Genomic DNA, 72,089 nt, shown 5'->3' with positions numbered 1-72,089 from the left:
TGTCCTACCTTAACTCTGTCCTGAGGGAGACTAGTGTCCATAGTAGTCCATTCTAGTTGCTCCAGTCATTATCAGTTGTAGTTGCTCCAGTCATTATCAGTTGTAGTTGCTCCAGTCATTATCAGTTCTAGTTGCTCCAGTCATTATCAGTTGTAGTTGCTCCAGTCATTATCAGTTGTAGTTGCTCCAGTCATTATCAGTTGTAGTTGCTCCAGTCATTATCAGTTGTAGTTGCTCCAGTCATTATCAGTTGTAGTTGCTCCAGTCATTATCAGTTCTAGTTGCTCCAGTCATTATCAGTTGTAGTTGCTCCAGTCATTATCAGTTGTAGTTGCTCCAGTCATTATCAGTTGTAGTTGCTCCAGTCATTATCAGTTCTAGTTGCTCCAGTCATTATCAGTTGTAGTTGCTCCAGTCATTATCAGTTCAATTTTTTATCCAGTCAATATTTAATGAATAAACAAACACAATCAATTTAATTGGAATGTTATTATGGTAATATTATGAATCTGATCGGAAATAAAATTCTGTCATAAAAAACAAAATAATGTTTGGCAAAATGAATACTATTATAAACAGCGAACATTTTCTATGAGGAGGAGGGATACCTGGTCACCTGCTGAAGACAATATGCTAGACAGTAGTTTCTATGGGGAGGAGGGATACCTGGTCACCTGGTCACCTGCTGAAGACAATATGCTAGACAGTAGTTTCTATGAGGAGGAGGGATACCTGGTCACCTGCTGAAGACAATATGCTAGACAGTAGTTTCTATGTAGGAGGAGGGATACCTGGTCACCTGCTGAAGACAATATGCTAGACAGTAGTTTCTATGAGGAGGAGGGATACCTGGTCACCTGCTGAAGACAATATGCTAGACAGTAGTTTCTATGAGGAGGAGGGATACCTGGTCACCTGCTGAAGACAATATGCTAGACAGTAGTTTCTATGAGGAGGAGGGATACCTGGTCACCTGGTGAAGACAATATGCTAGACAGTAGTTTCTATGAGGAGGAGGGATACCTGGTCACCTGCTGAAGACAATATGCTAGACAGTAGTTTCTATGTAGGAGGAGGGATACCTGGTCACCTGCTGAAGACAATATGCTAGACAGTAGTTTCTATGTAGGAGGAGGGATACCTGGTCACCTGCTGAAGACAATATGCTAGACAGTAGTTTCTATGGGGAGGAGGGATACCTGGTCACCTGCTGAAGACAATATGCTAGACAGTAGTTTCTATGTAGGAGGAGGGATACCTGGTCACCTGCTGAAGACAATATGCTAGACAGTAGTTTCTATGTAGGAGGAGGGATACCTGGTCACCTGGTGAAGACAATATGCTAGACAGTAGTTTCTATGAGGAGGAGGGGTACCTGGTCACCTGGTGAAGACAATATGCTAGACAGTAGTTTCTATGAGGAGGAGGGATACCTGGTCACCTGCTGAAGACAATATGCTAGACAGTAGTTTCTATGAGGAGGAGGGATACCTGGTCACCTGCTGAAGACAATATGCTAGACAGTAGTTTCTATGTAGGAGGAGGGATACCTGGTCACCTGCTGAAGACAATATGCTAGACAGTAGTTTCTATGTAGGAGGAGGGATACCTGGTCACCTGGTCACCTGGTGAAGACAATATGCTAAACAGTAGTTTCTATGGGGAGGAGGGATACCTGGTCACCTGCTGAAGACAATATGCTAGACAGTAGTTTCTATGTAGGAGGAGGGGTACCTGGTCACCTGCTGAAGACAATATGCTAGACAGTAGTTTCTATGTAGGAGGAGGGATACCTGGTCACCTGCTGAAGACAATATGCTAGACAGTAGTTTCTATGTAGGAGGAGGGATACCTGGTCACCTGCTGAAGACAATATGCTAGACAGTAGTTTCTATGTAGGAGGAGGGATACCTGGTCACCTGCTGAAGACAATATGCTAGACAGTAGTTTCTATGGGGAGGAGGGATACCTGGTCACCTGCTGAAGACAATATGCTAGACAGTAGTTTCTATGAGGAGGAGGGATACCTGGTCACCTGGTCACCTGCTGAAGACAATATGCTAGACAGTAGTTTCTATGTAGGAGGAGGGATACCTGGTCACCTGCTGAAGACAATATGCTAGACAGTAGTTTCTATGTAGGAGGAGGGGTACCTGGTCACCTGCTGAAGACAATATGCTAGACAGTAGTTTCTATGAGGAGGAGGGATACCTGGTCACCTGCTGAAGACAATATGCTAGACAGTAGTTTCTATGAGGAGGAGGGATACCTGGTCACCTGCTGAAGACAATATGCTAGACAGTAGTTTCTATGAGGAGGAGGGATACCTGGTCACCTGCTGAAGACAATATGCTAGACAGTAGTTTCTATGGGGAGGAGGGATACCTGGTCACCTGCTGAAGACAATATGCTAGACAGTAGTTTCTATGTAGGAGGAGGGATACCTGGTCACCTGGTGAAGACAATATGCTAGACAGTAGTTTCTATGAGGAGGAGGGATACCTGGTCACCTGCTGAAGACAATATGCTAGACAGTAGTTTCTATGAGGAGGAGGGATACCTGGTCACCTGCTGAAGACAATATGCTAGACAGTAGTTTCTATGAGGAGGAGGGATACCTGGTCACCTGCTGAAGACAATATGCTAGACAGTAGTTTCTATGGGGAGGAGGGATACCTGGTCACCTGGTCACCTGCTGAAGACAATATGCTAGACAGTAGTTTCTATGTAGGAGGAGGGATACCTGGTCACCTGGTCACCTGCTGAAGACAATATGCTAGACAGTAGTTTCTATGAGGAGGAGGGATACCTGGTCACCTGCTGAAGACAATATGCTAGACAGTAGTTTCTATGTAGGAGGAGGGATACCTGGTCACCTGCTGAAGACAATATGCTAGACAGTAGTTTCTATGAGGAGGAGGGATACCTGGTCACCTGCTGAAGACAATATGCATAGACAGTAGTTTCTATGAGGAGGAGGGATACCTGGTCACCTGCTGAAGACAATATGCTAGACAGTAGTTTCTATGAGGAGGAGGGATACCTGGTCACCTGGTGAAGACAATATGCTAGACAGTAGTTTCTATGGGGAGGAGGGATACCTGGTCACCTGGTCACCTGCTGAAGACAATATGCTAGACAGTAGTTTCTATGTAGGAGGAGGGATACCTGGTCACCTGCTGAAGACAATATGCTAGACAGAAGTTTCTATGTAGGAGGAGGGATACCTGGTCACCTGCTGAAGACAATATGCTAGACAGTAGTTTCTATGTAGGAGGAGGGATACCTGGTCACCTGGTCACCTGCTGAAGACAATATGCTAGACAGTAGTTTCTATGTAGGAGGAGGGATACCTGGTCACCTGCTGAAGACAATATGCTAGACAGTAGTTTCTATGTAGGAGGAGGGATACCTGGTCACCTGGTGAAGACAATATGCTAGACAGTAGTTTCTATGAGGAGGAGGGATACCTGGTCACCTGCTGAAGACAATATGCTAGACAGTAGTTTCTATGAGGAGGAGGGATACCTGGTCACCTGGTCACCTGCTGAAGACAATATGCTAGACAGTAGTTTCTATGAGGAGGAGGGATACCTGGTCACCTGGTCACCTGGTGAAGACAATATGCATAGACAGTAGTTTCTATGAGGAGGAGGGATACCTGGTCACCTGCTGAAGACAATATGCTAGACAGTAGTTTCTATGAGGAGGAGGGATACCTGGTCACCTGGTGAAGACAATATGCTAGACAGTAGTTTCTATGTAGGAGGAGGGATACCTGGTCACCTGCTGAAGACAATATGCTAGACAGTAGTTTCTATGTAGGAGGAGGGGTACCTGGTCACCTGCTGAAGACAATATGCTAGACAGTAGTTTCTATGTAGGAGGAGGGATACCTGGTCACCTGCTGAAGACAATATGCTAGACAGTAGTTTCTATGAGGAGGAGGGATACCTGGTCACCTGCTGAAGACAATATGCTAGACAGTAGTTTCTATGTAGGAGGAGGGATACCTGGTCACCTGCTGAAGACAATATGCTAGACAGTAGTTTCTATGTAGGAGGAGGGATACCTGGTCACCTGGTCACCTGGTGAAGACAATATGCTAGACAGTAGTTTCTATTAGGAGGAGGGATACCTGGTCACCTGCTGAAGACAATATGCTAGACAGTAGTTTCTATGAGGAGGAGGGATACCTGGTCACCTGCTGAAGACAATATGCTAGACAGTAGTTTCTATGAGGAGGAGGGAGACCTGGTCACCTGCTGAAGACAATATGCTAGACAGTAGTTTCTATGTAGGAGGAGGGGTACCTGGTCACCTGCTGAAGACAATATGCTAGACAGTAGTTTCTATGAGGAGGAGGGATACCTGGTCACCTGCTGAAGACAATATGCTAGACAGTAGTTTCTATGTAGGAGGAGGGATACCTGGTCACCTGCTGAAGACAATATGCTAGACAGTAGTTTCTATGGGGAGGAGGGATACCTGGTCACCTGGTGAAGACAATATGCTAGACAGTAGTTTCTATGGGGAGGAGGGATACCTGGTCACCTGGTCACCTGCTGAAGACAATATGCTAGACAGTAGTTTCTATGAGGAGGAGGGATACCTGGTCACCTGCTGAAGACAATATGCTAGACAGTAGTTTCTATGTAGGAGGAGGGGTACCTGGTCACCTGCTGAAGACAATATGCTAGACAGTAGTTTCTATGGGGAGGAGGGATACCTGGTCACCTGGTCACCTGGTGAAGACAATATGCTAGACAGTAGTTTCTATGAGGAGGAGGGATACCTGGTCACCTGCTGAAGACAATATGCTAGACAGTAGTTTCTATGGGGAGGAGGGATACCTGGTCACCTGCTGAAGACAATATGCTAGACAGTAGTTTCTATGTAGGAGGAGGGGTACCTGGTCACCTGCTGAAGACAATATGCTAGACAGTAGTTTCTATGGGGAGGAGGGATACCTGGTCACCTGCTGAAGACAATATGCTAGACAGTAGTTTCTATGTAGGAGGAGGGATACCTGGTCACCTGCTGAAGACAATATGCTAGACAGTAGTTTCTATGTAGGAGGAGGGATACCTGGTCACCTGCTGAAGACAATATGCTAGACAGTAGTTTCTATGTAGGAGGAGGGATACCTGGTCACCTGCTGAAGACAATATGCTAGACAGTAGTTTCTATGTAGGAGGAGGGATACCTGGCCACCTGGTCACCTGCTGAAGACAATATGCTAGACAGTAGTTTCTATGTAGGAGGAGGGGTACCTGGTCACCTGCTGAAGACAATATGCTAGACAGTAGTTTCTATGTAGGAGGAGGGATACCTGGTCACCTGCTGAAGACAATATGCTAGACAGTAGTTTCTATGAGGAGGAGGGATACCTGGTCACCTGCTGAAGACAATATGCTAGACAGTAGTTTCTATGTAGGAGGAGGGATACCTGGTCACCTGGTCACCTGCTGAAGACAATATGCTAGACAGTAGTTTCTATGTAGGAGGAGGGATACCTGGTCACCTGCTGAAGACAATATGCTAGACAGTAGTTTCTATGGGGAGGAGGGATACCTGGTCACCTGCTGAAGACAATATGCTAGACAGTAGTTTCTATGAGGAGGAGGGATACCTGGTCACCTGCTGAAGACAATATGCTAGACAGTAGTTTCTATGAGGAGGAGGGATACCTGGTCACCTGGTCACCTGCTGAAGACAATATGCTAGACAGTAGTTTCTATGGGGAGGAGGGATACCTGGTCACCTGGTCACCTGCTGAAGACAATATGCTAGACAGTAGTTTCTATGTAGGAGGAGGGATACCTGGTCACCTGCTGAAGACAATATGCTAGACAGTAGTTTCTATGTAGGAGGAGGGATACCTGGTCACCTGCTGAAGACAATATGCTAGACAGTAGTTTCTATGTAGGAGGAGGGATACCTGGTCACCTGCTGAAGACAATATGCTAGACAGTAGTTTCTATGAGGAGGAGGGATACCTGGTCACCTGCTGAAGACAATATGCTAGACAGTAGTTTCTATGAGGAGGAGGGATACCTGGTCACCTGCTGAAGACAATATGCTAGACAGTAGTTTCTATGTAGGAGGAGGGATACCTGGTCACCTGGTCACCTGCTGAAGACAATATGCTAGACAGTAGTTTCTATGGGGAGGAGGGATACCTGGTCACCTGGTGAAGACAATATGCTAGACAGTAGTTTCTATGAGGAGGAGGGATACCTGGTCACCTGGTGAAGACAATATGCTAGACAGTAGTTTCTATGGGGAGGAGGGATACCTGGTCACCTGCTGAAGACAATATGCTAGACAGTAGTTTCTATGGGGAGGAGGGATACCTGGTCACCTGCTGAAGACAATATGCTAGACAGTAGTTTCTATGTAGGAGGAGGGGTACCTGGTATCAGCCTATTGAAAGTTGTACTATCCAACTTTGGTTCAAATTCAGTTCTTTATGTACTTTCATTTTTATCTCTTCCCAAACTGTTTCTATTCTCAGATATTTAATGTATTATTTCATATTCAAGCAGATATCTATTGAGTTAAATTACAACGTTTCCTACCTAAATATACTGATCGCTCACAATGCGTTCACCTTTTACTTAGAATTTAGTGCGAACAAACTGTTTGTGGTCATGAGCCTGTTCTCTAACGAAGCCGCTGACCTTGACTTCCTGTTTGACGACGGGTTTAAATATGGCGTCTTCGCCACAAACAGCTTCTCTCCTAAATCTCTAGATCAAAGCGTCGTCGGGTGTTTCAACCCAGTTTCTCCCTGAGATTCTCAGCGGACCGGTTTCTCCAGTCTGTTACAGCTGCAGGCCCCCCCCGGGGGTAAATACCGCGCTGAGATAAAGTCATCTCTCACAGCCCTCTTGGGAAAAATGCCCTTATTATAGACAGGCTGGCTGATTGGGTAATTAGCTCACTAGGAATTATTAAGGCCATTGGAATCAAGTCGATAAGCACGATGCCGTACATAGGAAGAGAGGTTCTGTATACACAATCAATAGCAATTCACTTAGGCTTTGTCAATCACCGTGTGGTTTATGTAAATGTATTTATGCCGACGATGTTAGAGACAGAACAACACAGACCAATGTTTATTTTTTTGTTGGTGTCCATCTCAAAATGGCAATATTTCATAGTGTATCAAAAAGGGGTTTTATTTATCCAACTTCAAAGGAACATAGTGTGTATTCAGTAGTCAGGAATAGGAATCATGTTAGCCTGTGTTTTTAAAGTTCAAAGTAACATAGTGTGTATTCAGTAGTCAGGAATAGGAATCATGTTAGCCTGTGTTTTTAAAGTTCAAAGTAACATAGTGTGTATTCAGTAGTCAGGAATAGGAATCATGTTAGCCTGTGTTTTTAAAGTTCAAAGGAACATAGTGTGTATTCAGTAGTCAGGAATAGGAATCATGTTAGCCTGTGTTTTTAAAGTTCAAAGTAACATAGTGTGTATTCAGTAGTCAGGAATAGGAATCATGTTAGCCTGTGTTTTTATTAAAGGAAACAGGGAGGAAGGAGCAGCAGCCACCGTTGAAGATGTAGTGGCACAGCTTGATGACTGTGTTAGCCTGTGTTAGCCTGTGTTAGCCTGTGTGTGTAGTGGCACAGCTTGATGACTGTGTTAGCCTGTGTTAGCCTGTGTTAGCCTGTGTGTGTAGTGGCACAGCTTGATGACTGTGTTAGCCTGTGTTAGCCTGTGTTAGCCTGTGTGTGTAGTGGCACAGCTTGATGACTGTGTTAGCCTGTGTTAGCCTGTGTGTGTAGTGGCACAGCTTGATGACTGTGTTGTCCTCTCTCTGTGTGTGTGTGTGTGTGTGTGTGTGTGTGTGTGTGTGTGTGTGTGTGTGTGTGTGTGTGTGTGTGTGTGTGTGTGTGTGTGTGTGTGTGTGTGTGTGTGTGTGTGTGTGTGTGTGTGTGTGTGTGTGTGTGTGTGTGTGTGTGTGTGTGTGTGTGTGTGTGTGTGTGTGTGTGTGTGTGTGTGTGTGTGTGTGTGTGTGTGTGTGTGTGTGTGTGTGTGTGTGTGTGTGTGTGTGTGTGTGTGTGTGTGTGTGTGTGTGTGTGTGTGTGTGTGTGTGTGTGTTGTGTTCCTCAGATAATGAAGACTTCATAATGGATGGTTATTATGTATTTATTTATAGGGGACAACGAACATTAATCAACATCAATATTACAGTAATGCAACATCCATGTAAATGTACCTGGGTTAGCCAAATGCTAATTAGCAGCTCAGGACAATTAAACAGTCACAATACACATACTCACTAAAACAATACAAAATACAAACACATCCAATAATATATCGTTCTAACGACAACAACAACACTATCATCCACTGTCGTCTTCCATATGAGGAATCACGGATAATTCACTTGTGCGGGTTTGAGCCATGTTTTCAGTTTAAATGTAAAAATACATTCATCAGTGTGCAGCTTCTCTAGTCCAATGGGCATTGCATTCCAGTAAAGGGACAACACTGCCCCTGGATACTGCCCTGGTTACTGCCCCTGGATACTGCCCTGGTTACTGCCCTGGATACTGCCCTGGTTACTGACCTGGTTACTGCCCTGGTTACTGCCCTGGTTACTGCCCTGGTTTCTGCCCTGGTTACTACCCTGGTTTCTGCCCTGGTTACTGCCCTGGTTACTGCCCTGGTTACTGCCCCTGGTTACTGCCCTGGTTACTGCCCTGGATACTGCCCTGGTTACTGCCCTGGTTACTGCCCTGGTTACTGCCCCTGGTTACTGCCCTGGTTACTGCCCTGGTTACTGCCCTGGTTACTGCCCTGGTTTCTGCCCTGGGTACTACCCTGGTTACTGCCCTGGTTACTACCCTGGATACTGCCCTGGTTACTGCCCTGGTTACTGCCCTGGTTACTGCCCTGGTTACTGCCCTGGTTAGTACCCTGCTTACTATCCTGGTTACTGCCCCTGGATACTGCCCTGGTTACTGCCCTGCTTACTGCCCTGGTTACTGCCCTGGTTACTGCCCTGGATACTGCCCTGGTTACTGCCCTGGTTACTGCCCTGGTTACTACCCCTGGTTACTGCCCTGGTTACTACCCCTGGTTACTGCCCTGGTTACTGCCCTGGATACTGCCCTGGTTACCCTGGTTACCCTGGTTTCTGCCCTGGTTTCTGCCCTGGTTTCTGCCCTGGTTTCTGCCCTGGTTACTGCCCTGGTTACTACCCTGGATACTGCCCCTGGTTACTGCCCTGGTTACTGCCCCTGGAGGTGCTTTATGGGTGGAGGGGCCAAGGCCATGCAGGATCTTAAAGACTTGTATCTGCATAAAACTTATTAAAGCCATCCAGACTAACTAAATTATGTTTGTAAATGATATGACAATGGTGGTAACTGTTTGGTTTATTATAATTAAAAAAATCTTCAGTGTTTTGTTTTGTAGAGTGAATTCAATTGGTTTCAGAATAGATTTCTCCTGCTTGTGACCAGCATGTGAGGTAATATCTCCGATGTGAGAAGATCCCAGCGTGCAGGAGGCAGGGCCTCCAGAGGAAGGAACGGTCTGATCAACCTAAAGTTGGATAATCCAAAACTTTAACTGTGTTTATTAACCACCTTCTTCACATGTTTCTTAAAATGTCAAGTTGGAGTCCAAAATGACACCAAGATAGCTGTAACTCAGTTGGTAGGGCATGGTGTTTGCAACGCCAGGGTTGTGGGTTCGATTCCCACGGGGGGCCAGTACAAAAAATATATATATATATGTATGAAATGAAATGTATGCATTCACTACTGTAAGTCGCTCTGGATGAGAGCGTCTGCTAAATGACTAACATGTAAATGTAATACCTGAAGTTAGACACAGCGTTCAGATTCTCCTCCATTAACCAGAACAGCTGGTTGTGAAGAATCAATGGATTTCTTAGAGAAGTACATAAATACAGGTAATAATTAGTCATCCATTTAAAACGTGTATCAGAGCTGTATCGTCTGCACAACTAGTTGTCCATACCTGCACTACCTCAATAAGAGCTCTATTGTCTGCATGTTAACTTGTTAACAACTAGTTGTCTATTTTGTACATAAAGGACTGTATCGTCTGCATACATCTGCATGTTAACTTGTGGGCGAGCAAGTGGGAGATCACTGTGGTCTTGGTTGAAAATCTTTCAGTCAGTTTCCTGACAGAGTCAACAACAACAACAACAATAATAATAATACAATGTTAAACGGTGGTGGATATGAAATGGGAACCTTGAATTAGAATCCCATTGAACCTTTAATTATCACACGGTGAATTCACCAATGTGTAAGTCGCTCTGGATAAGAGCGTCTGCTAAATGACGTAAACATAAACGTAATTCGGGATGTTTTCAGCTCCTCTCCCTGTCAGTTTGTTGAGCTTTTCCCAAATCACCATTTCCTTTTTGCTTCATTGATCACTCTAAAAAAATAACTCTTGCTTTTTCGCTTTTTTAAAAATATATATTCCTTTCCACCTTATTTCTCAGTGATGTAAATATACATCTGATCAGCAGAAAGAGGGGAAGGGGTCAGTCACACTGCACGGCTGAAATTGTAATGAGAATACAAAATAGTATAAATGAATTATGAAGGAATGTGAAAAGAAGGGAGATTTAAATGAGAGTTGATATACATGCAGAGAGTCTGCTCTATATATTGTAGTAGTTCAGTGGTCGGGCAACAGCAGTGATGGCTGAACTGGGCCATCTGTGGTGGGATAACTGTGCCCTCGTGTGGCCAGACCAGTAACCTACAGATATCCCAGTCTCTCTCTGTGCCCTCGTGTGGTCAGACCAGTAACCTACAGATATCCCAGTCTCTCTCTGTGTCCTCGTGTGGTCAGACCAGTAACCTACAGATATCCCAGTCTCTCTCTGTGCCCTCGTGTGGTCAGACCAGTAACCTACAGATATCCCAGTCTCTCTCTGTGTCCTCGTGTGGTCAGACCAGTAACCTACAGATATCCCAGTCTCTCTCTGTGCCCTCGTGTGGTCAGACCAGTAACCTACAGATATCCCAGTCTCTCTCTGTGTCCTCGTGTGGTCAGACCAGTAACCTACAGATATCCCAGTCTCTCTCTGTGCCCTCGTGTGGTCAGACCAGTAACCTACAGATATCCCAGTCTCTCTCTGTGTCCTCGTGTGGTCAGACCAGTAACCTACAGATATCCCAGTCTCTCTCTGTGCCCTCGTGTGGTCAGACCAGTAACCTACAGATATCCCAGTCTCTCTCTGTGTCCTCGTGTGGTCAGACCAGTAACCTACAGATATCCCAGTCTCTCTCTGTGCCCTCGTGTGGTCAGACCAGTAACCTACAGATATCCCAGTCTCTCTCTGTGCCCTCGTGTGGTCAGACCAGTAACCTACAGATATCCCAGTCTCTCTCTGTGTCCTCGTGTGGTCAGACCAGTAACCTACAGATATCCCAGTCTCTCTCTGTGCCCTCGTGTGGTCAGACCAGTAACCTACAGATATCCCAGTCTCTCTCTGTGTCCTCGTGTGGTCAGACCAGTAACCTACAGATATCCCAGTCTCTCTCTGTGTCCTCGTGTGGTCAGACCAGTAACCTACAGATATCCCAGTCTCTCTCTGTGTCCTCGTGTGGCCAGACCAGTAACCTACAGATATCCCAGTCTCTCTCTGTGTCCTCGTGTGGTCAGACCAGTAACCTACAGATATCCCAGTCTCTCTCTCTCCAGTGGAATAATCCTGCTGTTATCAACTCTAGATAACCCTGTGATGGGGAATGGAACCCTGTGATGGGGAATGGAACCCTGTGGTGGGGAATGGAACCCTGTGGTGGGGAATGGAACCCTGTTGTGGGGAATGGAACCCTGTAACGGGGAATGGAACCCTGCGACGGGGAATGGAACCCTGTGACGGGGAATGGAACCCTGTGATGGGGAATGGAACCCTGTGATGGGGAATGGAACCCTGTTGTGGGGAATGGAACCCTGTGATGGGGAACGGAACACTGTGATGGGGAACGGAACACTGTGATGGGAAATGGAACCCTGTGACGGGGAATGGAACCCTGTGACGGGGAATGGAACCCTGCGACGGGGAATGGAACCCTGTGATGGGGAATAGAACCCTGCGATGGGGAATGGAACCCTGCGATGGGGAATGGAACCCTGCGATGGGGAATGGAATATAACAACTACAGATAGGGAATGGAACCCTGTGATTTGGAATAGAGCCCTGGGATGGGAATGGAACCCTGGGATGGGGAATGGAACCCTGGGATAGGGAATGGAACCCTGTGATAGGAAAAGGAACCCTGCGATGGGAAATGGAACCCTGCGATGGGGAATGGAACCCTGTGATGGGAAATGGAACCCTGCGATGGGGAATAGAACCCTGCATTGGGGAATGGAACCCTGCGATGGGGAATGGAACCCTGTGATGGGAAATGGAACCCTGCGATGGGGAATAGAACCCTGCGATGGGGAATGGAACCCTGCGATGGGGAATGGAACCCTGTGATGGGGAATAGAACCCTGCGATGGGGAATGGAACCCTGTGATGGGGAATAGAACCCTGCGATGGCGAATGGAACCCTGTGATGGGGAATGGAACCCTGCGATGGGGAATAGAACCCTGCGATGGGGAATGGAACCCTGCGATGGGGAATGGAACCCTGTGATTTGGAATAGAGCCCTGTGATTTGGAATGGAACCCTGGGATGGGAATGGAACCCTGTGATGGGGAATAGAACCCTGTGATGGGGAATGGAACCCTGTGATGGGGATCGGAACCCTGCGATGGGGAATAGAACCCTGTGATGAGGAATAGAACCCTGTGATGAGGAATAGAACCCTGCGATGGGGAATAGAACCCTGTGATGGGGAATGGAACCCTGCGATGGGGAACGGAACCCTGCGATGGGGAACGGAACCCTGCGATGGGGAACGGAACCCTGCGATGGGGAACGGAACCCTGCGATGGGGAATAGAACCCTGCGATGGGGAATAGAACCCTGCGATGGGGAATAGAACCCTGCGATGGGGAACGGAACCCTGCGATGGGGAACGGAATATTACAACTAAAACACATCAGTGTTATTTTGAAGGAGTAGAACTCTAAGGACCTGAACCACAGCCTTCATGGTTATTAACCCCCGAGAGTTGATTGACAAATGGAAGTATGAAAGTAGTTCCGTGTCCTACTCAAAAAAAGGGCTTAACTATGTGAAAGTATATACAGCTTTCTATATATACAGTTGGAATCAGAAGTTTACATGCACTTAGGTTGGAGTCATTAATTAAAAACTCGTTTTTCAACCACTCCACAAATTTCTTGTTAACAAACTATAGTTTTGGCAAGTCGGTTAGGACATCTACTTTGTGCACGACACAAGTAATTTTTCCAACAATTGTTTACAGACAGATTATTTCACTTATAATTCACTGTATCACAATTCCAGTGGGTCAGAAGTTTACATACACTAAGTTGACTGTGCCTTTAAACAGCTTGGAAAATGATGTCATGGCTTTAGCTTGGGGGGGTAACAGGCCAAGACATTAACAATACCCTGGCCTGGTGGAGGGGGGAGGGGGAGGGGGAGGAGCAAAGGGCAGACAAACTGGTGATAGATAATGATACCCCAGGGTTAGTTCTGGTGATAGATAATGATACCCCAGGGTTAGTTCTGGTGATAGATAATGTTACCCCAGGGTTAGTTCTGGTGATAGATAATGATACCCCAGGGTTAGTTCTGGTGATAGATAATGTTACCCCAGGGTTAGTTCTGGTGATAGATAATGATACCCCAGGGTTAGTTCTGGTCATAGATAATGATACCCCAGGGTTAGTTCTGGTGATAGATAATGTTACCCCAGGGTTAGTTCTGGTGATAGATAATGATAGATAATGATATCCCAGGGTTAGTTCTGGTGATAGATAATGTTACCCCAGGGTTAGTTCTGGTGATAGATAATGATACCCCAGGGTTAGTTCTGGTGATAGATAATGATACCCCAGGGTTAGTTCTGGTGATAGATAATGATAGATAATGATATCCCAGGGTTAGTTCTGGTGATAGATAATGTTACCCCAGGGTTAGTTCTGGTGATAGATAATGTTACCCCAGGGTTAGTTCTGGTGATAGATAATGATACCCCAGGGTTCGTTCTGGTGATAGATAATGATAGATAATGATACCCCAGGGTTCGTTCTGGTGATAGATAATGATACCCCAGGGTTAGTTCTGGTGATAGATAATGATACCCCAGGGTTCGTTCTGGTGATAGATAATGATAGATAATGATACCCCAGGGTTCGTTCTGGTGATAGATAATGATACCCCAGGGTTCGTTCTGGTGATAGATGTGTGCCCATCTCCTCTGTTCAGTCCTGGGAGGTTTCCATGCTAAATGTATGTGCATATTTATTTCACAGCAAGTCGTATTAGGATTTCAGACCCATCCAGGCAGTGAACATGAAAGGGGAGAGCATCATGCTGCAGCGGGTTTAACCCCTCAGAGGCCTGGGGGTCCCAGGGCCACAGTAATGAGGACAGTTAAGGGCTTTGTGTAGTACTACTAGCTAGTACTACTAGTTCAATACTACTAGCTAGTACTACCAGTCCAGTACTACTAGTCCAGTACTACTAGCTAGTACTACTAGTCCAATACTACTAGTCCAGTACTACTAGTCCAGTACAACTAGTCCAGTACAACTAGTCCAATACTACTAGCTAGTACTACTTGTCCAGTACTACTAGTCCAGTACTACCAGTCCAGTACTACTAGCTAGTACTACTAGTCCAATACTACTAGCTAGTACTACTAGTCCAGTACTACTAGTCCAATACTACCAGCTAGTACTACTAGTCCAGTACTACCAGTCCAGTACTACTAGTCCAGTACTACTAGTCCAATACTACTAGCTAGTACTACTAGTCCAGTACTACTAGTCCAGTACTACTAGTCCAGTACTACTAGCTAGTACTACTAGTCCAGTACTACTAGTCCAGTACTACTAGTCCAGTACTACTAGCTAGTACTACTAGTCCAATACTACCAGTCCAGTACTACTAGTCCAGTACTACTAGTCCAATACTACTAGCTAGTACTACCAGTCCAGTACTACTAGTCCAGTACTACTAGCTAGTACTACCAGTCCAGTACTACTAGTCCAGTACTACTAGTCCAATACTACTAGCTAGTACTACTAGTCCAGTACTACTAGTCCAATACTACTAGCTAGTACTACTAGTCCAGTACTACTAGCTAGTACTACTAGTCCAGTACTACTAGTCCAATACTACTAGCTAGTACTACTAGTCCAGTACTACTAGTCCAATACTACTAGCTAGTACTACTAGTCCAGTACTACTAGTCCAGTACTACTAGTCCAATACTACTAGCTAGTACTACTAGTCCAGTACTACTAGTCCAGTACTACTAGTCCAATACTACTAGTCCAGTACTACTAGCCCAGTACTACTAGTCCAATACTACTAGTCCAGTACTACTAGTCCAGTACTACTAGTCCAGTACTAACGGTCCAGTACTACTAGTCCAATACTACTAGTCCAGTACTACTAGTCCAGTACTACTAGTCCAATACTACTAGTCCAGTACTACTAGTCCAATACTACTAGCTAGTACTACTAGTCCAGTACTACTAGTCCAGTACTACTAGTCCAATACTACTAGTCCAGTACTACCAGTCCAGTACTACTAGTCCAATACTACCAGTCCAGTACTACTAGTCCAATACTACTAGTCCAGTACTACTAGTCCAGTACTACTAGTCCAATACTACTAGTCCAGTACTACCAGTCCAGTACTACTAGTCCAGTACTACTAGTCCAATACTACTAGTCCAGTACTACTAGTCCAGTACTACTAGTCCAATACTACTAGCTAGTACTACTAGTCCAGTACTACTAGTCCTCTCTACCACAGAGATCTCTCTCATCACTTCACCTCTGTCAAACACTATCACAGACTGACTGTCCTCTGCAATAACACTGATAATGGGATAATCCGAGCACTAGAGGGTGTAATGATGCTGATGAACAGACACTACCATAATCCTACCACTAGAGGGTGTAATGATGCTGATGAACAGACACTACCATAATCCTACCACTAGAGGGTGTAATGATGATCAGTCACTACCATAATCCTACCACTAGAGGGTGTAATGATGCTGATGAACAGACACTACCATAATCCTACCACTAGAGGGTGTAATGATACTGATGATGAAGACACTACCATAATCCTACCACTAGAGGGTGTAATGATGCTGATGATGAAGACACTACCATAATCCTACCACTAGAGGGTGTAATGATGCTGATGAACAGACACTACCATAATCCTACCACTAGAGGGTGTAATGATGAACAGACACTACCATAATCCTACCACTAGAGGGTGTAATGATGCTGATGAACAGACACTACCATAATCCTACCACTAGAGGGTGTAATGATACTGATGATGAAGACACTACCATAATCCTACCACTAGAGGGTGTAATGCTGCTGATGATGAAGACACTACCATAATCCTACCACTAGAGGGTGTAATGATGCTGATGATGAAGACACTACCATAATCCTACCACTAGAGGGTGTAATGATACTGATGATGAAGACACTACCATAATCCTACCACTAGAGGGTGTAATGATGCTGATGATGAAGACACTACCATAATCCTACCACTAGAGGGTGTAATGATGAACAGACACTACCATAATCCTACCACTAGAGGGTGTAATGATGCTGATGAACAGACACTACCATAATCCTACCACTAGAGGGTGTAATGATACTGAACAGACACTACCATAATCCTACCACTAGAGGGTGTAATGATGAACACACTACCATAATCCTACCACTAGAGGGTGTAATGATGCTGATGAACAGACACTACCATAATCCTACCACTAGAGGGTGTAATGATGCTGATGAACAGACACTACCATAATCCTACCACTAGAGGGTGTAATGATGAACACACTACCATAATCCTACCACTAGAGGGTGTAATGATACTGATGAACAGACACTACCATAATCCTACCACTAGAGGGTGTAATGATGAACAGACACTACCATAATCCTACCACTAGAGGGTGTAATGATACTGATCAGACACTACCATAATCCTACCACTAGAGGGTGTAATGATACTGATGAACAGACACTACCATAATCCCACCACTAGAGGGTGTAATGATACTGATGAACAGACACTACCATAATCCTACCACTAGAGGGTGTAATGATGCTGATGAACAGACACTACCATAATCCTACCACTAGAGGGTGTAATGATGATGAACAGACACTACCATAATCCTACCACTAGAGGGTGTAATGATGCTGATGAACAGACACTACCATAATCCTACCACTAGAGGGTGTAATGATACTGAACAGACACTACCATAATCCTACCACTAGAGGGTGTAATGATGCTGATGAACAGACACTACCATAATCCTACCACTAGAGGGTGTAATGATGCTGATGAACAGACACTACCATAATCCTACCACTAGAGGGTGTAATGATACTGAACAGACACTACCATAATCCCACCACTAGAGGGTGTAATGATACTGAACAGACACTACCATAATCCTACCACTAGAGGGTGTAATGATACTGATGATGAAGAAACTACCATAATCCTACCACTAGAGGGTGTAATGATACTGATGATCAGACACTACCATAATCCTACCACTAGAGGGTGTAATGATACTGATGATGAAGACACTACCATAATCCTACCACTAGAGGGTGTAATGATGATGAACAGACACTACCATAATCCTACCACTAGAGGGTGTAATGATGCTGATGAACAGACACTACCATAATCCTACCACTAGAGGGTGTAATGATGCTGATGAACAGACACTACCATAATCCTACCACTAGAGGGTGTAATGATGCTGATGATGAAGACACTACCATAATCCTACCACTAGAGGGTGTAATGATGATCAGTCACTACCATAATCCTACCACTAGAGGGTGTAATGATACTGATGATGAAGACACTACCATAATCCTACCACTAGAGGGTGTAATGATACTGATGAACAGACACTACCATAATCCTACCACTAGAGGGTGTAATGATGATGAAGACACTACCATAATCCTACCACTAGAGGGTGTAATGATGCTGATGAACAGACACTACCATAATCCTACCACTAGAGGGTGTAATGATGATCAGTCACTACCATAATCCTACCACTAGAGTGTGTAATGATACTGATGAACAGACACTACCATAATCCTACCACTAGAGGGTGTAATGATGATCAGTCACTACCATAATCCTACCACTAGAGTGTGTAATGATACTGATGAACAGACACTACCATAATCCTACCACTAGAGGGTGTAATGATGATCAGTCACTACCATAATCCTACCACTAGAGGGTGTAATGATGCTGATGAACAGACACTACCATAATCCTACCACTAGAGGGTGTAATGATACTGAACAGACACTACCATAATCCTACCACTAGAGGGTGTAATGATGCTGATGAACAGACACTACCGTAATCCTACCACTAGAGGGTGTAATGATACTGATGAACAGACACTACCATAATCCTACCACTAGAGGGTGTAATGATGATCAGTCACTACCATAATCCTACCACTAGAGGGTGTAATGATGAACAGACACTACCATAATCCCACCACTAGAGGGAGGAATGATGATGTCCAGCAGCATCAGAGATTAGTGTTGTATTATTCTGATCAGTCCAGCAGGGCTGTCCTCTCTAGTGGAATAAGATCTTTCCTCTCTAGTGGAATAAGATCTGTCCTCTCTAGTGGAATAAGGTCCGTCCTCTAGTGGATTAATGTCTGTCCTCTCTAGTGGAATAAGGTCTGTCCTCTCTAGTGGATTAAGGTCTGTCCTCTCTAGTGGAATAAGGTCTGTCCTCTAGTGGGATAAGGTCTGTCCTCTAGTGGAATAAGGTCTGTCCTCTCTAGTGTAATAAGGTCTGTCCTCTCAGATTGTTGGCCTGGGGTAGGATCAGATAGGGTTAAAGTAGTGGAATAAGGTCTGTCCTCTCTAGTGGAATAAGGTATATCCTCTCTAGTGGAATAAGGTCCGTCCACTAGTGGAATAAGGTCTGTCCTCTCTAGTGGAATAAGGTCTGTCTTCTCAGGTCGTTGGCCTGGGGTAGGATCAGATAGGGTTAAAGTAGTGGAATAAGGTCTGTCCTCTTTAGTGGAATAAGGTCTGTCCTCTTTAGTGGAATAAGGTCTGTCCTCTCTAGTGGATTAAGGTCTGTCCTCTAGTGGAATAAGGGCTGTCCTCTCTTGTGGAATAAGGTCTGTCCTCTAGTGGAATAAGGTCCGTCCTCTAGTGGAATAAGGTCCGTCCTCTCTAGTGGAATAAGGTCCGTCCTCTAGTGGAATAAGGTCTGTCCGCTCTAGTGGAATAAGGTCTGTCCTCTCTAGTGGAATAAGGTCTGTCCTCTCTAGTGGAATAAGGTCTGTCCTCTCTAGTGGAATAAGGTCTGTCCTCTCAGGTCGTTGGCCTGGGGTAGGATCAGATAGGGTTAAAGTAGTGGAATAAGGTCTGTCCTCTAGTGGAATAAGGTCTGTCCTCTAGTGGAATAAGGTCTGTCCACTAGTGGAATAAGGTCCGTCCACTAGTGGAATAAGGTCTGTCCTCTCTAGTGGAATAAGGTCTGTCCTCTCAGGTCGTTGGCCTGGGGTAGGATCAGATAGGGTTAAAGTAGTGGAATAAGGTCTGTCCTCTATTGAAATACGGTATGTCCTCTCAGGTCGTTGGCCTGGGGTAGGATCAGATAGGGTTAAAGTAGTGGAATAAGGTCTGTCCTCTATTGAAATACGGTATGTCCTCTCAGGTCGATGGCCTGGGGTAGGATCAGATAGGGTTAAAGTAGTGGAATAAGGTCTGTCCTCTATTGAAATACGGTATGTCCTCTCAGGTCGATGGCCTGGGGTAGGATCAGATAGGGTTAAAGTAGTGGAATAAGGTGGTGGGTTTTAATGAGGGTTAGTTGGTACCATCACGGCCACCTAATCATCCCCAGCTTCCAATTGGCTCATTCATTCCCCTCCTCCTCTCCCCTGTAACTATTCCCCAGGTCGTTGCTGTAAACGAGAACGTGTTCTCAGTCAACTTACCTGGTAAAATAAGGGTTAATTAAACCATTTAAATATATATTCTATTTTTTCCCGTTTCCCCCTTTGTCCTTCACAACGTTGAATGGATTTATACTATAGTTCAGTTGGTGGCGGTAATGCAGCATATTGGATGCCAACCGCCGTTAAAGTCCACCGAAGAAGAAGAACTTCCTGCTTGTTCTGCTCTGAGAGGAAGAGACGAAGCTGGACTCAAAACCTGTCTTCTCCAGTAGGGGGCGTTTTGTATGGAGATCAATGAGAGAGTGTCGAATTTGGTTAACAAAAAAAAAAAATGTAATGGATTATTTGCTACGTGTGGCTCGTTTAACCGAATAGACGTTTCGTAATGATTAGGTTGCTACGCGCGTATTGATAGAAGTAGGACACGTGACATCCCGGTAACTTTGAGTTAAAAAAAAAAAAAACCACTTGATATGGAAGTTGTGTCTGCTCGTCACTAGTTACCACAGCCACTAAGTCACCGGTCAAGATAATGGATCGTATGACGTCTACTTCCCAAGCGGTCCCACGAGCCTCGCAATGAATCGCATCTGGGTTTAGAAACGGATCTAAAAAAATAATGCAAAGGTCTGGGGGTTACAAAACACTGTGAAGCGCAAAGCCTTATTTTTATTTGCTAAACAATACAGATTTTTTTATACAATTTATTTTAAGAGACACTCAATTTCTGCTGATTCCAACTTCTGGAAGTCCCATGGCTATGCCCGCTCCGCTGGGGTCATTACAATGAGAAATACCTGTGGTGGTAATATTCTACACTCGGACTGTGACCCATTTTACATTTTAGTCATTTTAGCAGACGCTCTTATCCAGAGCGACTTACAGTAGTGAATGCATACATTTCATACATTTTTTTTTTTTCTTCTTCTCGTACTGGTCCCCCCCGTGGGAATCGAACCCACAACCCTGGTGTTTCAAACACCATGCTCTACCAACTGAGCCACACGGGACTGTAGACCCCACTTGGTTACTTTATTTATCTTGTGATTCCGTTACAACGACATTTTCCTCTTTACTGTAAACTTCTAAGGGGTACAACACCAAACATGAGAAGGATGAGTTGCTTGAAGTCTGTAGAGAAACGTATACTTCATTGGTTATCTAAAGTTCCCAATTCGTTATTATTGATAGGAGGGGACTTTAACATTACTATAGATAATTCATCTGATAGATGGCCAGGTAAGCCAGCCAATCAGAATTTGGGTTCAATACTTTTTTTTATGGAAAAGTTTGATCTTACTGATATATGGAGAGGGAGGTTTCCGGGCAACAGATCATTCGCTTGGAGTAACAAAACACGTTCCAGACGTAGTAACGACTACAGGATATTAGCCTTACTACTTGCACAAATAATTAAAGAAGTCCTGGATGCAATCATTGATGAAACACAGTCTGGCTTTATGAGGAACAGACATACTTCTAACAATATCAGACTAGTACTAGACTTGACTACTCAGACCTGATAACAGAGGATAGCTGCGTATTATTTTTATTGACTACTCAGACCTGATAACAGAGGATAGCTGCGTATTATTTGTATTGACTACTCAGACCTGATAACAGAGGATAGCTGCGTATTATTTGTATTGACTACTCAGACCTGATAACAGAGGATAGCTGCGTATTATTTGTATTGACTACTCAGACCTGATAACAGAGGATAGCTGCGTATTATTTGTATTGACTACTCAGACCTGATAACAGAGGATAGCTGCGTATTATTTTTATTGACTACTCAGACCTGATAACAGAGGATAGCTGCGTATTATTTTTATTGACTACTCAGACCTGATAACAGAGGATAGCTGCGTATTATTTGTATTGACTACTCAGACCTGATAACAGAGGATAGCTGCGTATTATTTGTATTGACTACTCAGACCTGATAACAGAGGATAGCTGCGTATTATTTGTATTGACTACTCAGACCTGATAACAGAGGATAGCTGCGTATTATTTGTATTGACTACTCAGACCTGATAACAGAGGATAGCTGCGTATTATTTTTGTAAAGCATTTGACACAGTGGAGCATCACTTCCTCTTCCACTCCCTTGAGAAATTTGGCTTTGGGTATTTTTTTTCTGTAAGGCTATAAAAACTCTCTATACGAATGATAACAGCTCTATCAAACTGAAACATGACACCTCACCTAGATTTCAGTTAAAGAATAGGAATTAGACAAGGTTGTCCTCTCTCATTTGTATCTGTTTTTAATTAAATCACCCAACTTCTTACAAATGATTTTAAATAGTCCAGTACGAGGTATTTCCATAGCTGGTAAAGAAATTATTATAAGCTGACGATACTACACTTTCTCTGAAAGACACTAGTCAGATTACCGTTTCGTTCCATGTGATATTGTCATTTATTATGGCTTAACATTAATACATGTGAACTCAACAGCTGTCAAAGATTGTGTGACATGTTGTGGTATTCCAGTGAAAGAAGAACTTAGATATTTATCCATTACAAAGGATCAGAAGTCTAGAGGTTTACTACATTTTAACCATCTTATTATGAACACCCAGAAGAAGCTAAATCAACGGCCACAGAGGGACTTACCTTTTAAAAGGTAGAGTCCTAATAACCAAGGCTGAGAGCATCTCTAGACTAACATACGGCCCCTCTATCTTTTATATCTCGACGGGTAAAATAAGCAAGGAGATAGACCAGATGTTTTTGAACTTTCTGTGTAGAAACCGTGACCCGTTACGCTAGGAAAACTGTTGTAATGAAGACATGTGTCACGTTCCTCGTATTCTCCCTCATCGGAAGATATGTCGAAATCACTCGATGACCAATACGCAGCAGGTTGACTGTTCCACATCATATTTATTTTAGATGGAAACGACAAAACAAAATAAACACGCAGAGGAGAAAGGTGACAGTTTCACAGGTGAAACGAAACACAGTGCAAAATTACAATTACCCACAAAAATCAAACACAAACACACCCCACTATATGGGACTCTCAATCAAAGGCAGATAGACAACACCTGCCTTCAACTGAGAGTCCCAACCCCAATTAACCAAACAGACATACACTCACTAAACTCCACATAGAAATACCTAACCTAGAACCTACCCCAACACTCACAACCCCACTATACCATAACCAAACATAACTGCCACGTCCTGACCAAATATAATACAAAAAAACCTAAGTATATGGTCAGGACGTGACAACATGAGTATGGTGGGCTGGATTTTCTGGACTTTACACTACCTTAATACTTAATAATACTTTCTGAGATCCGTTGGATTAAAATAATTCCTAAGAAGACCCACTTCGATGTGGAACTGTATTCCTCATCACGTCTTCTCTACTTTCATTTGGCCTTAACTTTATGCTGGTTTTGTAAAATTATAATATTATCAAAGTTCTAGTGAAGCTCTCTGTTTTTTCATCAGCATGTCATGGTCCTTCATTTATAAAACACAGATTTTATATATGGAAGAATCGGGACATATTGTATAAAAAAAACACTTGTTTTGTTTTTTAGAATATTGGTTCTGAAATAATATCCTATTGGTAAATGCAGAGGGTCTTTTTCTTCATTAGAAGAAATTCTTATCACTTTGCAAGATCCCCCGTATCACCTAAAAATGTTGCAATTGTTTTAGATGCCATTCCCTCAGGTGTTGCTGTATTACTCAGGAACCTGACCCTGTTGAGACCCTCAGAACCTAAGATCAGAAGGAAAGATTCGTTTTTCTTTTGGTCCATTCAACAACAATAGAGCTGTAGGAACCTTGTTTCAACAGGATGTTGTATCTACTATACCTCATGTCATGTTGGTCCATTCAATAACAATAGAGCTGTAGGAGCCTTGTTTCAACAGGATGTTGTATCTACTATACCTCATGTCATGTTGGTCCATTCAACAACAATAGAGCTGTAGGAGCCTTGTTTCAACAGGATGTTGTATCTACTATACCTAATTTCATGTTGGTCCATTCAACAACAATAGAGCTGTAGGAGCCTTGTTTCAACAGGATGTTGTATCTACTATACCTCATGTCATGTTGCTTCATTCAACAACAATAGAGCTGTAGGAGCCTTGTTTCAACAGGATGTTGTATCTACTATACCTCATGTCATGTTGGTCCATTCAACAGCAATAGAGCTGTAGGAGCCTTGTTTCAACAGGATGTTGTATCTACTATACCTCATGTCATGTTGGTCCATTCAAAAACAATAGAGCTGTAGGAGCCTTGTTTCAACAGGATGTTGTATCTACTATACCTCATGTCATGTTGGTCCATTCAACAACAATAGAGCTGTAGGAGCCTTGTTTCAACAGGATGTTGTATCTACTATACCTCATGTCATGTTGGTCCATTCAACAACAATAGAGCTGTAGGAGCCTTGTTTCAACAGGATGTTGTATCTACTATACCTCATGTCATGTTGGTCCATTCAACAACAATAGAGCTGTAGGAGCCTTGTTTCAACAGGATGTTGTATTTACTATACCTCATGTCATGTTGGTCCATTCAACAACAATAGAGCTGTAGGAGCCTTGTTTCAACAGGATGTTGTATCTACTATACCTCATGCCATGTTGGTCCATTCAACAACAATAGAGCTGTAGGAACCTTGTTTCAACAGGATGTTGTATCTACTATACCTCATGTCATGTTGGTCCATTCAACAACAATAGAGCTGTAGGAGCCTTGTTTCAACAGGATGTTGTATCTACTATACCTCATGTCATGTTGGTCCATTCAACAACAATAGAGCTGTAGGAGCCTTGTTTCAACAGGATGTTGTATCTACTATACCTAATTTCATGTTGGGCCATTCAACAACAATAGAGCTGTAGGAGTCTTGTTTCAACAGGATGTTGCCTTGTTTCAACAGGATGTTGTATCTACCTTATATCAGGCCTTATTGAAACGGATTTATTGATAATATCTGTTGGAAACAAAGTTTGGATGTTGCCACACACATGCCTACTTGTTAACCTGTTGGGTCTAGGGGGCAGCATTTGCACGTCTGGATAAAAAAAATGTACCCGATTTAATCTGGTTACTAATCCTACCCAGTAACTAGAATATGCATATACTTATTATATATGGATAGAAAACACTCTAAAGTTTCCAAAACTGTTTGAATGGTGTCTGTGAGTATAACAGAACTCATTTGGCAGGCAAAACCCTGAGACATTTTCTGACAGGAAGTGGATACCTGATGTGTTGTATTGACTTTAAACCTATCCCATTGAAAAACACAGGGGTTTAGGAATATTTTGGCACTTCCTATTGCTTCCACTAGATGTCACCAGCCTTTACAAAGTGTTTTGAGTCTTCTGGAGGGAGATCTGACCGAACAAGAGCCATGGAACGATGATGGCCCATTAGACACCTTGCGCGCGAGTTCATCTTGGGTACCCTCGTTCCAATACGTTATAAAAGAGTATGCATTCGTCCACCTTGAATATTATTCATGTTCTGGTTAAAAAGGCCCTAATGATTTATGCTATACAACGTTTGACATGTTTGAACGAACGGAAATATATTTTTTCCCCTCGTTCATGACGAGAAGTCCGGCTGGCTTACATCATGTGCTAACGAGACGGAGATTTTTGGACATAAATGATGAGCTTTTTTGAACAAAACTACATTCGTTATGGACCTGTGATACCTGGAAGTGACATCTGATGAAGAGAATCAAAGGTAATGGATTATTTACATAGTATTTTCGATTTTAGATCTCCCCAACATGACGTCTAGTCTGTATCGCAACGCGTATTTTTCTGGGCGCAGTGCTCAGATTATTGCAAAGTGTGATTTCCCAGTAAGGTTATTTTTAAATCTGGCAAGTTGATTGCGTTCAAGAGATGTAAATCTATAATTCTTTAAATGACAATATAATATTTTACCAATGTTTTCTAATTTTAATTATTTAATTTCTGACGCTGACTTGACTGCCGGTTATTGGAGGGAAACGATTTCCTCAACATCAATGCCATAGTAAAACGCTGTTTTTGGATATAAATATGAACTTGATAGAACTAAAAATGCATGCATTGTCTAACATAATGTCCTAGGAGTGTCATCTGATGGAGATTGTAAAAGGTTAGTGCATCATTTTAGCTGGTTTTATGGTTTTGGTGACCCTGTCTTTGACTTGACAAAACATTACACACAACTCTTGTAAATGTACTGTCCTAACATACTCTAAATTTATGCTTTCGCCGTAAAACCTTTTTGAAATCGTAAAACGTGGTTAGATTAAGGAGATGTTTATCTTTCAAATGGTGTAACATAGTTGTATTTTTGAAAAATTTGAATTTTGACATTTATTTGGATTCAAATTTGCCGCTCTTGAAATGCACCTGCTGTTGATGGAGTGCACCACGGGTGGCACGCTAGCGTCCCACCTAGCCCCAAGAGGTTTTAACAAAATTTTGGAAGTTTCTTTTAAAATTATTCATAAATATTTTAAACCTCTTACATCTAGACGTTCCGCTAGCGGAACACCGCTCCAATATCCAATGATAGGGCGTGGCGCGAAATACAAACTCCTCGAAAATCCGAAAACTTCAATTTTTCAAACATATGACTATTTTACAGCATTTTAAAGACAAGACTCTCCTTTATCTAACCACACTGTCCGATTTCAAAAAGGCTTTACAACGAAAGCAAAACATTAGATTATGTCAGGAGAGTACCCAGACAGAAATAATCAGACACCCATTTTTCAAGCTAGCATATAATGTCACAAAAAACAAAACCACAGCTAAATGCAGCACTAACCTTTGATGATCTTCATCAGATGACAACCCTAGGACATTATGTTATACAATACATGCATGTTTTGTTCAATCAAGTTCATATTTATATCAAAAACCAGCTTTTACATTAGCATGTGACGTTCAGAACTAGCATTCCCACCGAACACTTCCGGTGAATTTACTAAATTACTCACGATAAACGTTCACAAAAAACACAACAATTATTTTAAGAATTATAGATACAGAACTCCTTTATGCACTCGCTATGTCCGATTTTAAAATAGCTTTTCGGTGAAAGCACATTTTGCAATATTCTGAGTAGATAGCTCGCCATCACGGGCTAGCTATTTTGACACCCACCAAGTTTGGTACTCATCAAACTCTGATTTACTATAAGAAAAATTGGATTACCTTTGCTGTTCTTCGTCAGAATGCACTCCCAGGACTTCTACTTCAACAACAAATGTTGGTTTGGTTCCAAATAATCCATAGTTATATCCAAATAGCGGCGTTTTGTTAGTGCGTTCAAGACACTATCCGAAGGGTAACGAAGGGTGACGCGCGGACGCGTATCGTGACAAAAATTGTCAAAATATTCCATTACCGTACTTCGAAGCATGTCAAACGCTGTTTAAAATCAATTTTTATGCGATTTTTCTCGTAAAATAGCGATAATATTCCGACCGGGAGTCGTTGTTTTCGTTCAAAGACTGATAATCTAAAATGGACTCTTCACGCGCACGCGCGCACTCGTCTCATTGTTCTCAGATCGACCACTATCCAAATGCGCTACTGTTTTTCAGCCATGGGCTGCAAAGTCATCATTCAACGTTCTGGCGCCTTCTGAGAGCCTATGGGAGCCTTAGAAAATGTCACGTTACAGCAGAGATCCTTTGTTTTGGATAGAGATAACAAAGAAGGCCAAGAAATGGTCAGACAGGGTACTTCCTGTACAGAATCTTCTCAGGTTTTGTCCTGCCATTTGAGTTCTGTTATTCAAACAGTTTTAGAAACTTTGGAGTGTTTTCTATCCAAAGCTACTAATTATATGCATATTGTAGTTTCTGGGCAGGAGTAATAACCAGATTAAATCGGGTACGTTTTTATCCGGCCGTGAAAATACTGCCCCCTATCCATAACAAGTTAACAAAATTTTGGAAGTTTCTTTTAAAATTATTCATAAATATTTTAACCTGCCAACAACCATATTATGAAGAAGTTTAAATAAAAACATAAACTCAAATTGTACCTTTTGTAATGACCACCCAGAAACAGTGTTGCATTGTATTCATGTAATAAAACTGTGGCAAGACATCAGTAGATTTATAATTTAACACATTTATGAAGATTTTACACTATTATGGAGAGATGTACTGCTTGGATTCTTTACCTACGATACAAATAAGTTGAAACAATTAATTTCATTATTCTTTTGGCCATATTCACAAATGTAAATTTACAAACAAAACACCACATTTTCTTACATTACAAAAAAAAAATGCTACTTTATTTTAAGACAATTAAATACAACATAAAAGCTGTTAGAATGATAAATGTGTATATGCCCCTTTAAGGTCCTTGTGTCATGTGATAATTGTACCCCCCCCAGCCCAATTGCCCTTTGCATATTCTTTATATATGCTTGTGTTCCCCCATGTACTTTTTGTATTGATTTGTTGTTTATAATAATAATAATACAAAAAATGTAATAAATAAAAAATCTGAAAAAGATATAACGCTCAGGTCTGTCTTTTTCAGACCGGCATTTCTATAGACAACCCCCGTCTATATTTCGGGTCCTGAGTCAACGTGGGACAGTACGTTTGTGTCATGCCGAATTTGTTGTGAAGTGTTTGTGTTTTTAATGTCTGTAGTTGTATTTTGACATATTGGACAGTAACTATTAGTACTTATCATGATGCCGGGGGAGAATCATTCCAGAATCGCTTCAGAAGCAACTACCGGAGTCTGTAGAAACTGCACTGTACTTCACCAGGTGAGATGAGAAACGCTCTGGCTACTGTTTGTTGTGTACTTGTTTCAAACGTGGATAAAAGATTAGTTAGCTAATATTTCACCAAACTATACTGACGGACAATCCATCCTCTCTCATTGTAGAACCTAAAGGAATATGTGGCAGCTCTCCTGGTTTTGAAACAGAAAAGTATTGACTCCGAGTAAGTAACTAACGTTATTAGACTTGTGTGATGAGATGATACTGTACAGGTCGCTAAAACACAGCTAGCTACACACACACATACATACTGAGGATGGGGGGTATTCAATCAAACAGCTAACTAACTACATACATACTCAGGATGGGGGGTATTCAATCAAACAGCTAACTACATACATACTCAGGATGGGGGTATTCAATCAAACCGCTAACTACATACATACTCAGGATGGGGGGTATTCAATCAAACAGCTAACTACATACTCAGGATGGGGGGTATTCAATCAAACAGCTAACTACATACTCACTCAGGATGGGGGGGTATTCAATCAAACAGCTAACTACATACTCAGGATGGGGGCTAGTCAATCAAACAGCTAACTACATACTCAGGATGGGGAGGTATTCAATCAAACAGCTAACTACATACTCACTCAGGATGGGGGGGTATTCAATCAAACAGCTAACTACATACTCAGGATGGGGGGTATTCAATCAAACAGCTAACTACATACATACTCAGGATGGGGGCTATTCAATCAAACAGCTAACTACATACATACTGAGGATGGGGGTATTCAATCAAACAGCTAACTACATACTCAGGATGGGGGGTATTCAATCAAACAGCTAACTACATACATACTCAGGATGGGGGGGTATTCAATCAAACAGCTAACTACATACATACTCAGGATGGGGGGTATTCAATCAAACAGCTAACTACATACATACTCAGGATGGGGGGTATTCAATCAAACAGCTAACTACATACATACTCAGGATGGGGGGTATTCAATCAAACAGCTAACTACATACATACTCAGGATGGGGGGGTATTCAATCAAACAGCTAACTACATACTCAGGATGGGGGGGTATTCAATCAAACAGCTAACTACATACTCAGGATGGGGGGTATTCAATCAAACAGCTAACTACATACTCACTCAGGATGGGGGGTATTCAATCAAACGGCTAACTACATACTCACTCAGGATGGGGGGTAGTCAATCAAACGGCTAACTACATACATACTCAGGATGGGGGGTATTCAATCAAACAGCTAACTACATACTCAGGATGGGGGTATTCAATCAAACAGCTAACTACATACTCAGGATGGGGGGTATTCAATCAAACAGCTAACTAACTACATACTCAGGATGGGGGGTATTCAATCAAACAGCTAACTAACTACATACTCAGGATGGGGGGCTATTCAATCAAACAGCTAACTACATACATACTCAGGATGAGGGGCTATTCAATCAAACTCTGTAGTCTGGTTCCTGGAAGTCGAAAACAAACCTGCATTGTCAGAATTCTGATTCCAGTTCTCAATAAACATCAGTATGGAAACGGTACCAGACATGACGTTAAAGCTACATGCTACACATCTCACAGAGCAGTGGAAACGGTACCAGACACGACGGTAAAGCTACATGCGACACATCTCACAGAGCAGTGGAAACGGTACCAGACACGACGGTAAAGCTACATGCGACACATCTCACAGAGCAGTGGAAACGGTACCAGACACGACGGTAAAGCTACATGCTACACATCTCACAGCAGCAGTGGAAACGGTACCAGACACGACGGTAAAGCTACATGCTACACATCTCACAGAGCAGTGGAAACGGTACCAGACATGACGGTAAAGCTACATGCTACACATCTCACAGCAGCAGTGGGAACGGTACCAGACACGACGGTAAAGCTACATGCTACACATCTCACAGCAGCAGTGGAAACGGTACCAGACATGACGGTAAAGCTACATGCTACACATCTCACAGCAGCAGTGGAAACGGTACCAGACACGACGGTAAAGCTACATGCTACACATCTCACAGCAGCAGTGGAAACGGTACCAGACACGACGGTAAAGCTACATGCTACACATCTCACAGCAGCAGTGGAAACGGTACCAGACACGACGGTAAAGCTACATGCTACATGCTACACATCTCACAGAGCAGTGGAAACGGTACCAGACATGACGGTAAAGCTACATGCTACACATCTCACAGAGCAGTGGAAACGGTAAAGCTACATGCTACACATCTCACAGCAGCAGTGGAAACGGTAAAGCTACATGCTACACATCTCACAGCAGCAGTGGAAACGGTACCAGACACGACGGTAAAGCTACATGCTACACATCTCACAGCAGCAGTGGAAACGGTACCAGACACGACGGTAAAGCTACATGCTACATGCTACACATCTCACAGCAGCAGTGGAAACGGTAAAGCTACATGCTACATGCTACACATCTCCCAGCAGCAGCAGCGGTGTTGTCATTGACCCGGTGGCTGGTTTGACTGAATATGACCCCTAGATTCTTATCGAGACTCATCTGCTGTAGCTAGCTGTGGTTTGGAAACTGAAAATGACCATGTTAAACATATATCTAGCTCGGCCTGCCATGTTTAATGTAACAGGTGGAGTGAATGACTTGTATGTTTTAGAAACAGTAGACTACTAATGTAATCTGTTTTAACTGTCTTTCAGTCACCGGCTGAGTGAATATCAAGGGAAGTGTGAAGATATCCTTTCAAAAGTCCATTCACTCTCTCCCCTTATTAGGCCTCAGCCTCTTCAGTCTCTCTCCCCTTATTAGGCCTCAGCCTCTTCAGTCTCTCTCCCCTTATTAGGCCTCAGCCATTCACTCTCTCCCCTTATTAGGCCTCAGCCATTCACTCTCTCCCCTTATTAGGCCTCAGCCATTCACTCTCTCCCCTTATTAGGCCTCAGCCATTCACTCTCTCCCCTTATTAGGCCTCAGCCATTCACTCTCTCCCCTTATTAGGCCTCAGCCATTCACTCTCTCCCCTTATTAGGCCTCAGCCATTCACTCTCTCCCCTTATTAGGCCTCAGCCATTCACTCTCTCCCCTTATTAGGCCTCAGCCATTCACTCTCTCCCCTTATTAGGCCTCAGCCTCTTCAGTCTCTCTCCCCTTATTAGGCCTCAGCCATTCACTCTCTCCCCTTATTAGGCCTCAGCCATTCATGCTCTTCAGTCGTTAATTAGGCCTCAGCCATTCATGCTCTTCAGTCTCTCTCCCCTTATTAGGCCTCAGCCATTCATGCTCTTCAGTCGTTAATTAGGCCTCAGCCATTCATGCTCTTCAGTCGTTAATTAGGCCTCAGCCATTCATGCTCTTCAGTCTCTCTCCCCTTATTAGGCCTCAGCCATTCATGCTCTTCAGTCGTTAATTAGGCCTCAGCCATTCATGCTCTTCAGTCGTTAATTAGGCCTCAGCCATTCATGCTCTTCAGTCGTTAATTAGGCCTCAGCCATTCATGCTCTTCAGTCTCTCTCCAGTCATTAATTAGGTCTCAGCCATTCATGCTCTTCAGTCTCTCTCCAGTCATTAATTAGGTCTCAGCCATTCATGCTCTTCAGTCTCTCTTCAGTCGTTAATTAGGTTTCAGCGCCTCCCTTGGAATGAACAGAACTGTCCTGATTGGCTGTCTCTGGTGGTGATGACCACTCCCCCCCCTCCGACTCCACTCCCCCTCCGACTCCACTCCCCCCGACTCCACTCCCCCCCTCCGACTCCACTCCCCCCTCCGACTCCACCCCTCCGACTCCACCCCCCTCCGACTCCACTCCCCCCTCCGACTCCACTCCCCTCCGACTCCACCCCCCCACTAGTGTTACACCATCATAACAAGAGTCTGTTTGGACTTCACTGGTTCCAGTGGGATGAGGTTAAAGGTAATTATGTATTGGACTAGCCTCGTCCGTAGTGGGAGTGACCGTTAGAGTTCTATGGGAGTGACTGTGGGAGTGACTATTAGAATTCTATGGGAGTGACTATTAGAATTCTATGGGAGTGACTATTAGAATTCTATGGGAGTGACTAGTAGAATTCTATGGGAGTGACTGTTAGAATTCTGTGACCTACCTGCCACCCCCATTGGCCCAACAGCCTTATCCACAAGGCTACCTGTCCCCCCCAACAGCCTTATCCACAAGGCTACCTGTCCCCCCCAACAGCCTTATCCACAAGGCTACCTGTCCCCCCCAACAGCCTTATCCACAAGGCTACCTGTCCCCCCCAACAGCCTTATCCACAAGGCTACCTGTCCCCCCCAACAGCCTTATCCACAAGGCTACCTGTCCCCCCCCAACAGCCTTATCCGCAAGGCTACCTGCCCCCCCATCAGCCTTATCCACAAGGCTACCTGCCCCCCCAACAGCCTTATCCACAAGGCTACCTGCCCCCCCAACAGCCTTATCCACAAGGCTACCTGTCCCCCCCAACAGCCTTATCCACAAGGCTACCTGCCACCCCCATTGCACTACTGTCAGTGTTAGAAGTGGTCCTCTAGCTCAGTGGACAGAGCATAGCTCTTGCAATGCTAGGATGGTGTGTTCGATTCCCAGGAGCACCCGTACCTAAAATGTATGAATGCTTTGGATAAAAGCTTAATTCAGTATTATGAAGTGTTTTTTTTTCTTGACGGTTTGTTTACAGCTTCAGAGATCCCAGAGGTATGACTCCATCAGTTCTCTAGGTCCTCTTTACTAAATGCTCTTCTTCTATGTCTTTTTGTAAGTATTTGACATGTCTTGGAAACGCGTAAATGGTTGTCAACATAAAGTTGTTGATTTTATTTCTGTCACACGACGTCGTTTCCAGGGAGACCGGTAAGCTGCGTAAACTTCTTGATGATCTGCAGTTGAAAGTAGCTTCTCTGGAAAAGCAACATGCAGAGAACGAAGCCATGCGGGCAGAGCTGGAGGCGAAGCAGGTAAGAGATGTGAAATGATCCATTCTACTCGTCATGACACTGTTTTGTCCCGGGGAGAGCTCTGACAGAGTCGGGTCCCGGGGAGAGCTCTGACAGAGTCGGGTCCCGGGGGGAGCTCTGACAGAGTCGGGTCCCGGGGGGAGCTCTGACAGAGTCGGGTCCCGGGGGGAGCTCTGACAGAGTCGGGTCCCGGGGGGAGCTCTGACAGAGTCGGGTCCCGGGAGAGCTCTGACAGAGTCGGGTACCGGGGAGAGCTCTGACAGAGTCGGGTCCCGGGGGGAGCTCTGACAGAGTCGGGTCCCGGGGGGAGCTCTGACAGAGTCGGGTCCCGGGGGGAGCTCTGACAGAGTCGGGTCCCGGGGGGAGCTCTGACAGAGTCGGGTCCCGGGGGGAGCTCTGACAGAGTCGGGTCCCGGGGGGAGCTCTGACAGAGTCGGGTCCCGGGGGGAGCTCTGACAGAGTCGGGTCCCGGGGGAGCTCTGACAGAGTTGTGTTTCTGTCCTATAGAGCGCTGAGAAGTTGTCCCAGCAGCTTTTTGAGGAAGTGGAGAGGCTGAAGGAGCAGAACAACAACACAGAGACTCTGTAAGACTCATCAAGAACATTTACAGCATATTTCGTTTGGTTCTTGTTCCGCTGACTTTTCTCTCCTCTCTCTCCTCTCTCTCCTCTCTCTCTTCTCTCTCCTCTCTTCTCTCTCTCTCTCTGTTCTCCAGAAAGAAGAGACTTGAGGACCAGCTGAAGATGGTAACAGGTATTATCTCTGGTTATAATTCTACTTCCTGTAAAAACCCCCTCAACCACTGATATTACCCACATTGTAATAGTCTACTACTGTCTGAGGTATGTAACTCGGTCTTTCCTGTGGACCTGTTTATGACGAAGAGACGACAGAGAAGCAGTGTCTGGATAATGTCCAGTTGAGACGGGAGAAGACGGCGCTGGAGAACGACCTGCTGAAAACGCAGGTAACAGTATTAATCTAACAGGGGAAACAATAAAAATCCTCCTCGTTCTAGCAGTCATCCAATGTTTGTCTGCGTCGGTTTCAACCCGCTGAACTAAAACCATTTCAAGTATCGGGGCGTGAAAACGTTTTTTTTAGTACGGCGATGATTTGACGTGTGTTTATCTTCTCAGATGTCGTTGAAGACGTGTCAGAAGGTAGCAGAGGAAGTGCAGCGGTTAAAGGAGGACGACGCCAGGACATCCGTTCTGTAAGGTTTCAACCAGCGCTAATACCATTCATCCACTTATTGTTTTAAGTGTTGGCGTTCTCATGCTTCTACCTTTTTTCCACCAACAGGAAACACAACTTGGAAAAACAACTTGGACAGTTTCAAGGTTTTTTCTATCACTATTATTCTTCTAGTCTGCGGGAACATAATTTACGTGGCCCTAAAAAAAAAAAAATCTATAATTCCTATTGTGATCTGTCGCGCAGCCTGACCTGCCTTTTTTCTGATTGGCGATGTGCCTGGGTTGCTCTGTTTCTTTAGATTTTAAACGCAAACAAGAGCGGGACATTACCGGGCTGAAAACGGAGAAGATTCTGCTGGAGAAAAACCTTCTACACCTTCAGGTTTGTATATGTCTCCCTACTTCCACTCGCGCTACAACCAGCACTGCTGCTGCTGATGCAATGAAGGAGTCTGAACAGTTTTTTTTCCCGATAAGCTTACGGTTGTTGCGTGAGGTAGTAATAATTGGTGCGTGAGGTAGTAATAATTGGTGCGTGAGGTAGTAATAATTGGTGCGTGAGGTAGTAATAATTGGTGCGTGAGGTAGTAATAATTGGTGCGTGAGGTAGTAATAATTGGTGCGTGAGGTAGTAATAATTGGTGCGTGAGGTAGTAATAATTGGTGCGTGAGGTAGTAATAATTGGTGCGTGAGGTAGTAATAATTGGTGCGTGAGGTAGTAATAATTGGTGCGTGAGGTAGTAATAATTGGTGCGTGAGGTAGTAATAATTGGTGCGTGAGGTAGTAATAATTGGTGCGTGAGGTAGTAATAATTGGTGCGTGAGGTAGTAATAATTGGTGCGTGAGGTAGTAATAATTGGTGCGTGAGGTAGTAATAATTGGTGCGTGAGGTAGTAATAATTGGTGCGTGAGGTAGTAATAACGGTGCGTGAGGTAGTAATAACGGTGCGTGAGGTGGTAATAACGGTGCGTGAGGTGGTAATAACGGTGCGTGAGGTGGTAATAACGGTGCGTGACTTGAGTTTCACCATCAGCTGGAAGACTTTGTCCCCTTTTCTCAGCGCAGGGAGGGAGAGCGGAGGGACGGTGAGTCAGGTGAGAGGCAGCCTCATCGCTCCTCCCTCCCTCAGACGGACCATCAGATGCAGGACAGCAGTCCAGTAAATTATAAAGTGTATTATTCTGCTCACTCAGCTGTGCCTCAAGTAATACAACTAATTATCTATTACCAGTGCTACCAAATTACCGACAATTTTTTAAAATATATTTTCTAAATGGTCTGAGAAGAATAACATTGTAAGGGCAATTCAAGCATGCAGTGATAATGTATTGGGCCTACTGAGCATAGCCAATATGCAGTGATAATGTATTGGACCTACTGAGCATAGCCAATATGCAGTGATAATGTATTGGACCTACTGAGCATAGCCAATATGCAGTGATAATGTATTGGGCCTATAGCCTACTGAGCATAGCCAATATGCAGTGATAATGTATTGGACCTACTGAGCATAGCCAATATGCAGTGATAATGTATTGGGCCTATAGCCTACTGAGCATAGCCAATATGCAGTGATAATGTATTGGACCTACTGAGCATAGCCAATATGCAGTGATAATGGATTGGGCCTACTGAGCATAGCCAATATGCAGTGATAATGTATTGGGACTACTGAGCATAGCCAATATGCAGTGATAATGTATTGGACCTACTGAGCATAGCCAATATGCAGTGATAATGTATTGGACCTACTGAGCATAGCCAATATGCAGTGATAATGTATTGGACCTACTGAGCATAGCCAATATGCAGTGATAATGTATTGGGACTACTGAGCATAGACAATATGCAGTGATAATGTATTGGGACTACTGAGCATAGACAATATGCAGTGATAATGTATTGGGCCTACTGAGCATAGCCAATATGCAGTGATAATGTATTGGGCCTATTACTGAGCATAGCCAATATGCAGTGATAATGTATTGGGCCTATCCTGAGCATAGCCAATATGCAGTGATAATGTATTGGGCCTACTGAGCATAGCCAATATGCAGTGATAATGTATTGGGCCTACTGAGCATAGCCAATATGCAGTGATAATGTATTGGACCTACTGAGCATAGACAATATGCAGTGATAATGTATTGGGCCTACTGAGCATAGCCAATATGCAGTGATAATGTATTGGGCCTACTGAGCATAGCCAATATGCAGTGATAATGTATTGGGCCTACAGCCTACTGAGCATAGCCAATATGCAGTGATAATGTATTGGGCCTATACCACTGAGCATAGCCAATATGCAGTGATAATGTATTGGGCCTACTGAGCATAGCCAATATGCAGTGATAATGTATTGGGCCTACTGAGCATAGCCAATATGCAGTGATAATGTATTGGGCCTACTGAGCATAGCCAATATGCAGTGATAATGTATTGGGCCTACTGAGCATAGCCAATATGCAGTGATAATGTATTGGGCCTACTGAGCATAGCCAATATGCAGTGATAATGTATTGGGCCTACTGAGCATAGCCAATATGCAGTGATAATGTATTGGACCTACTGAGCATAGCCAATATGCAGTGATAATGTATTGGGCCTACTGAGCATAGCCAATATGCAGTGATAATGTATTGGACCTATAGCCTACTGAGCATAGCCAATATGCAGTGATAATGTATTGGGCCTACTGAGCATAGCCAATATGCAGTGATAATGTATTGGGCCTACTGAGCATAGCCAATATGCAGTGATAATGTATTGGGCCTAGCCTCTGAGCATAGCCAATATGCAGTGATAATGTATTGGGCCTACTGAGCATAGCCAATATGCAGTGATAATGTATTGGGCCTACTGAGCATAGCCAATATGCAGTGATAATGTATTGGGCCTACTGAGCATAGCCAATATGCAGTGATAATGTATTGGGCCTACTGAGCATAGCCAATATGCAGTGATAATGTATTGGGCCTACTGAGCATAGCCAATATGCAGTGATAATGTATTGGGCCTACTGAGCATAGCCAATATGCAGTGATAATGTATTGGGCCTACCTACTGAGCATAGCCAATATGCAGTGATAATGTATTGGGCCTACTGAGCATAGCCAATATGCAGTGATAATGTATTGGGCCTACTGAGCATAGCCAATATGCAGTGATAATGTATTGGGCCTACTGAGCATAGCCAATATGCAGTGATAATGTATTGGACGCCTACTGAGCATAGCCAATATGCAGTGATAATGTATTGGGCCTACTGAGCATAGCCAATATGCAGTGATAATGTATTGGGCCTACTGAGCATAGCCAATATGCAGTGATAATGTATTGGGCCTACTGAGCATAGCCAATATGCAGTGATAATGTATTGGGCCTACTGAGCATAGCCAATATGCAGTGATAATGTATTGGGCCTACTGAGCATAGCCAATATGCAGTGATAATGTATTGGACCTGCCTACTGAGCATAGCCAATATGCAGTGATAATGTATTGGGCCTACTGAGCATAGCCAATATGCAGTGATAATGTATTGGGACTACTGAGCATAGCCAATATGCAGTGATAATGTATTGGGCCTACTGAGCATAGCCAATATGCAGTGATAATGTATTGGGCCTACTGAGCATAGCCAATATGCAGTGATAATGTATTGGGCCTACTGAGCATAGCCAATATGCAGTGATAATGTATTGGGCCTACTGAGCATAGCCAATATGCAGTGATAATGTATTGGGCCTACTGAGCATAGCCAATATGCAGTGATAATGTATTGGGCCTACTGAGCATAGCCAATATGCAGTGATAATGTATTGGCTGCCTACTGAGCATAGCCAATATGCAGTGATAATGTATTGGGCCACCTACTGAGCATAGCCAATATGCAGTGATAATGTATTGGGCCTACTGAGCATAGCCAATATGCAGTGATAATGTATTGGACCTATAGCCTACTGAGCATAGCCAATATGCAGTGATAATGTATTGGGCCTACTGAGCATAGCCAATATGCAGTGATAATGTATTGGGCCTACTGAGCATAGCCAATATGCAGTGATAATGTATTGGACCTATAGCCTACTGAGCATAGCCAATATGCAGTGATAATGTATTGGGCCTACTGAGCATAGCCAATATGCAGTGATAATGTATTGGGCCTACTGAGCATAGCCAATATGCAGTGATAATGTATTGGGCCTACTGAGCATAGACAATATGCAGTGATAATGTATTGGGCCTATACTACTGAGCATAGCCAATATGCAGTGATAATGTATTGGGCCTACTGAGCATAGCCAATATGCAGTGATAATGTATTGGGCCTACTGAGCATAGCCAATATGCAGTGATAATGTATTGGGCCTACTGAGCATAGCCAATATGCAGTGATAATGTATTGGGCCTACTGAGCATAGCCAATATGCAGTGATAATGTATTGGGCCTATAGCCTACTGAGCATAGCCAATATGCAGTGATAATGTATTGGGCCTACTGAGCATAGCCAATATGCAGTGATAATGTATTGGGCCTACTGAGCATAGCCAATATGCAGTGATAATGTATTGGACCATAGCCTACTGAGCATAGCCAATATGCAGTGATAATGTATTGGGCCTACTGAGCATAGCCAATATGCAGTGATAATGTATTGGGCCTACTGAGCATAGCCAATATGCAGTGATAATGTATTGGACCTATAGCCTACTGAGCATAGCCAATATGCAGTGATAATGTATTGGGCCTACTGAGCATAGCCAATATGCAGTGATAATGTATTGGACCTACTGAGCATAGCCAATATGCAGTGATAATGTATTGGGCCTATAGCCTACTGAGCATAGCCAATATGCAGTGATAATGTATTGGAGCCTACTGAGCATAGCCAATATGCAATGATAATGTATTGGGCCTACTGAGCATAGCCAATATGCAGTGATAATGTATTGGGCCTACTGAGCATAGCCAATATGCAGTGATAATGTATTGGGCCTACTGAGCATAGCCAATATGCAGTGATAATGTATTGGGCCTACTGAGCATAGCCAATATGCAGTGATAATGGATTGGTCCTACTGAGCATAGCCAATATGCAGTGATAATGTATTGGGCCTACTGAGCATAGCCAATATGCAGTGATAATGTATTGGGCCTATAGCCAATATGCAGTGATAATGTTTGGCCTATAGCCAATATGCAGTGATAATGTATTGGGCCTACTGAGCATAGCCAATATGCAGTGATAATGTATTGGGCCTATAGCCAATATGCAGTGATAATATGGGCCATAGCCAATATGCAGTGATAATGTATTGGGCCTACTGAGCATAGCCAATATGCAGTGATAATGTATTGGGCCTACTGAGCATAGCCAATATGCAGTGATAATGTATTGGGCCTACTGAGCATAGCCAATATGCAGTGATAATGTATTGGGCCTACTGAGCATAGACAATATGCAGTGATAATGTATTGGACCTACTGAGCATAGCCAATATGCAGTGATAATGTATTGGGCCTACTGAGCATAGCCAATATGCAGTGATAATGTATTGGGCCTACTGAGCATAGCCAATATGCAGTGATAATGTATTGGGCCTATCCTACTGAGCATAGCCAATATGCAGTGATAATGTATTGGGCCTACTGAGCATAGACAATATGCAGTGATAATGTATTGGGCCTACTGAGCATAGCCAATATGCAGTGATAATGTATTGGGACTACTGAGCATAGCCAATATGCAGTGATAATGTATTGGGACTACTGAGCATAGCCAATATGCAGTGATAATGTATTGGACCTACAGCCTACTGAGCATAGCCAATATGCAGTGATAATGTATTGGGACTACTGAGCATAGACAATATGCAGTGATAATGTATTGGACCTACTGAGCATAGCCAATATGCAGTGATAATGTATTGGGCCTACTGAGCATAGCCAATATGCAGTGATAATGTATTGGGCCTAAGCCAATATGCAGTGATAATGTTTGGGCCATAGCCAATATGCAGTGATAATGTATTGGGCCTACTGAGCATAGCCAATATGCAGTGATAATGTATTGGGCCTACCTGAGCATAGACAATATGCAGTGATAATGTATTGGGCCTACTGAGCATAGCCAATATGCAGTGATAATGGATTGGGCCTACTGAGCATAGCCAATATGCAGTGATAATGTATTGGGCCTACTGAGCATAGCCAATATGCAGTGATAATGTATTGGGCCTACTGAGCATAGCCAATATGCAGTGATAATGTATTGGGCCTACTGAGCATAGCCAATATGCAGTGATAATGTATTGGGCCTACTACTGAGCATAGCCAATATGCAGTGATAATGTATTGGGACTACTGAGCATAGCCAATATGCAGTGATAATGTATTGGGCCTACTGAGCATAGCCAATATGCAGTGATAATGTATTGGGCCTACTGAGCATAGCCAATATGCAGTGATAATGTATTGGGCCTACTGAGCATAGCCAATATGCAGTGATAATGTATTGGACCTACAGCCTACTGAGCATAGCCAATATGCAGTGATAATGTATTGGGCCTACTGAGCATAGCCAATATGCAGTGATAATGTATTGGACCTACTGAGCATAGCCAATATGCAGTGATAATGTATTGGGACTACTGAGCATAGCCAATATGCAGTGATAATGTATTGGACCTATAGCCTACTGAGCATAGCCAATATGCAGTGATAATGTATTGGGCCTACTGAGCATAGCCAATATGCAGTGATAATGTATTGGGACTACTGAGCATAGCCAATATGCAGTGATAATGTATTGGGCCTACTGAGCATAGCCAATATGCAGTGATAATGTATTGGGACTACTGAGCATAGACAATATGCAGTGATAATGTATTGGGACTACTGAGCATAGACAATATGCAGTGATAATGTATTGGACCTAAGCCTACTGAGCATAGCCAATATGCAGTGATAATGTATTGGGCCTACTGAGCATAGCCAATATGCAGTGATAATGTATTGGGACTACTGAGCATAGCCAATATGCAGTGATAATGTATTGGGCCTACTGAGCATAGCCAATATGCAGTGATAATGTATTGGGCCTACTGAGCATAGCCAATATGCAGTGATAATGTATTGGACCTATAGCCTACTGAGCATAGCCAATATGCAGTGATAATGTATTGGGCCTACTGAGCATAGCCAATATGCAGTGATAATGTATTGGGCCTACTGAGCATAGCCAATATGCAGTGATAATGTATTGGGCCTACTGAGCATAGCCAATATGCAGTGATAATGTATTGGGCCTACTGAGCATAGCCAATATGCAGTGATAATGTATTGGCTAGCCTACTGAGCATAGCCAATATGCAGTGATAATGTATTGGACCTATAGCCTACTGAGCATAGCCAATATGCAGTGATAATGTATTGGGCCTACTGAGCATAGCCAATATGCAGTGATAATGTATTGGGCCTACTGAGCATAGCCAATATGCAGTGATAATGTATTGGGCCTACTGAGCATAGCCAATATGCAGTGATAATGTATTGGGCCTACTGAGCATAGCCAATATGCAGTGATAATGTATTGGGCCTACTGAGCATAGCCAATATGCAGTGATAATGTATTGGGCCTAGCCTCTGAGCATAGCCAATATGCAGTGATAATGTATTGGGCCTACTGAGCATAGCCAATATGCAGTGATAATGTATTGGGCCTACTGAGCATAGCCAATATGCAGTGATAATGTATTGGGCCTACTGAGCATAGCCAATATGCAGTGATAATGTATTGGGCCTACTGAGCATAGCCAATATGCAGTGATAATGTATTGGGCCTACTGAGCATAGCCAATATGCAGTGATAATGTATTGGGCCTACTGAGCATAGCCAATATGCAGTGATAATGTATTGGGCCTACTGAGCATAGCCAATATGCAGTGATAATGTATTGGAGCCTACTGAGCATAGCCAATATGCAGTGATAATGTATTGGGCCTACTGAGCATAGCCAATATGCAGTGATAATGTATTGGGCCTATACCTACTGAGCATAGCCAATATGCAGTGATAATGTATTGGGCCTACTGAGCATAGCCAATATGCAGTGATAATGTATTGGGCCTACTGAGCATAGCCAATATGCAGTGATAATGTATTGGGACTACTGAGCATAGCCAATATGCAGTGATAATGTATTGGGCCTACTGAGCATAGCCAATATGCAGTGATAATGTATTGGACCTACAGACTACTGAGCATAGCCAATATGCAGTGATAATGTATTGGGACTACTGAGCATAGACAATATGCAGTGATAATGTATTGGGCCTACTGAGCATAGCCAATATGCAGTGATAATGTATTGGGACTACTGAGCATAGCCAATATGCAGTGATAATGTATTGGAGCCTACTGAGCATAGCCAATATGCAGTGATAATGTATTGGGACTACTGAGCATAGCCAATATGCAGTGATAATGTATTGGGACTACTGAGCATAGCCAATATGCAGTGATAATGTATTGGGACTACTGAGCATAGCCAATATGCAGTGATAATGTATTGGGACTACTGAGCATAGCCAATATGCAGTGATAATGTATTGGGCCTACTGAGCATAGCCAATATGCAGTGATAATGTATTGGACCTAGCCTACTGAGCATAGCCAATATGCAGTGATAATGTATTGGGCCTACTGAGCATAGCCAATATGCAGTGATAATGTATTGGGCCTACTGAGCATAGCCAATATGCAGTGATAATGTATTGGGCCTACTGAGCATAGCCAATATGCAGTGATAATGTATTGGGCCTACTGAGCATAGCCAATATGCAGTGATAATGTATTGGACCTACAGCCTACTGAGCATAGCCAATATGCAGTGATAATGTATTGGGCCTATCCCTGAGCATAGCCAATATGCAGTGATAATGTATTGGACCTACTGAGCATAGCCAATATGCAGTGATAATGTATTGGGCGCCTACTGAGCATAGCCAATATGCAGTGATAATGTATTGGGCCTACTGAGCATAGCCAATATGCAGTGATAATGTATTGGCCTTAGCCTACTGAGCATAGCCAATATGCAGTGATAATGTATTGGGCCTACACTGAGCATAGCCAATATGCAGTGATAATGTATTGGGACTACTGAGCATAGCCAATATGCAGTGATAATGTATTGGTGCCTACTGAGCATAGCCAATATGCAGTGATAATGTATTGGACCGCCTACTGAGCATAGCCAATATGCAGTGATAATGTATTGGGCCTACAGCCACTGAGCATAGCCAATATGCAGTGATAATGTATTGGACCTACAGCCTACTGAGCATAGCCAATATGCAGTGATAATGTATTGGGCCTACTGAGCATAGCCAATATGCAGTGATAATGTATTGGACCTACAGCCTACTGAGCATAGCCAATATGCAGTGATAATGTATTGGGCCTACTGAGCATAGCCAATATGCAGTGATAATGTATTGGGCCTACTGAGCATAGCCAATATGCAGTGATAATGTATTGGGCCAGCCTACTGAGCATAGCCAATATGCAGTGATAATGTATTGGCGCCTACTGAGCATAGCCAATATGCAGTGATAATGTATTGGGCCTACTGAGCATAGCCAATATGCAGTGATAATGTATTGGGCCTACTGAGCATAGCCAATATGCAGTGATAATGTATTGGGCCTACACCTACTGAGCATAGCCAATATGCAGTGATAATGTATTGGGCCTACTGAGCATAGACAATATGCAGTGATAATGTATTGGGCCTACTGAGCATAGCCAATATGCAGTGATAATGTATTGGGCCTACTGAGCATAGCCAATATGCAGTGATAATGTATTGGGCCTACAGCCTACTGAGCATAGCCAATATGCAGTGATAATGTATTGGGCCTACTGAGCATAGCCAATATGCAGTGATAATGTATTGGGCCTACGCCTACTGAGCATAGCCAATATGCAGTGATAATGTATTGGGCCTACTGAGCATAGCCAATATGCAGTGATAATGTATTGGGCCTACTGAGCATAGCCAATATGCAGTGATAATGTATTGGGCCTACGAGCATAGCCAATATGCAGTGATAATTATTGGGCCTACTGAGCATAGCCAATATGCAGTGATAATGTATTGGGCCTACTGAGCATAGCCAATATGCAGTGATAATGTATTGGGCCTACTGAGCATAGCCAATATGTAATGATAATGTATTGGTCCTACTGAGCATAGCCAATATGCAGTGATAATGTATTGGGCCTACTGAGCTTAGCCAATATGCAGTGATAATGTATTGGGCCTACTGAGCATAGCCAATATGCAGTGATAATGTATTGGGCCTACAGCCAATATGCAGTGATAATGTATTGGGCCTACTGAGCATAGCCAATATGCAGTGATAATGTATTGGGCCTACTGAGCATAGCCAATATGCAGTGATAATGTATTGGGCCTACAGCCAATATGCAGTGATAATGTATTGGGCCTACTGAGCATAGCCAATATGCAGTGATAATGTATTGGGCCTACAGCCGACTGCTCAAACCTCATTGCTACACAACTGTTTTTAATTGGTTACGTTTTCTTAAGTCTTGTTGCATTTTGACTCGGTGATCTTGACTCAGAAAAGGTTGGTGACCGCTGTTGTAGAGTGTTTGAGACTGTCTGATTGGCTGTAGTATTAACTGTAAAGTGTTTTGAAACAGTCTGATTGGACCCTCTTTCTATTCCAGGAACGACTAGAGAAACTGGAGCCGGAGAAGAATAAAGGTAACTCTGCTGTTAGTAGCAGCAGTAGTAGCAGCAGTAGTAGTAGCAGCAGTAGCAGTAGTAGTAGTAGCAGTAGCAGCAGTAGTAGCAGCAGTAGTAGCAGCAGTGGTAGCAGCAGCGGTAGCAGCAGCGGTAGCAGCAGTAGCAGCAGCAGCGGTAGCAGTAGCAGTGGTAGCGGTAGCGTGGTAGCAGCAGCGGTAGCGGCAGCGGCAGCTGCTGTAGCAGCGGTAGCAGCTGGTAGCAGCAGCAGCTAGCAGTAGCAGTTGCGCTGTTGCTGGCAGCAGCGGTAGCTGCTGTTGCTGCTGGCAGCAGTAGCAGCAGCAGCTGCTGTGGTAGCAGCTGCTGCTGGCGGTGGCAGCAGCGGTTGCTGCTGTTGCGTTGCAGCAGCTGTTGCTAGCAGCAGTAGCAGCAGCTAGCAGCAGTGGCAGCAGTAGCAGTAGCAGCGGTAGCAGCAGTAGCTGTAGCAGCAGCAGCAACAGTAGCAGTAGCAGCAGTAGCAGCAGCAGTAGTAGCAGCAGTAGCAGCAGCAGTAGCAGTAACAGTAGCAGCAGCAGTAGCAGTGGCAGCAGCAGTAGCAACAGTAGCAGCAGTAGCAACAGCAGCAGTAGTAGCAACAGTAGCAGTAGTAGCAACAGTAGCAGTAGTAGCAGCAGCAGCAGCAGCAGCAGTAGCAGTAGTAGCAGCAGTAGTAGTAGCAGCGGTAGCAGCAGTAGCTGCAGTAGTAGTAGCTGCAGTAGTAGCAGTAGCAGCAGCAGTAGTAGCAGTAGCAGTAGCAGTAGCAGCAGCAGCAGCAGTAGCAGAAGCAGTAGTAGTAGTAGTAGTAGCAGTAGCAGCAACAGTAGCAGTAGTAGCAACAGTAGCAGTAGTAGCAACAGTAGCAGTAGTAGCAACAGTAGCAGCAGTAGCAGCAGCAGTAGCAGCAGTAGCAGCAGTAGCAGCAGCAGCAGCAGTAGCAGTAGTAGCAGCAGTAGTAGCAGCAGCAGCGGTAGCAGCAGCAGCAGTAGCAGCAGCGGTAGCAGCAGTGGCAGCAGTAGTAGCAGCAGTGGTAGTAGCAGCAGTAGTAGCAGTAGTTGCAGTAGTAGTAGCAGCAGTAGTAGTAGCAACAGTAGTAGCAGTAGCAGCAGCAGTAGTAGCAGCGGCGGTAGCAGCAGTAGTAGCAGTAGCAGCAGCAGTGGTAGTAGTGTGGCAGTAACAGTAGCGGTATTAATAGTAGTAGTAGTAGCAGTAGTAATAATAGTAGCAGCAGCAGTAGCAGTAGTAGCAATAGTAGCGGTATTAATAGTAGCAGTAGCAGTAGTAGTAGCAGTAGTAGCAGTAACAGTAGCGGTTGGTATTAGTAGTAGTAGTAGCAGTAGTAATAATAGTAGCAGCAGCAGCAGTAGCAGTAATAGTAGCGGTATTAATAGTAGTAGTAGTAGTAGTAGTAGTAGTAGTGGTGGTGGTATTAATAGTAGTAGTAATAATAGTAGTAGCAGTAGTAATATCACAGCGTTTGTTAATTAAGTCCAATCATGTCTTTGTTTAGTATTAAAGAGCACATCAACTCAAGCAACGGCACCTGAAGAAACAAAGGTGGATAGAGGTATGTTTTTACTGCACTATAACCCAAGTTAATACATCTAGATGTGCCGCTAGCGGAACACCTGCTCCAATATCCAATGATAGGCGTGGCGCGAATTACAAATTCCTCAAAAATACAAAAACTTCCATTTTTCAAACATATGACTATTTGCCACCATTTTAAAGACAAGACTCTCCTTTATCTAACCACACTGTCCGATTTCAAAAAGGCTTTACAGCGAAAGCAAAACATTAGATTATGTCAGCAGAGTACCCAGCCAGAAATAATCAGACACCCATTTTTCAAGCTAGCATATAATGTCACAAAAAACAAAACCACAGCTAAATGCAGCACTAACCTTTGATGATCTTCATCAGATGACAACCCTAGGACATTATGTTATACAATACATGCATGTTTTGTTCAATCAAGTTCATATTTATATCAAAAACCAGCTTTTTACATTAGCATGTGACGTTCAGAACTAGCATTCCCACCGAACACTTCCGGTGAATTTACTAAATTACTCACGATAAACGTTAACAAAAAACATAACAATTATTTTAAGAATTATAGATACAGAACTCCTTTATGCACTCGCTATGTCCGATTTTAAAATAGCTTTTCGGTGAAAGCACATTTTGCAATATTCTGAGTAGATAGCCCGGCCATCACGGCTAGCTATTTTGACCCCCCACCAAGTTTGACCCTCACCAAACTCCGATTTACTATTAGAAAAGTTTGATTACCTTTGCTGTTCTTCGTCAGAATGCACTCCCAGGACTTCTACTTCAATAACAAATGTTGGTTTGGTTCAAAATAATCCATAGGTATATCCAAATAGTGGCGTTTTGTTCGTGCGTTCAAGACACTATCCAAGGGTGATGAAGGGTTACGCGCCCGACGCGTTTCGTGACAAAAAATGTCTAAATATTCCATTACCGTACTTCGAAGCATGTCAACCGCTGTTTAAAATACATTTTTATGCTATTTTTCTCGTAAAAAAGCGATAATATTCCGACCGGGAGTCGTTGTTTACGTTCAAAGACGAAAGAATAAAAACATGGGGTCGTCTCGTGCACGCGCCTCAGTCTCATAGTACTCTGACCGACCACTATCCAAACGCGCGAATGTTTTTCAGCCAGGGCCTGCAAAGCCACGATTCAGCTTTTTGCCGCCTTCTGAGAGCCTATGGGAGCCGTAGGAAGTGTCACGTAACAGCAGAGATCCCTTGTATTGGATAGAGATGATCAAGAAGGCCAAGAAATGGTCAGACAGGGCACTTCCTGTATGGAATCTTCTCAGGTTTTGGCCTGCCATATGAGTTCTGTTATACTCACAGACACCATTCAAACAGTTTTAGAAACTTTGGAGTGTTTTCTATCCAAAGCTAATAATTATATGCATATTCTAGTTTCTGGGCAGGAGTAATAATCAGATTAAATCGGGTACGTTTTTATCCGGCCGTGAAAATACTGCCCCCTATCCATAACAGGTTAATAATACCCCACACTAGTACCTTTGTGGCGGCAGGTCGCCTAGTGTTTACATCGTTGGGCCAGTAACCCAAAGGTTGCTAAATTGAATCCCTAGGCTGACAAGGTACAAATCTGTCGTTCTGCCCCTGAACAAGGCAGTTAACCCACTGTTCCCCGGTAGGCCGTCATTGTAAATAAGAATTAGTTCTTAACTGACATTCCTGGTTAAATGTAGTGCCTACAGTCGTCATGGTGTTGATACGGTGGGGTGTAGTACCTAGTCGTCACGGTGTTGATACGGTGGGGTGTAGTGCCTACAGTCGTCACGGTGTTGATACGGTGGGGTGTAGTACCTACAGTCGTCACGGTGTTGATACGGCGGGGTGTAGTGCCTACAGTCGTCACGGTGTTGATACGGTGGGGTGTAGTACCTACAGTCGTCACGGTGTTGATACGGTGGGGTGTAGTGCCTACAGTCGTCACGGTGTTGATACGGTGGGGTGTAGTACCTACAGTCGCCACGGTGTTGATACGGTGGGGTGTAGTACCTACAGTCGTCACGGTGTTGATACGGTGGGGTGTAGTACCTAGTCGTCACGGTGTTGATACGGTGGGGTGTAGTGCCTACAGTCGTCACGGTGTTGATACGGTGGGGTGTAGTGCCTACAGTCGTCACGGTGTTGATACGGTGGGGTGTAGTACCTACAGTCGTCACGGTGTTGATACGGTGGGGTGTAGTACCTACAGTCGTCACGGTGTTGATACGGTGGGGTGTAGTACCTACAGTCGTCACGGTGTTGATACGGTGGGGTGTAGTACCTAGTCGTCACGGTGTTGATACGGTGGGGTGTAGTACCTACAGTCGTCACGGTGTTGATACGGTGGGGTGTAGTACCTAGTCGTCACGGTGTTGATACGGTGGGGTGTAGTACCTACAGTCGTCACGGTGTTGATACGGTGGGGTGTAGTACCTACAGTCGTCACGGTGTTGATACGGTGGGGTGTAGTACCTAGTCGTCACGGTGTTGATACGGCGGGGTGTAGTGCCTAGTCGTCACGGTGTTGATATGGCGGGGTGTAGTACCTAGTCGTCACGGTGTTGATACGGTGGGGTGTAGTACCTACAGTCGTCACGGTGTTGATACGGCGGGGTGTAGTGCCTACAGTCGTCACGGTGTTGATACGGTGGGGTGTAGTACCTAGTCGTCACGGTGTTGATACGGTGGGGTGTAGTGCCTAGTCGTCACGGTGTTGATACGGTGGTGTGTTTTACAGAGAAGGTCCAGAGGCTGCTGGAGGATCTGTGGGTGTGTGTAGCTCCTCCCTCATCACACCTCCCTGGTATGTATTCAGGACGCATTGTGATGATGTCATATGATTTAATGGACCTCCCCTTGTTACAACAGACCAGAACATCATTATATCTCTCTCTGTCTCTCTCTCTGTCTCTCTCTCTGTCTCTCTCTCTCTGTCTGTCTCTCTCTGTCTGTCTCTCTCTCTGTCTCGCTCTCTCTCTGTCTCGCTCTCTCTCTCTGTCTCGCTCTCTCTCTCTGTCGCGCTCTCTCTCTCTGTCGCTCTCTCTCTCTGTCGCTCTCTCTCTCTCTGTCGCTCGCTCTCTGTCTCTGTCGCGCTCTCTGTCTCTGTCGCGCTCTCTGTCTCTGTCGCTCTCTCTGTCTCTGTCGCGCTCTCTGTCTCTGTCTCGCTCTCTCTCTCTCTCTCTGTCTCTCACTCACAGCCAGGAGAAAACAGCAGTTAAAGGAGCACCTACAGGACAGCAGCATAGTTGAACCCGACGGACCTAATGGTGACCCGCCAGGCCCCGGACCCAGCAGGAACAGTGACCCGCCAGGCCCCGGACCCAGCAGGAACGGTGACCCGCCAGGCCCCGGACCCAGCAGGAACGGTGACCCGCCAGGCCACGGACCCAGCAGGAACGGTGACCCGCCAGGCCACGGACCCAGCAGGAACGGTGACCCGCCAGGCCACGGACCCAGCAGGAACGGTGACCCGCCAGGCCACGGACCCAGCAGGAACGGTGACCCGCCAGGCCACGGACCCAGCAGGAACGGTGACCCGCCAGGCCACGGACCCAGCAGGAACGTTGACCCGCCAGGCCACGGACCCAGCAGGAACGGTGACCCGCCAGGCCACGGACCCAGCAGGAACAGTGACCCGCCAGGCCACGGACCCAGCAGGAACATTGACCCGCCAGGCCACGGACCCAGCAGGAACGGTGACCCGCCAGGCCATAAACATAGTAGATCAGTTGAGGAGATCCTGGACTGGTTCAAGCCGCTGCCTCCTGTCCTCTCCCCTTAGCCTGCTCCTCAGCTCAGGAGAGGTTGGATGATGTCTTGGAGTCAGGAGAGACCAGATCTCCTCTAGAGAACAGAAACCACTCTGTCTACACTACAGGACCAGCCAATCAGACAGCAGGACAGCAACCTGGACCAGCCAATCAGATGGCTCTTGTGTTGGCAGGACAACAACCTGCAGACTCCTCAGTGGAACTACCATCAGACAGAATTCATTCTACTCTGAGAGAAAGCCCCGTCTCAGACAACACTAATTATACTCTGAGAGAAAGCCCTGATCTGTCCACGGGGACGTCAGGAGAGAAAGAGAGGAACAGTGTGTCTGTCTGTGAACAGGAAGACATGCAGGTAGAACCAGCTGCTAAAACCATCCAATCCCCATCAGGAGAGACTCAAACCTCCTCTATTGATCTACCGTCCTTTACCAAAGCCACAGAGTGTCTCCCAAGCTCAGCGGATCCTCCGGGCAACACCTCTGTCCGTACCGGCACCGTTCGGACCTCACTCACCCAGACACAAGGAGAACAAGTGCAGGACTCCTCACCAGACATGACAGCAATGGATGTTGAGACTAACCCATGTTATAAAGGATGTGTCTTGGAGGGTCAGAGCATCGACCATGGGGACTCGGACGAAGTAGAAGGAATTAAAGATCATACGGGAGAGGCCAGCGTGTCTCAAACTCCCACCACTAAACAGCTGGAACCCAGTTCTCTGGTAGAATGTTCTGCTGAGACGCTGACTGGTCCGGACCAACTGAGTGAATGGGCTCCTAAAACTCAATGTAACACAACTGATCCGAAAGCAGCTCCTCGAGCAGGTCTCCGTAAACAACACGAGTTGTTTACAGGCCAGGAATCGGATAAAGACCAAGAAGGGGGTTTCTCTTGGAAACCGGTTCGTGATGTACTGGTCTCCCCCAGTCGTCCGACAGAAGGACTGGTCTCCCCCAGTCGTCCGACAGAAGGACTGGTCTCCCCCAGTCGTCCGACAGAAGGACTGGTCTCCCCCAGTCGTCCGACAGAAGGACTGGTCTCCCCCAGTCGTCCGACAGAAGGACTGGTCTCCCCCAGTCGTCCGACAGAAGGACTGGTCTCCCCCAGTCGTCCGACAGAAGGACTGACAGATGTAGGTATGGTATCAAAAGTCATCACGGTCCATTCATCTGGGGCAGAGGAATCATCATCATCATTTAAACGGAAGTCTCTGGCACCTCTGCCAAAATCTGGTGTCCACATCTCTCCTGCCAGTTTAATGAGCTCTGTAAAGAATGTAGAGATGTGTACTACAACATCTGAAGTCCATGAAGACATCCAGGCAACAAAACCCAATGCTCAGAGTAGCACAAACCATACACTATGCAAGAGGTTACATAGTCCCATATGTCTTTACCCTGTGGTGAACGTGAAGCTCCTGAGATCTGGTACACAACCGAAGAGGATGAATGGAAAGAAAGATGCTGAAGACCCGGGGTCAGATGTTAGGAGTCCACCGTCTCCTGCAGAGTTAAAGAGTGAGGAGCTTTTGAACAACGGGATGCTGAAAGATTGTGATCGCCCGGTCCATGTTCTTCAACACCAGGATATGAAAGCTGACCGTAAGCATCCTACAACCACCGACTGCATCTCTGAGTCGAGGTCGGAGTCCCAGCTGACGGATGAAGGGTCTGAGAAACTACGTGGAAATGCCCAGACTGAGATGATCAGTATTAGAAGTGGGCGTGTCAGGAAGAGTCTTGTTAGATCAAACGCAGTCCAAACGAGCTCAGGGAAAGACGGCGCGGCCCCCAGGGACGGCCAGCAAACGGCCACCCTTTCATGTAAAGTTATTATTGAAAGACTCAGCCCTGACATGAGGGAAGGGATCAGGCCAGCAGCCTTGCCTGTGGGCCACTCCCACCCCTGTGGGCCTTCCCAGAACCTACAGGGAAAATTCCTATTGGGAAGGTTCGCTTTGAAATGGGTCCTCCACTACCTCCTCTTCTGATGCCTCTCACTGTAACTCCTCCGAGACCGGTAAAACCTGCTAATCCAAGACAGGTGATTGGTAAACTGTCCTTTCCCTCACCAATGGAAAGACCTGTTTCCCCTCTGGGGTCCCAAACAGCACCTGATGGTCAGATGTTGAGCTCCCCGTCTCGAACCGCTCCTTCCTCGCCACTACAGTTTGGTTCAGCCACTCCTAAACACGCCCTTCCTGTTCCAGGGAGACTTCCTGCCTTCAGCCCTTCCTCTTCCTCCACTAGTCCCGCCCAGGAGAACTCCATGAGGATTCTAGACAGCATGTATCCAGAACTGTCTGCCCGTGCCTGGACTCTCGGTATCCTCCGAGGAAACATCTGTATGTCTGCTGCTGAGACGGGGACTACACCCTCCAGCTCAGTCAGTCAGGTATCTGGCTTCAAAACCATCAACTCCTCGTCCACGGCTTTCACCAAAACAGAACAAAGAGGGAAGCGAAGTGGAGTCAACATGCTTCTACCAAAGAGTGCCAAAAGGCTGAGGCTGGATAACTGCTCCCCGGCCCTGCTGGGGCGACGGCCGGCCCTGCTGGGGCGACGGCCGGCCCTGCTGCTAAGGGGATATCCTCCACGACATCAGCCAGTCCCGACCCACTACTCAGGACACCTCAACATGGGAGTTCTTCACAGCCTACAGAGAAGGAGAAACTGGTTGGGAAACCAGCAGGCGACGCCTCCATATCCCAGGCCTTAGAGAAGATAGAAGCCCAGTGTTTTGACCTGTTGCCTGTCATCAAGAGTCACCTGTTTGTTGGGAATCTGTCTAGGAAGCCTGTGTTACGGGATGAGGAGAAGGAGGTCCTCTCTGAGTTCTCAAACAATCAGGTTAGTGACGTACAGCTCTGCCTAGTAGTCTACGTAGAATCAGGTTAGTCACGTACAGCTTTGCCTAGTAGTCTACGTGAGAATCAGGTTAGTCACGTACAGCTTTGCCTAGTAGTCTACGTAGAATCAGGTTAGTCACGCACAGCTTTGCCTAGTAGTCTACGTAGAATCAGGTTAGTCACGTACAGCTTTGCCTAGTAGTCTACGAGAATCAGGTTAGTCACGTACAGCTTTGCCTAGTAGTCTGCGTAGAATCAGGTTAGTCACGTACAGCTTTGCCTAGTAGTCTACGTGAGAATCAGGTTAGTCACGTACAGCTTTGCCTAGTAGTCTACGTAGAATCAGGTTAGTCACGTACAGCTTTGCCTAGTAGTCTACGTAGAATCAGGTTAGTCACGTACAGCTTTGCCTAGTAGTCTACGTAGAATCAGGTTAGTCACGTACAGCTTTTGCCTAGTAGTCTACGAGAATCAGGTTAGTCACGTACAGCTTTGCCTAGTAGTCTACGTAGAATCAGGTTAGTCACGTACAGCTTTTGCCTAGTAGTCTACGTAGAATCAGGTTAGTCACGTACAGCTTTTGCCTAGTAGTCTACGTAGAATCAGGTTAGTCACGTACAGCTTTTGCCTAGTAGTCTACGTAGAATCAGGTTAGTCACGTACAGCTTTGCCTAGTAGTCTCGTAGAATCAGGTTAGTCACGTTGGCAGCTTTGCCTAGTAGTCTACGTAGAATCAGGTTAGTCACGTACAGCTTTGCCTAGTAGTCTACGTAGAATCAGGTTAGTCACGTACAGCTTTGCCTAGTAGTCTACGTAGAATCAGGTTAGTCACGTACAGCTTTGCCTAGTAGTCTACGTAGAATCAGGTTAGTCACGTACAGCTTTGCCTAGTAGTCTACGTAGCATATTTGCCTTAGTATCTTTTAAAGGCATGCTTCTGGATTTTGGCAACGAGACCCTTTTATCTACTTCCCCAGAGTCGGATGAACCATTTTTATGTCTCCGTGCAGTTTGAACGTAGTTGCTAACTAGCTCTAGCACAATTGCTAACTAGCGTTAGCACAATGACTAGAAGTCTATGGTATCTGCTAGCAGAGATCCTAAAGTATCCCTTTAATTTGTAGACGTGAACGCCTCTTACATGGTTGTCCTGTGAATCCTTGGTACACGGTTGTCCTGTGAATCCTTGGTACACGGTTGTCCTGTGAATCCTTGGTACACGGCACTGTCCTGTGAATCCTTGGTACACGGCTGTCCTGTGAGTCCTTGGTACACGGCTGTCCTGTGAATCCTTGGTACATGGCTCTCCTGTGAATCCTTGGTACATGGTTTTCCTGTGACTTGTCAGCCTCTGGCAGATGATCTGATGTCGGTGATGCTGACTAAGCTGAAGACTGAGAGGACTGAGCTGCCTGGGTCTCACCTCCAGGCTCTGGTCAGAGTCTACACTGCTCTGTGCCGACAGAGGAGGGACTGGGACAGAGCTCATATCCTGGCCTACAGCATCCTTAGAGAAGGTAAAATATCCTGGCCTACAGCGTCCTAGAGAAGGTAGCACATCCTGGCCTACAGCATCCTTAGAGAAGGTAACACATCCTGGCCTACAGCGTCCTTAGAGAAGGTAACACATCAAATTTCAAAAATCAAATCAAATTTATTTTTTATATAGCCCTTCGTACATCAGCTGATATTCTCAAAGTGCTGTACAGAAACCCAGCCTAAAACCCCAAACAGCAAGCAAAGCATGTGAAAGAAGCACGGTGGCTAGGAAAAACTCCCTAGGAAAACTCCCTAGAAAGGCCAAAACCTAGGAAGAAACCTAGAGAGGAACCAGGCTATGAGGGTGGCCAGTCCTCTTCTGGCTGTGCAGGGTGGATATTATAACAGAACATGGTCAAAATGTTAAAATGTTAAATGTTCATAAATGACCAGCATGGTCAAATAATAATAATCATAGTAGTTGTCGAGGGTGCAACAAGCACGTCCGGTGAACAGGTCAGGGTTCCATAGCCGCAGGCAGAACAGTTGAAACTGGAGCAGCAGCACGGCCAGGTGGACTGGGGACAGCAAGGAGTCATCCAGGTAGTCCTGAGGCATGGTCCTAGGGCTCAGGTCCTCCGAGAGAAAGACAGAAAGAGAGAAAAGAGAATTAGAGAGAGCATATTTAAATACACACAGGACACCGGATAAGACAAGAGAAATACTCCAGATGTAACAGACTGACCCTAGCCCCCCGACACACAAACTACTGCAGCATAAATACTGGAGGCTGAGACAGGAGGGATCAGAAGACACTGTGGCCCCATCCGATGATACCCCGGACAGGGGCCAAACAGGCAGGATATAACCCCACCCACTTTGCCAAAGCACAGCCCCCACACCACTAGAGGGATGTCTCCAACCACCAACTTACCGTCCCAAGACAAGGCCGAGTATAGCCCACAACGATCTCCGCCATGGCACAACCCAAGGGGGGCGCCAACCCAGACAGGAAGACCACGTCAGTGACTCAACCCACTCAAGTGACGCACCCCTCCCATGGACGGCATGGAAGAACACCAGTAGGCCAGTGACTCAGCCTCTGTAAAAGGGTTAGAGGCAGAGAATCCCAGTGGAAAGAGGGGGAACCGGCAAGGCAGAGACAGCAAGGGCGGTTCGTTGCTCCAGCCTTTCCGTTCACCTTCACACTCCTGGGCCAGACTATACTTAATCATAGGACCTACTGAAGAGATAAGTCTTCAGTAAAGACTTAAAGGTTGAGACTGAGTCTGCGTCTCTCACATTGGTAGGCAGACCATTCCATAAAAATGGAGCTCTATAGGAGAAAGCCCTACCTCCAGCCGTTTGCTTAGAAATTCTAGGGACAATTAGGAGGCCTGCGTCTTGTGACCGTAGCGTACGTGTAGGTATGTACGGCAGGACCAAATCGGAAAGATAGGTAGGAGCAAGCCCATGTAATGCTTTGTAGGTTAGCAGTAAAACCTTGAAATCAGCCCTTGCCTTAACAGGAAGCCAGTGTAGGAGGCTAACACTGGAGTAATATGATCAAATTTTTTGGTTCTAGTCAGGATTCTAGCAGCCGTATTTAGCACTAACTGAAGTTTATTTAGTGCTTTATCCGGTAGCCGGAAAGTAGAGCATTGCAGTAGTCCAGCCTAGAAGTAACAAAAGCATGGATTAATTTTTCTGCGTCATTTTTGGACAGAAAATTTTGATTTTTGCAATGTTACGTAGATGGAAAAAAGCTGTCCTTGAAACAGTCTTGATATGTTCTTCAAAAGAGAGATCAGGGTCCAGAGTAACGCCGAGGTCCTTCACAGTTTTATTTGAGACGACTGTACAACCATCCAGATTAATTGTCAGATTCAACAGAAGATCTCTTTGTTTCTTGGGACCTAGAACAAGCATCTCTGTTTTGTCCGAGTTTAAAAGTAGAAAGTTTGCAGCCATCCACTTCTTTATGTCTGAAACACAGGCTTCTAGCGAGGGCAATTTTGGGGCTTCACCATGTTTCATTGAAATGTACAGCTGTGTGTCGTCTGCATAGCAGTGAAATTTAACATTATGTTTTCGAATGACATCCCCAAGAGGTAAAATATATAGTGAAAACAATAGTGGTCCTAAAACGGAACCTTGAGGAACACCGAAATTTACAATTGATTTGTCAGAGGACAAACCATTCACAGAGACAAACTGATATCTTTCCGACAGATAAGATCTAAACCAGACCAGAACTTGTCCCTGTAGACCAATTTGGGTTTCCAATCTCTCCAAAAGAATGTGGTGATCGATGGTATCAAAAGCGGCACTAAGATCTAGGAGCACGAGGACAGATGCAGAGCCTCGGTCTGACGTCATTAAAAGGTCATTTACCACCTTCACAAGTGCAGTCTCAGTGCTATGATGGGGTCTAAAACCATCCTGGCCTACAGCGAAGGTAACACATCCTTAGAGATTGTTTCTGTTCGTGTTCTCCCCCCCCCCACAGATTTCCCTGAGTCAGCCAAGCTGGTTCTGTTCATGGTGACCACGTGGCCCAACGTGTTCTCCTGCAGGACTGTAGTGTGCCAGGCCATCCACACGGTCACCAAGGTCAAAGCTCAAGGAGAGGTGCTCCACTGCCTGACTGCTTACCTGGGATGGGAGAAGGTACGGTATCTTTTATAATCTTGGTCTGCGGTTACGGGGATCTACGCTTGTCTATTGGTCTCCACCTTTTTTTTTTTTATCGATTAACAAGAGGGGAAGAGTTGTCCGTATTCTGTCACTGAGAAGGCCTGTCCATTTTCCTGTTATGTGTATTGTGAAGCTTGCGTAACATCAGTTTTGACTTCGTGTCACGCCTGCGTCCCCAGAGTCCTCCTAGTGACGTGGATCAGTTGGTGTCCAGCACGTTGACGTCGGTCAGAGACGCCCGCCGAGATGACCTTCCAGAAACACCCGCGACATGGAGAGGACCTGAACCCTGTTGCCTGGCAACGCGTCTTCACCCTGGAGCTGCTCTGCTCTCATACACACTGGAAGTGGACCCATGACAACCTACTGAGGTACAAAGCAGGTCTGCTGTTGGTTGGTGTTGACTGCCACAGCTGGACTGAAATTCACCGCGAAACAAAACAATGAAGACAAAACCAAATGCATACATTTAGCAAACTCTTTAATGTCATTATGACCATCCAGCTAAATATTCATCTAGCTAGATAGCGTGTTGGGGGGACGACCTAAAAATGATTTTGTTAAGCGTTGAAGATGGTTAGATAATTTATGTAGCCAACTCAGCCAGTTAGCCCCATTTGACTTAGACTGCAGATGTCACTTTTTAGGTGACCTCACCAAATTCACATAAAAATGTGAGTTATAGATCTGTCATTCCATTGAAAGCCAGTCTAAGAAGAGGTAGATCTGTTCTATGTCACTATTTCTATGCTTCCGGTCTTAAGTTTCCTTTTTTGTGTCTTTTACTTTCGGTTTTGTACACCAGCTGTAAACAGTTACGGAAAATATGGTTATAGAAAAGATACAGGGATTTAGATGGTACAATGATTCTCTACACTGCTGTTTTAGTCACATAAACAGGCAAACTTAGAATTTGAGCAACCAGAAAATGGCGGAGAGATTTCTGCATAGTACATCTTTTAACATGGCTAGCGATTAGCAAGGCTAGCGAAGAGGCTGCGATTAGCGATTAGCGTGGCTAGCGATTAGCCTGGGCTAGCGATTAGCCTGGGCTAGCGATTAGCCTGGGCTAGCGATTAGCCTGGGCTAGCGATTAGCCTGGGCTAGCGATTAGCGTGGGCTAGCGATTAGCGTGGGCTAGCGATTAGCGTGGGCTAGTGATTAGCATAGGCTAGCGATTAGCATAGGCTAGCACACTGCAGTGGACATGGAGACAACATGACAGACTGAAGACAGTAGATACAGTATGTTGGAGTGTATTAACCATCATGGCCTCAGGTGTTTAGTTCTTTGTTGTCCTGTTTTTAAAGTAAAGAGCTGTGGCCGGTGATGAACTCCTGGGTGACTCCAGCCCAGATCGAGACAGACTCCCATCCAGGATGTTACTGTGGCTGCGATCCTCAGACTCATAGGTGGGTGGTGTTTGTTTGTGTATAATTGTTTCATGAAACACTTTTTATATATATATATATATTTGTACTGACCATTGAAGTGTAACCATGAGAACCACCTCGTCAGGGCGCCTCGGGCAGCTGGGAATTAAGGAGGGATGTGGCTGGTCTGTGAAGAACATCTCCAGGGTCATCAACACCTTCGCCAGACACGGACGGTCAGAAGGTAATCTACTGTAAAGCTTCTGAAATGGTTCGTCTGTATTTCATCAGTCATTCTACTCCGGTGGGTTAACATCCTAGTTGCTTTAACCAGCAGCGTTACCACCCTGAATCCCACTGCTGACTTGCTTCTGAAGCTAAGCAGGGTTGGTCCTGGTCAGTCCCTGGATGGGAGACCAGATGCTGCTGGAAGTGGTGTTGGAGGGGCCAGTAGGAGGTGCTCTTTCCTCTGGTCTAAACAATATCCCAACGCCCCAGGGCAGTGATTGGGGACATTGCCCTGTGTAGGGTGCCGTCTTTCGGATGGGATGTTAAACGGGTCTCCTGATGCTCTGAGGTCAATTAAAGATCCCATGGTGCTTATTGTGAGAGTAGGGGTGTTAACCCCTGGTGTCCTGGCTAAATTCCCAATCTGGTCCCTCAGACCATCACGGTCACCTAATCATCCCCAGCTTCCAATTGGCTCATTCAACCCCCCTCCTCCTCTCCCCTGTAACTTTTCCCCAGGTCGTTGCTGTAAATGAGAACATGTTCTCAGTCAACTTACCTGGTAAAATAACAGATAAATAAATAAAAAATAATATCTATTGTCAGGATGAATATACTGCCCAGGGCTGAATGTGTGTGTTTAATGCCCCTTGTCAGGATACTGCCAGGGCTGAATGTGTTGTTTAATGCTTCCCTTGTCGGGATGAATATACGCCCAGGGCTGAATGTGTGTAGTTTAATGCTTCCCTTGTCAGGATGAATATACTGCCCAGGGCTGAATGTGTGTAGTTTAATGCTTCCCTTGTCAGGATGAATATACTGCCCAGGGCTGAATGTGTGTAGTTTAATGCTTCCCTTGTCGGGATGAATATACTGCCCAGGGCTGAATGTGTGTAGTTTAATGCTTCCCTTGTCAGGGTGAATATACTGCTCAGGGCTGAATGTGTGTAGTTTAATGCTTCCCTTGTCGGGATGAATATACTGCTCAGGGCTGAATGTGTGTAGTTTAATGCTTCCCTTGTCAGGATGAATATACTGCCCAGGGCTGAATGTGTGTAGTTTAATGCTTCCCTTGTCTCTCCCTTCTGGCTATTTAGAATGACATTCATAGTGTGGTTTCTAAATGTATATACGACAAGGTAAACGATCCCAGATAAAAATTAATCCGCTTAAAAAAGAGGGAAAGAAGTAGGAGGACTCTCCGTACCCAAACCTTAAATTATATTTCCTGCCACTAGTATTTCGCCCAGTCTTAAAATGGTTTATGATTGGTCTGCCCCCTGGCTGAGATAGGCTGTGACCAATCGCCTCGATTCGGTCTTATGTAGAAACATTTGAAATAGTATTTATTTTTATTTTTTTCACATTGGATGAAAGGAGAGACTCCGAGCTAGAAAATGGTTTATCATACAGTACATTTGAGGAACAATTTTGTTTAGACATGTAAACTATGATCGGGCATAATCCCAACTCGTACTACTACCAATACAAACATTGTCAGAGCAGTAGTATTAATCTACAGGTAGCTAAAGCTAACAAACTAGGTTCATAGCTGTGGTATGAATCTGCAGGTAGCTAAAGCTAACAGACTAGGGTCAATGTTAACTAGCTAACATGTATTTGGGGAGTTTCTCCCATTCTTCTCTGCAGATCCTCCTCAAGATCTGTCAGGTTGGATGGGGAGCGTCGCTGCACAGCTATTTTCAGGTTTCTCCAAAGATGTTATTTCGGGTTCAAGTCCAGACTCTGGCAGGGCCACTCAAGGACATTCAGAGACTTGTCTCCAAGCCACTCCTGCATTGTCTTGGCTGTGTGCTTAGGGTCATTGTCCTGTTGGAAGGTGAACCTCGATCCTGACTAGTCTCTGAGTCACTGCCGCTGGAAAACATCCCCACAGCATGATGCTGCCACCACCATGCTTCACCGTAGGGATGGTGCCAGGTTTCCCCAGACGTGACGCTTGGCTTTCAGGCCAAAGGGATTCATCTTGGTTTCATCAGACCAGAGAATCTTGTTTCTCATGGTGTGAGAGTCTTTGGGTGCCTTTTGGCAAACTCCAAGTGGGCTGTCATGTGCCTTTTACTGAGGAGTGGCTTCCGTCTTGCCACTCTACCATAAAGGCCTGATTGGTGGAGTGCTGCAGAGATGGTTGTCCTTCTGGAATGTTCTCCCATCTCCACAGAGGAGCTCTGTCAGTGACCATCAGGTTCTTGGTCACCTCCCCTGACCAAGGCCCTTCTACCCCGATTGCTCAGTTTGGCCAGGGGGGCCAGCTCTAGGAAGTGTCTTGGTGGTTCCAATCTTCTTCCATTTAAGAATTATGGAGGCCAATGTGTACTTGGGGACCTGCTGAAATGTTTTGGTACCCTTCCCCAGATCTGTGCCTCGACACAATCCTGTCTCGGAGCTCTACGGACAAATTTAATTCGACCTCATGGCTTGGTTTTTGCTCCCGACATGCACTGTCAACTGTGGGACCTCATATAGACAGGTGTGTGCCTTTCCAAATCATGTCCAATCAATTGAACAGGTGGACTCCAATCAAGTTGTAGGAACATCTCAAGGATGATCAATGGAAACAGGATGCACCTGAGCTCACAATCACCCGACCTCAACCCAATTTGAGATGGTTTGGGATGAGTTGGACCGCCGAGTGAATGAAAAGCAGCCAACAAGTGCTCATCATATTTACATTTACGCTTATTTAGCAGACGCTCTTATCCAGAGCGACTTACAAATTGGTGTGTGGGAACTCCTTCAAGACTGTTGGAAAATAATTCCAGGTGAAGCTGGTTGAGAGAATGCCAAGATTGTGCAAAGTTGTCAAGGCAAAGGGTGGCTACTTTTGAAGATGTTTGATTTATCACTTTTTTTATTTATTATTCCATACGTGTTATTTCATAGTTTTGATGTCTTTACTATTATTCTACAAAATAGAAAATAGTAAAAATAAAGAAACTCTGGAACGAGTCGGTGTCCAAACTTTTCGTAAGGTATTTTGTTGTTTTATTTTTAATAAATTGTCTAAACCTATTTTTGCTTTGTCATTATGGGGATATTTGTATTTAATTGAATCCATTTTAGGTTAAGGATGTAACATTAACGTGTAAAAAGTCCAGGGGTCTGAATACTATCTGAAGGAGCTGTACGTCTAGTTTCCTGATGACCTCAGTTCCTGGGTGGGATGTCTGTACCTGTAAACCTTAACTCTTCTGCTTAAAAACAAAAAAGTAATTCTGCTCAGATGAGACTGGGCAGATCTGTGTCTGTATTGGACAGATGGGCCAACCAATGAGTCTCTGTGATGTCATTTCCAGGTGTTCCCTGGGAGGTCCAGCTGGCAGCTGTCTACACTGTCTACGACCTGTCGCCTAGCAACCCCAAGGAGGCTCTGGCTGCGCTGGCGTCTGGCGAGGAGAGACCACCCAGCCTGTCCCCCCGCTGTCACCAGCTGCATCACACAGATCGCCTCCGCTCTGCCGACACGTCAACCCCTAGTCCCTAATCCCTAGCTCCTAGTCCCTAGCTCCTAATCCCTAGTCCTTAACCCCTCCACACCCCTAGCTCCTAATCCCTAGCTCCTAACCCCTAGTCCTTAATCCCTCCACACCCCAATCCCTAGCGCCTAATCCCTAGCGCCTAATCCCTAGCTCCTAACTCCCTAGCTCCTAACCCCTAGCTCCAACCCCTCCACACCCCTAGCTCCAACCCCAGCTCCTAACCCCTAGCTCCTAACCCCTAGCTCCTAACCCCTAGCTCCTAACCCCTAGCTCCTAACCCCTAGCTCCTAACCCCTAGCTCCTAAACCCCTCCTCACCCCTAACCCCTAGCTCCTAACCCCTAGGTCCATTGCCACTTGTACAGATCTGTAAGGATTTCCTAGATCCCAAGAATGTTGCCTATGAAGAGGGCAAGGTGAAGCAGCTTGCGTTTTGCTGTTACCTCTATCCATACCTTTTTCTATCTGACGCCTTGAACCCTGCTGTGGACTGAACTCCTTTTTAATGTCCGTAGTATTTATCTGTTGGTTAACTCATCACGTTCCCCTCGACGTTCTGTTTGGGTTTTCTGTTACCCGTTCTTTATATGTTGAGCGTGACTTTATAAATATGACGTAGAGATTCTGTTTGGTGAAGCTCCCTGTGTACAATATATAAATGTCCCTACTTTTGTAAATGTTTTTGTAAATGTTCCCTGTTACAAGAGCCTATTTCTATTTAATTTGACAAATTAAAATCTAAGAGGTAAGCGTTGTTTAATAATATATGATCCAATTATTGTCTCATGGAAGACTGCTCTCCTTTCTTCACATCATCCATCCATCCAGCATTCACCTGTCCATTACATTTTACATTTAAGTCATTTAGCAGACGCCTTATCCAGAGCGACTTACAAATTGGTGCATTCACCTTATGATATCCAGTGGAACAACCACTTTACAATAGTGCATCTAAATCTTTTAAGGGGGGGTTAGAAGGATTACTTTATCCTATCCCAGGTATTCCTTAAAGAGGTGGGGTTTCAGGTGTCCATTATCCATCATTCATCCATCCAGCATTCACCCGGCCCATTATTCATCCATCCAGCATTCATTATCCATCCCGCATTCACCCGGCCATTATCCATCATCCATCTAGCATTCATTATCCATTCATTATCCATCCCGCATTCACCTGTCCATTATCCATCATCCATCTAACATTCATTATCCATCCCGCATTCACCCGTCCATTATCCATCCATCATGCATTTATTCATTCATCCATTATCCATCATTCATCCATCCATGCCACTGCTCTGTCTTGACCTTTGACTGGTCAGTAATAATGACCTTTTAAACTAAATGGGGATGTTGGGGAAAAGCCTGTTCTTTCTCCTTCCCGCTGTGGTGGTAGAAAGCCATGACGCCACGCGGAAAAAACCCAGTCAAACTGGAACTATTCTAGAACATTCAATTTATATCAAGAATAGAGATTCCGTTTAGAAAAAGCAAACTTGTTCTTTTCAGAATCACCTTTATTTACCAAGTACATTTACACATCCTCAGAATGTTACCTGGGATATGGTGCTGCGCAACCACGAATGTTACCTGGTGATATGGTGCTGCTAGACAACACACTCAGAATGTTACCTGGTGATATGGTGCTGCTAGACAACATCCTCAGAATGTTACCTGGTGATATGGTGCTGCTAGACAACACACTCAGAATGTTACCTGGTGATATGGTGCTGCTAGACAACATCCTCAGAATGTTACCTGGTGATATGGTGCTGCTAGACAACACACCCAGAATGTTACCTGGTGATATGGTGCTGCTAGACAACATCCTCAGAATGTTACCTGGTGATATGGTGCTGTTAGACAACACACTCAGAATGTTACCTGGTGATATGGTGCTGCTAGACAACATCCTCAGAATGTTACCTGGTGATATGGTGCTGCTAGACAACACACTCAGAATGTTACCTGGGTGATATGGTGCTGTTAGACAACACACTCAGAATGTTACCTGGTGATATGGTGCTGCTAGACAACATCCTCAGAATGTTACCTGGTGATATGGTGCTGCTAGACAACACACTCAGAATGTTACCTGGTGATATGGTGCTGCTAGACAACATCCTCAGAATGTTACCTGGGTGATATGGTGCTGCTAGACAACACACTCAGAATGTTACCTGGGTGATATGGTGCTGCTAGACAACACCCTCAGAATGTTACCTGATGATATGGTGCTGCTAGACAACATCCTCAGAATGTTACCTGGTGATATGGTGCTGCTAGACAACACACTCAGAATGTTACCTGGGTGATATGATGCTGTTAGATAGACAACACACTCAGAATGTTACCTGGTGATATGGTGCTGCTAGACAACACCCTCAGAATGTTACCTGGTGATATGGTGCTGCTAGACAACACCCTCAGAATGTTACCTGGTGATATGGTGCTGCTAGACAACACACTCAGAATGTTACCTGGTGATATGGTGCTGCTAGACAACATCCTCAGAATGTTACCTGGTGATATGGTGCTGCTAGACAACATCCTCAGAATGTTACCTGGTGATATGGTGCTGCTAGACAACACACTCAGAATGTTACCTGGTGATATGGTGCTGTTAGTGATAGACAACACACTCAGAATGTTACCTGGTGATATGGTGCTGCTAGACAACATCTTCAGAATGTTACCTGGTGATATGGTGCTGCTAGACAACATCCTCAGAATGTTACCTGGTGATATGGTGCTGCTAGACAACATACTCAGAATGTTACCTGGTGATATGGTGCTGCTAGACAACATCCTCAGAATGTTACCTGGTGATATGGTGCTGCAAGACAACATACTCAGAATGTTACCTGGTGATATGGTGCTGATAGTGATAGACAACATACTCAGATGTTACCTGGTGATATGGTGCTGCTAGTGATAGACAACACACCCAGAATGTTACCTGGTGATATGGTGCTGCTAGACAACATACTCAGAATGTTACCTGGTGATATGGTGCTGCTAGATTACACCCTCAGAATGTTACCTGGTGATATGGTGCTGCTAGACAACATACTCAGAATGTTACCTGGTGATATGGTGCTGATAGTGATAGACAACATCCTCCGAATGTTACCTGGGTGATATGGTGCTGCTAGACAACATCCTCAGAATGTTACCTGGTGATATGGTGCTGCTAGTGATAGACAACACACTCAGAATGTTACCTGGTGATATGGTGCTGCTAGACAACATCCTCAGAATGTTACCTGGTGATATGGTGCTGCTAGACAACATCCTCAGAATGTTACCTGGTGATATGGTGCTGCTAGACAACATACTCAGAATGTTACCTGGTGATATGGTGCTGCTAGACAACACACCCAGAATGTTACCTGGTGATATGGTGCTGCTAGACAACACACTCAGAATGTTACCTGGTGATATGGTGCTGCTAGACAACATCCTCAGAATGTTACCTGGTGATATGGTGCTGCTAGACAACATACTCAGAATGTTACCTGGTAATATGGTGCTGCTAGACAACACACTCAGAATGTTACCTGGTGATATGGTGCTGCTAGACACATACTCAGAATGTTACCTGGGTGATATGGTGCTGATAGTGATAGACAACATACTCAGAATGTTACCTGGTGATATGGTGCTGCTAGTGATAGACAACACACCCAGAATGTTACCTGGTGATATGGTGCTGCTAGACAACATACTCAGAATGTTACCTGGTGATATGGTGCTGTTAGACAACACACTCAGAATGTTACCTGGTGATATGGTGCTGCTAGACAACATCCTCAGAATGTTACCGGTGATATGGTGCTGCGAGACAACATACCAGAATGTTACCTGGTGATATGGTGCTGCTAGTGATAGACAACATACTCAGAATGTTACCTGGTGATATGGTGCTGCTTGTGGACAGTCGGCCCGCTGCAGCCAAGGGGAGGAGAGAGAGGACAGTCTGCACTGGAAGAGACTAATCTCTCCTCCCTCGCTGCAGCAGGCAGACTCCTCTCCTCCCCCAGCCAAGGGAGAGAGAGAGGACTGTTATGGTATGCTGTTGGTCTGCACTGGGTCCTGGTATGGTATGCTGTTGGTCTGCACTGGGTCCTGGTATGGTATGCTGTTGGTCTGCACTGGGTCCTGGTATGGTATGCTGTTGGTCTGCACTGGGTCCTGGTATGGTATGCTGTTGGTCTGCACTGGGTCCTGGTATGGTATGCTGTTGGTCTGCACTGGGTCCTGGTATGGTATGCTGTTGGTCTGCACTGGGTCCTGGTATGCTGTTGGTCTGCACTGGGTCCTGGTATGGTATGCTGTTGGTCTGCACTGGGTCCTGGTATGGTATGCTGTTGGTCTGCACTGGGTCCTGGTATGGTATGCTGTTGGTCTGCACTGGGTCCTGGTATGGTATGCTGTTGGTCTGCACTGGGTCCTGGTATGGTATGCTGTTGGTCTGCACTGGGTCCTGGTATGGTATGCTGTTAGTCTGCACTGGGTCCTGGTATGGTATGCTGTTGGTCTGCACTGGGTCCTGGTATGGTATGCTGTTGGTCTGCACTGGGTCCTGGTATGGTATGCTGTTGGTCTGCACTGGGTCCTGGTATGGTATGCTGTTGGTCTGCACTGGGTCCTGGTATGGTATGCTGTTAGTCTGCACTGGGTCCTGGTATGGTATGCTGTTTGTCTGCACTGGGTCCTGGTATGGTATGCTGTTGGTCTGCACTGGGTCCTGGTATGGTATGCAGTTGGTCTGCACTGGGTCCTGGTATGGTATGCTGTTGGTCTGCACTGGGTCCTGGTATGGTATGCTGTTGGTCTGCACTGGGTCCTGGTATGGTATGCTGTTGGTCTGCACTGGGTCCTGGTATGGTATGCTGTTGGTCTGCACTGGGTCCTGGTATGGTATGCTGTTAGTCTGCACTGGGTCCTGGTATGGTATGCTGTTTGTCTGCACTGGGTCCTGGTATGGTATGCTGTTGGTCTGCACTGGGTCCTGGTATGGTATGCTGTTGGTCTGCACTGGGTCCTGGTATGGTATGCTGTTGGTCTGCACTGGGTCCTGGTATGGTATGCTGTTGGTCTGCACTGGGTCCTGGTATGGTATGCTGTTGGTCTGCACTGGGTCCTGGTATGGTATGCTGTTAGTCTGCACTGGGTCCTGGTATGGTATGCTGTTGGTCTGCACTGGGTCCTGGTATGGTATGCTGTTGGTCTGCACTGGGTCCTGGTATGGTATGCTGTTAGTCTGCACTGGGTCCTGGTATGCTGTTAGTCTGCACTGGGTCCTGGTATGGTATGCTGTTAGTCTGCACTGGGTCCTGGTATGCTGTTGGTCTGCACTGGGTCCTGGTATGCTGTTGGTCTGCACTGGGTCCTGGTATGCTGTTGGTCTGCACTGGGTCCTGGTATGCTGTTGGTCTGCACTGGGTCCTGGTATGGTATGCTGTTGGTCTGCACTGGGTCCTGGTATGGTATGCTGTTAGTCTGCACTGGGTCCTGGTATGGTATGCTGTTGGTCTGCACTGGGTCCTGGTATGGTATGCTGTTAGTCTGCACTGGGTCCTGGTATGGTATGCTGTTGGTCTGCACTGGGTCCTGGTATGGTATGCTGTTGGTCTGAACTGGGTCCTGGTATGGTATGCTGTTAGTCTGCACTGGGTCCTGGTATGGTATGCTGTTAGTCTGCACTGGGTCCTGGTATGCTGTTGGTCTGCACTGGGTCCTGGTATGCTGTTGGTCTGCACTGGGTCCTGGTATGCTGTTGGTCTGCACTGGGTCCTGGTATGGTATGATGTTGGTCTGCACTGGGTCCTGGTATGGTATGCTGTTGGTCTGCACTGGGTCCTGGTATGGTATGCTGTTGGTCTGCACTGGGTCCTGGTATGGTATGCTGTTGGTCTGCACTGGGTCCTGGTATGGTATACTGTTGGTCTGCGCTGGGTCCTGGTATGGTATACTGTTGGTCTGCGATGGGTCCTGGTATGGTATGCTGTTAGTCTGCACTGGGTCCTGGTATGGTATGCTGTTAGTCTGCACTGGGTCCTGTTATGGTATGCTGTTAGTCTGCACTGGGTCCTGGTATGGAATGCTGTTAGTCTGCACTGGGTCCTGGTATGCTGTTGGTCTGCGCTGGGTCCTGGTATGGTATGCTGTTAGTCTGCACTGGGTCCTGGTATGGTATGCTGTTGGTCTGCGCTGGGTCCTGGTATGCTGTTAGTCTGCACTGGGTCCTGGTGTGGTATGCTGTTGGTCTGCGCTGGGTCCTGGTATGGTATGCTGTTAGTCTGCACTGGGTCCTGGTATGCTGTTGGTCTGCACTGGGTCCTGGAATGGTATGCTGTTAGTCTGCACTGGGTCCTGGTATGGTATGCTGTTGGTCTGCACTGGGTCCTGGTATGGTATGCTGTTGGTCTGCACTGGGTCCTGGTATGGTATGCTGTTAGTCTGCACTGGGTCCTGTTATGGTATGCTGTTAGTCTGCACTGGGTCCTAGTATGCTGTTGGTCTGCACTGGGTCCTGGTATGCTGTTAGTCTGCACTGGGTCCTGGTATGGTATGCTGTTAGTCTGCACTGGGTCCTGGTATGCTGTTGGTCTGCACTGGGTCCTGGTATGGTATGCTGTTAGTCTGCACTGGGTCCTGGTATGCTGTTGGTCTGCGCTGGGTCCTGGTATGGTATGCTGTTAGTCTGCACTGGGTCCTGGTATGCTGTTGGTCTGCGCTGGGTCCTGGTATGCTGTTAGTCTGCACTGGGTCCTGGTATGCTGTTGGTCTGCACTGGGTCCTGGTATGGTATGCTGTTAGTCTGCACTGGGTCCTGGTATGCTGTTGGTCTGCACTTGGTCCTGGTATGCTGTTAGTCTGCACTGGGTCCTGGTATGCTGTTGGTCTGCGCTGGGTCCTGGTATGGTATGCTGTTGGTCTGCACTGGGTCCTGGTATGCTGTTGGTCTGCACTGGGTCCTGGTATGGTATGCTGTTAGTCTGCACTGGGTCCTTGTATGGTATGCTGTTGGTCTGCACTGGGTCCTGGTATGGTATGCTGTTGGTCTGCACTGGGTCCTGGTATGCTGTTGGTCTGCACTGGGTCCCGGTATGCTGTTAGTCTGCGCTGGGTCCTGGTATGGTATGCTGTTGGTCTGCACTGGGTCCTGGTATGGTAGCTGTTAGTCTGCACTGGGTCCTTGTATGGTATGCTGTTGGTCTGCACTGGGTCCTGGTATGGTATGCTGTTAGTCTGCACTGGGTCCTGGTATGGTATGCTGTTAGTCTGCGCTGGGTCCTTGTTATGCATTTCTAATAGATTTCATTTAGATAATAGATAATAATTGTCAGTGCTTTTCTGTAGGTGAAAACACACGTCTTTCAATGACAGAAAAACATTTAATTTGCTTCAGCTTTTGGGTTGAGGGTTGTCGTTCAGAAGGCCTTGTGAAACAGCAGAGACAACATCCAGCGGTCGATGACGTCACCCAAGGGTACAATAACAAGAGTAGTGTTCGGTCACAGGTTTCCTCCCCAAATGACAACCTATTCCCTATGCAGCGCACACTACATTTGACCAGGGCCCACAGGGCACTATGTAGTGAATAGGGTGGTATTTGGGAAATATCCTCAGTCTCCTACTGCAGGAAGTGTACAGTTCCACTCTCCTATAGATCTCTGTAATGAGACCCGACAGGACAGTGACTGGACAACACAACAGCCTGTAAGGATTTTTTAAACAGCCCTGAAGACCTCCTAGTCATCAGGTTGGAGAGCTTTCGGAGAGATATCGTCACGCTGGTAAGATTCATCAATAGTTCAGCCTGGATAGATCTAAGACATGGTGGATACAGTTCAGCCTGGATAGATCTAAGACATGGTGGATACAGTTCAGCCTGGATAGATCTAAGACATGGTGGATACAGTGGATACAGTTCAGCCTGGATAGATCTAAGACATGGTGGATACAGTTCAGCCTGGATAGATCTAAGACATGGTGGATACAGTTTCAGCCTGGATAGATCTAAGACATGGTGGATACAGTTCAGCCTGGATAGATCTATGGTGGATACAGTTCAGCCTGGATAGATCTAAGACATGGTGGATACAGTACAGTTCAGCCTGGATAGATCTAAGACATGGTGGATACAGTTCAGCCTGGATAGATCTAAGACATGGTGGATACAGTGGATACAGTTCAGCCTGGATAGATCTAAGACATGGTGGATACAGTTCAGCCTGGATAGATCTAATGGTGGATACAGTTCAGCCTGGATAGATCTAAGACATGGTGGATACAGTGGATACAGTTCAGCCTGGATAGATCTAAGACATGGTGGATACAGTTCAGCCTGGATAGATCTAAGACATGGTGGATACAGTGGATACAGTTCAGCCTGGATAGATCTAAGACATGGTGGATACAGTTCAGCCTGGATAGATCTAAGACATGGTGGATACAGTTCAGCCTGGATAGATCTAAGACATGGTGGATACAGTGGATACAGTTCAGCCTGGATAGATCTAAGACATGGTGGTGCAGTGAATCGCCGGGTGCAGTGAATCGCGGGTGCAGTGAAACGCGGGTGCAGTGAAACGCGGGTGCAGTGAATCGCGGGTGCAGTGAACGCGGGTGCAGTGAATCGCGGTGCAGTGAAACGCAGGTGCAGTGAATCGCGGGTGCAGTGAAACGCGGGTGCAGTGAATCGCGGGTGCAGTGA

At 45.3% G+C, this 72,089-nt stretch overlaps 1 protein-coding gene, 1 non-coding gene and 1 pseudogene across 2 annotated transcripts; 2 read left to right on the top strand and 1 right to left on the bottom strand.

Moving 5' to 3' along the window:
- Positions 1 to 21,077: 21,077 nt before the first annotated feature.
- On the bottom strand, positions 21,078 to 21,150 carry trnas-uga (transfer RNA serine (anticodon UGA)). Its single transcript has one exon. It is a non-coding gene; the product is annotated as a tRNA-Ser (tRNA).
- A 7,554-nt stretch (positions 21,151 to 28,704) lies between these two features.
- LOC123732858 (protein SPT2 homolog) lies at positions 28,705 to 51,248 on the top strand. Its single transcript, XM_045712185.1, has 15 exons — positions 28,705 to 28,938; positions 29,061 to 29,119; positions 31,638 to 31,672; positions 33,611 to 33,629; positions 33,778 to 33,889; positions 34,397 to 34,473; positions 34,605 to 34,642; positions 34,774 to 34,856; positions 35,029 to 35,105; positions 35,195 to 35,232; positions 35,388 to 35,470; positions 45,854 to 45,890; positions 47,416 to 47,472; positions 50,205 to 50,270; positions 50,665 to 51,248. Exons 1-15 carry the CDS (start codon positions 28,858 to 28,860, stop codon positions 51,246 to 51,248), a joined length of 1,446 nt encoding a protein of 481 aa, XP_045568141.1. The 5' UTR covers positions 28,705 to 28,857.
- Positions 51,249 to 52,684: 1,436 nt separating this feature from the next.
- LOC123732857 (little elongation complex subunit 1-like) lies at positions 52,685 to 63,377 on the top strand (annotated as a pseudogene).
- The last annotated feature ends 8,712 nt before the right edge of the window (positions 63,378 to 72,089 follow it).

The sequence above is a fragment of the Salmo salar genome, unplaced genomic scaffold, assembly GCF_905237065.1.
Source record: "Salmo salar unplaced genomic scaffold, Ssal_v3.1, whole genome shotgun sequence".
Taxonomy (NCBI): Eukaryota; Metazoa; Chordata; class Actinopteri; order Salmoniformes; family Salmonidae; genus Salmo; species Salmo salar.
The sequence above is the reverse complement of the archived record's forward strand: the minus strand, read 5'-3'. Positions and strand labels throughout refer to the sequence as shown.

What these genes read in the sequence shown, in the direction of transcription:
- LOC123732858 (XM_045712185.1), top strand. Translation starts at nt 28,858, where the DNA reads ATGATGCCGGGGGAGAATCATTCCAGAATCGCTTCAGAAGCAACTACC. An exon ending in CAGAAAAGTATTGACTCCGA is followed by an intron (nt 29,120 to 31,637) that starts GTAAGTAACTAA and finishes ACTGTCTTTCAG; the next exon opens with TCACCGGCTGAGTGAATATC. An exon ending in TCCCTCATCACACCTCCCTG is followed by an intron (nt 50,271 to 50,664) that starts GTATGTATTCAG and finishes TCTCACTCACAG; the next exon opens with CCAGGAGAAAACAGCAGTTA.